The sequence below is a fragment of the Oncorhynchus keta genome, chromosome 24 (assembly GCF_023373465.1).
Source record: "Oncorhynchus keta strain PuntledgeMale-10-30-2019 chromosome 24, Oket_V2, whole genome shotgun sequence".
Taxonomy (NCBI): domain Eukaryota; kingdom Metazoa; phylum Chordata; class Actinopteri; order Salmoniformes; family Salmonidae; genus Oncorhynchus; species Oncorhynchus keta.
The window spans coordinates 4,179,035-4,251,123 of NC_068444.1; positions in this window are offsets into that span (position 1 = coordinate 4,179,035).

Here is a 72,089-nt window from a genome sequence, read left to right on the forward strand (position 1 = left end):
TCTTATAATAGAGACAGTAGATGTAGCTGGTCTGTCATATTATAATAGAGACAGTAGATCTAGCTGGTCTGTCATAATATAATAGAGACAGTAGATCTACCTGGCCTGTCATATGATAATAGAGACAGTAGATCTAGCTGGTCTGTCATAATATAATAGAGACAGTTGCTCTAGCTGGTCTGTCATAATATAATAGAGACATAGAGACAGTAGATCTAGCTGGTCTGTCATAATTTAATAGAGACATAGAAACAGTAGATCTAGCTGGTCTGTCATATTATAATAGAGACAGTAGATCTAGCTGGTCTGTCATAATTTATAAATAGAGACAGTAGATCTAGCTGGTCTGTCATAATATAATAGAGACAGTAGATCTAGCTGGTCTGTCATAATATAATAGAGACAGTAGATCTAGCTGGTCTGTCATAATTAATAATAGAGACAGTATATCTAGCTGGTCTGTCAGTCATTATAATAGAGACAGTAGATCTAGCTGGTCTGTCATATATAATAGAGAATAGAGACAGTAGATCTAGCTGGTCTGTCATAATATAGAAATAGAGACAGTAGATCTAGCTGGTCTGTCATATTATAATAGAGACAGTAGATCTAGCTGGTCTGTCATCTTATAATAGAGACAGTAGATCTAGCTGGTCTGTCATAATATAATAGAGACAGTAGATCTAGCTGGTCTGTCATAATATAATAGAGACAGTAGATCTAGCTGGTCTGTCATAATATAATAGAGACAGTAGATCTAGCTGGTCTGTCATATTATAATAGAGACAGTAGATCTAGCTGGTCTGTCATAATAAAATAGAGACAGTAGATCTAGCTGGTCTGTCATAATATAATAGAGACAGTAGATCTAGCTGGTCTGTCATCTTATAATAGAGACAGTAGATCTAGCTGGTCTGTCATAATATATAATAGAGACAGTAGATCTAGCTGGTCTGTCATAGATTATAATAGAGACAGTAGATCTAGCTGGTCTGTCATATTATAATAGAGACAGTAGATCTAGCTGGTCTGTCATAATAAAATAGAGACAGTAGATCTAGCTGGTCTGTCATAATATAATAGAGACAGTAGATCTAGCTGGTCTGTCATAATATAATAGAGACAGTAGATCTAGCTGGTCTGTCATATTATAATAGAGACAGTAGATCTAGCTGGTCTGTAATATTATAATAGAGACAGTAGATCTAGCTGGTCTGTCATATTATAATAGAGACAATGGATCCAGCTGGTCTGTCATATTATAATAGAGACAGTGGATCTAGCTGGTCTGTCATATTATAATAGAGACAGTAGATCTAGCTGGTCTGTCATAATATAATAGAGACATAGAGACAGTAGATCTAGCTGGTCTGTCATATTATAATAGAGACAGTAGATCTAACTGGTCTGTCATAATATAATAGAGACAGTAGATCTAGCTGGTCTCTCATAATATAATAGTGACAGCAGATCTAGCTGGTCTGTCAGAATATAATAGAGACAGTAGATCTAGCTGGTCTCTCATATTATAATAGAGACAGTAGACCCAGCTGGTCTGTCATAATTTAATAGAGACAGCAGATCTAGCTGGTCTCTCATAATATAATAGAGACAGCAGATCTATCTGGTCTCTCATAATATAATAGATACAGTAGATCTAGCTGGTATGTCATAATATAATAGAGACATAGAGACAGTAGATCTAGCTGGTCTGTCATAATATAATAGAGACAGTAGATCTAGCTGGTCTGTCATATTATAATAGAGACAGTAGATCTAGCTGGTCTGTCATAATATAATAGAGACAGTAGATCTAGCTGGTCTGTCATAATATAATAGAGACATAGAGACAGTAGATCTAGCTGGTCTGTCATATTATAATAGAGACAGTAGATCTAGCTGGTCTGTCATAATTAATAGATAGAGACAGTAGATCTAGCTGGTCTGTCATAATTATAATAGAGACAGTAGATCTAGCTGGTCTGTCATATTATAATAGAGACAGTAGATCTAGCTGGTCTGTCATAATATAATAGAGACAGTAGATCTAGCTGGTCTGTCATAATATAATAGAGAGACAGTAGATCTAGCTGGTCTGTCATATTATAATAGAGACAGTAGATCTAGCTGGTCTGTCATAATTTTAATAGAGACAGTAGATCTAGCTGGTCTGTCATAATAATAATAGAGACAGTAGATCTAGCTGGTCTGTCATATTATAATAGAGACAGTAGATCTAGCTGGTCTGTCATAATTATAATAGAGACAGTAGATCTAGCTGGTCTGTCATATTATAATAGAGACAGTAGATCTAGCTGGTCTGTCATATTATAATAGAGACAGTAGATCTAGCTGGTCTGTCATAATATAATAGAGACAGTAGATCTAGCTGGTCTGTCATATTATAATAGAGACAGTAGATCTAGCTGGTCTGTCATAATAAAATAGAGACAGTAGATCTAGCTGGTCTGTCATAATATAATAGAGACAGTAGATCGAGCTGGTCTGTCATAATATAATAGAGACAGTAGATCTAGCTGGTCTGTCATATTATAATAGAGACAGTAGATCTAGCTGGTCTGTCATAATATAATAGAGACAGTAGATCTAGCTGGTCTGTCATAATATAATAGAGACAGTAGATCTAGCTGGTCTGTCATAATATAATAGAGACAGTAGATCTAGCTGGTCTGTCATAATATAATAGAGACAGTAGATCTAGCTGGTCTGTCATAATATATAATAGAGACAGTAGATCTAGCTGGTCTGTCATAATATAATAGAGACAGTAGATCTAGCTGGTCTGTCATAATATAATAGAGACAGTAGATCTAGCTGGTCTGTCATAATATAATAGAGACAGTAGATCTAGCTGGTCTGTCATAATATAATAGAGACAGTAGATCTAGCTGCTCTGTCATAATATAATAGAGAGAGTATATCTTGCTGGTCTGTCATAATATAATAGAGACAGTAGATCTAGCTGGTCTGTCATATTATAATAGAGAAAGTAGATATAGCTGGTCTGTCATAATATAATAGAGACACTAGATCGAGCTGGTCTGTCATATTATAATAGAGGCAGTAGATCTAGCTGGTCTGTCATATTATAATAGAGGCAGTAGATCTAGCTGGTCTGTCATAATATAATAGAGACAGTAGATCTAGCTGGTCTGACATAATATAATAGAGACAGGAGATCTAGCTGGTCTGTCAAAATATAATAGAGACAGTAGATCTAGCTGGTCTGTCATAATATAATAGAGACAGTAGATCTAGCTGGTCTGTCATAATATAATAGAGACAGTAGATCTAGCTGGTCTGTCATAATATAATAGAGACATAGAGACAGTAGATCAAGCTGGTCTGTCATATTATAATAGAGACAGTAGATCTAGCTGGTCTGTCATAATAAAATAGAGACAGTAGATCTAGCTGGTCTGTCATAATATAATAGAGACAGTAGATCTAGCTGGTCTGTCATAATATAATAGAGACAGTAGATCTAGCTGGTCTGTCATCTTATAATAGAGACAGTAGATCTAGCTGGTCTGTCATAATATAATAGAGACAGTAGATCTAGCTGGTCTGTCATAATATAATAGAAGAGACAGTAGATCTAGCTGGTCTGTCATATTATAATAGAGACAGTAGATCTAGCTGGTCTGTCATAATATAATAGAGACAGTAGATCTAGCTGGTCTGTCATAATATAATAGAGACAGTAGATCTAGCTGGTCTGTCATATTATAATAGAGACAGTAGATCTAGCTGGTCTGTCATAATATAATAGAGACAGTAGATCTAGCTGGTCTGTCATAATATAATAGAGACAGTAGATCTAGCTGGTCTGTCATAATATAATAGAGACAGTAGATCTAGCTGGTCTGTCATAATATAACAGAGACAGTAGATCTAGCTGGTCTGTCATAATATAATAGAGACAGTAGATCTAGCTGGTCTGTCATAATAAAATAGAGACAGTAGATCTAGCTGGTCTGTCATATTATAATAGAGACAGTAGATCTAGCTGGTCTGTCATAATATAATAGAGACAGTAGATCTAGCTGGTCTGTCATAATATAATAGAGACAGTAGATCTAGCTGGTCTGTCATAATATAATAGAGACAGTAGATCTAGCTGGTCTGTCATATTATAATAGAGACAGTAGATCTAGCTGGTCTGTCATAATAAAATAGAGACAGTAGATCTAGCTGGTCTGTCATATTATAATAGAGACAGTAGATCTAGCTGGTCTGTCATATTATAATAGAGACAGTAGATCTAGCTGGTCTGTCATAATATAATAGAGACAGTAGATCTAGCTGGTCTGTCATAATATAATAGAGACAGTAGATCTAGCTGGTCTGTCATATTATAATAGAGACAGTAGATCTAGCTAGTCTGCCATAATATAATAGAGACAGTAGATCTAGCTGGTCTGTCATAATATAATAATAGAGACAGTAGATCTAGCTGGTCTGTCATATTATAATAGAGACAGTAGATCTAGCTGGTCTGTCATAATATAATAGAGACAGTAGATCTAGCTGGTCTGTCATAATATAATAGAGACAGTAGATCTAGCTGGTCTGTCATAATATAATAGAGACAGTAGATCTAGCTGGTCTGTCATATTATAATAGAGACAGTAGATCTAGCTGGTCTGTCATAATATAATAGAGACAGTAGATCTAGCTGGTCTGTCATAATATAATAGAGACAGTAGATCTAGCTGGTCTGTCATATTATAATAGAGACAGTAGATCTAGCTGGTCTGTCATAATATAATAGAGACAGTAGATCTAGCTGGTCTGTCATATTATAATAGAGACAGTAGATCTAGCTGGTCTGTCATATTATAATAGAGACAGTAGATCTAGCTGGTCTGTCATAATATAATAGAGACAGTAGATCTAGCTGGTCTGTCATATTATAATAGAGACAGTAGATCTAGCTGGTCTGTCATAATATAATAGAGAATAGAGACAGTAGATCTAGCTGGTCTGTCATAATATAATAGAGAATAGAGACAGTAGATCTAGCTGGTCTGTCATATTATAATAGAGACAGTAGATCTAGCTGGTCTGTCATGTTATAATAGAGACAGTAGATCTAGCTGGTCTGTCATAATATAATAGAGACATAGAGACAGTAGCTGGTCTGTCATAATATAATAGAGACAGTAGATCTAGCTGGTCTGTCATATTATAATAGAGACAGTAGATCTAGCTGGTCTGTCATATTATAATAGAGACAGTAGATCTAGCTGGTCTGTCATAATATAATAGAGACATAGACAGTAGATCTAGCTGGTCTGTCATATTATAATAGAGACAGTAGATCTAGCTGGTCTGTCATAATATAATAGAGACAGTAGATCTAGCTGGTCTGTCATAATATAATAGAGACAGTAGATCTAGCTGGTCTGTCATAATATAATAGAGAGAGTAGATCTAGCTGGTCTGTCATATTATAATAGAGACAGTAGATCTAGCTGGTCTGTCATAATATAATAGAGACAGTAGATCTAGCTGGTCTGTCATATTATAATAGAGACAGTAGATCTAGCTGGTCTGTCATAATATAATAGAGACAGTAGATCTAGCTGGTCTGTCATATTATAATAGAGACAGTAGATCAAGCTGGTCTGTAATATTATAATAGAGACAGTAGATCTAGCTGGTCTGTCAGAATATAATAGAGACACTTGATCTAGCTGGTCTGTCATATTATAATAGAGTAAGTCGATCTAGCTGGTCTGTAATATTATAATAGAGACAGTTGATCTAGCTGGTCTGTCATAATATAATAGAGACATAGAGACAGTAGATCTAGCTGGTCTGTCATAATATAATAGAGACATAGAGACAGTAGATCAAGATGGTCTGTCATATTATAATAGAGACAGTATATCTAGCTGGTCTGTCATAATAAAATAGAGACAGTAGATCTAGCTGGTCTGTCATAATATAATAGAGACAGTTGATCTAGCTGGTCTGTCATATTATAATAGGTAGATCTAGCTGGTCTGTCATATTATAATAGAGACAGTATATCTAGCTGGTCTGTCATAATAAAATAGAGACAGTAGATGTAGCTGGTCTGTCATATTATAATAGAGAAAGTAGATCTAGCTGGTCTGTCATAATAAAATAGATACAGTAGATCTAGCTGGACTGTCATCTTATAATAGAGACAGTAGATCAAGCTGGTCTGTAATATTATAATAGAGACAGTAGATCTAGCTGGTCTGTCAGAATATAATAGAGACACTTGATCTAGCTGGTCTGTCATATTATAATAGAGTAAGTCGATCTAGCTGGTCTGTAATATTATAATAGAGACAGTTGATCTAGCTGGTCTGTCATAATATAATAGAGACATAGAGACAGTAGATCTAGCTGGTCTGTCATAATTTAATAGAGACATAGAAACAGTATATCTAGCTGGTCTGTCAGATTATAATAGAGACAGTGGATCAAGCTGGTCTGTCATAATTTCATAGAGACATAGAGACAGTATATCTAGCTGGTCTGTCAGATTATAATAGAGACAGTTGATCTAGCTGGTCTGTCATAATATAATAGAGACATAGAGACAGTAGATCTAGCTGGTCTGTCATAATTTAATAGAGACATAGAGACAGTATATCTAGCTGGTCTGTCAGATTATAATAGAGACAGTTGATCTAGCTGGTCTGTCATAATATAATAGAGACATAGAGACAGTAGATCTAGCTGGTCTGTCATAATTTAATAGAGACATAGAGACAGTATATCTAGCTGGTCTGTCAGATTATAATTGATACAGTTGATCTAGCTGGTCTGTCATCTTATAATAGACAGTAGATCTTGCTTGTCTGTCATAATAAAATAGAGACAGTAGATCTAGCTGGTCTGTCGTATTATAATAGAGACAGTAGATCTAGCTGGTCTATCAGAAGATAATAGGGACAGTTGATCAAGCTGGTCTGTAATATTATAATAGAGACAGTAGATCTAGCTTGTCTGTCATAATAAAATAGAGACAGTAGATCTAGCTGGTCTGTCATAATATAATAGATACAGTAGATCTAGCTGGACTGTCATCTTATAATAGAGACAGTAGATCAAGCTGGTCTATAATATTATAATAGAGACAGTAGATCTAGCTGGTCTGTCATATTATAATAGAGACAGTAGATCAAGCTGGTCTGTAATATTATAATAGAGACAGTAGATCTAGCTTGTCTGTCATAATAAAATAGAGACAGTAGATCTAGCTGGTCTGTCATAATATAATAGAGACAGTGGATCGAGCTGGTCTGTCATAATATAATAGATACAGTAGATCTAGCTGGACTGTCATCTTATAATAGAGACAGTAGATCAAGCTGGTCTATAATATTATAATAGAGACAGTAGATCTAGCTGGTCTGTCAGAATATAATAGAGACACTTGATCTAGCTGGTCTGTCATATTATAATAGAGTAAGTCGATCTAGCTGGTCTGTAATATTATAATAGAGACAGTAGATCTAGCTGGTCTGTCATAATATAATAGAGACATAGAGACAGTAGATCAAGATGGTCTGTCATATTATAATAGAGACAGTATATCTAGCTTGTCTGTCATAATAAAATAGAGACAGTAGATCTAGCTGGTCTGTCATAATATAAAAGAGACAGTGGATCGAGCTGGTCTGTCATAATATAATAGATACAGTAGATCTAGCTGGACTGTCATCTTATAATAGAGACAGTAGATCAAGCTGGTCTGTAATATTATAATAGAGACAGTAGATCTAGCTGGTCTGTCAGAATATAATAGAGACACTTGATCTAGCTGGTCTGTCATATTATAATAGAGTAAGTCGATCTAGCTGGTCTGTAATATTATAATAGAGACAGTTGATCTATCTGGTCTGTCATAATATAATAGAGACATAGAAACAGTATATCTAGCTGGTCTGTCAGATTATAATAGAGACAGTTGATCTAGCTGGTCTGTCATATTATAATAGAGACAGTGGATCAAGCTGGTCTGTCATAATTTCATAGAGACATAGAGACAGCATATCTAGCTGGTCTGTCAGATTATAATAGAGACAGTTGATCTAGCTGGTCTGTCATAATATAATAGAGACATAGAGACAGTATATCTAGCTGGTCTGTCAGATTATAATAGATACAGTTGATCTAGCTGGTCTGTCATATTATAATAGAGACAGTAGATCTTGCTTGTCTGTCATAATAAAATAGAGACAGTAGATCTAGCTGGTCTGTCATATTATAATAGAGACAGTAGATCTAGCTGGTCTGTCCTATTATAATAGAGAAGGTAGATCTAGCTGGTCTGTCATATTTTAATAGAGACAGTAGATCTAGCTGGTCTGTCATAATAAAATAGAGACAGTAGATCTAGCATGTCTGTCATATTATAATAGAGACAGTAGACCAAGCTGGTCTGTCATATTATCATAGAGACAGTAGATCTAGCTGGTCTGTCATATTATAATAGAGAAAGTAGATGTAGCTGGTCTGTCATATTATCATAGAGACTGTAGATGTAGCTGGTCTGTCATAATATAATAGAGCCAGTAGATCTAGCTGGTCTGTCATATTATAATAGAGACAGTATATCTAGCTTGTCTGTCATAATAAAATAGAGATAGTAGATCTAGCTGGTCTGTCATAATATAATAGAGACAGTGGATCGAGCTGGTCTGTCATAATATAATAGATACAGTAGATCTAGCTGGACTGTCATCTTATAATAGAGACAGTAGATCAAGCTGGTCTGTCATAATATAATAGAGACAGTAGATCTAGCTGGTCTGTCATAATATAATAGAGACTGTAGATGTAGCTGGTCTGTCATAATATAATAGAGACAGTATATCTAGCTGGTCTGTCATAATATAATAGAGACAATAGATTTAGCTGGTCTGTCAGAATATAAAAGAGACAGTAGATCTAGCTGGTATGTCATAATATAATAGAGACAGTAGATCTAGCTGGTCTGTCATAATAAAATAGAGACAGTAGATGTATCTGGTCTGTCATATTATAATAGAGATAGTAGATCTAGCTTGTCTGTCATAATAAAATAGAGACAGTAGATCTAGCTGGTCTGTCATAATATAATAGAGACAGTTGATCTAGCTGGTCTGTCATATTATAATAGAGAAAGTAGATCTAGCTGGTCTGTCATATTATAATAGAGACAGTATATCTAGCTGGTCTGTCATAATAAAATAGAGACAGTAGATGTAGCTGGTCTGTCATATTATAATAGAGACAGTAGATCTAGCTGGTCTGTCATATTATAATAGAGACAGTAGATCGAGCTGGTCTGTCATATTCTAATAGAGACAGTAGATCTAGCTGGTCTGTCATAATAAAATAGAGACAGTAGATGTAGCTGGTCTGTCAAAATATAATAGAGACAGTAGATGTAGCTGGTCTGTCAGATTATAATAGAGACAGTAGATCTAGCTGGTCTGTCATAATATAATAGAGACAGTAGATCTAGCTGGTCTGTCATAATATAATAGAGACAGTAGAGACAGTAGATCAAGATGGTCTGTCATATTATAATAGAGACAGTATATCTAGCTTGTCTGTCATAATAAAATAGAGACAGTAGATCTAGCTGGTCTGTCATAATATAATAGAGACAGTGGATCGAGCTGGTCTGTCATAATATAATAGATACAGTAGATCTAGCTGGACTGTCATCTTATAATAGAGACAGTAGATCAAGCTGGTCTGTCATAATATAATAGAGACAGTGGATCGAGCTGGTCTGTCATAATATAATAGATACAGTAGATCTAGCTGGACTGTCATCTTATAATAGAGACAGTAGATCAAGCTGGTCTGTCATAATATAATAGAGACAGTAGATCTAGCTGGTCTGTAATAATATAATAGAAACAGTTGATCTAGCTGGTCTGTCATATTATAATAGAGACTGTAGATGTAGCTGGTCTGTCATAATATAATAGAGCCAGTAGATCTAGCTGGTCTGTTAGATTATAATAGAGACAGTAGATCTAGCTGGTCTGTCATAATATAATAGAGACAGTAGATCTAGCTGGTCTGTCATAATATAACAGAGACAGTAGATCTAGCTCGTCTGTCATAATATAATAGAGACAGTAGATCTAGCTGGTCTGTCATAATAAAATAGAGACAGTAGATCTAGCTGGTCTGTCATATTATAATACAGACAGTAGATCTAGCTGGTCCGTCATAATATAATAGAGACAGTAGATCTAGCTGGTCTGTCATAATATAAGAGAGACAGTAGATCTAGCTGAAATGTCGTAATATAATAGAGAAAGTAGATCTATCTGGTCTGTCATAATATAATAGAGACAGTAGATCTAGCTGGTCTGTCATAATATAATAGAGACAGTAGATCTCGCTGGTCTGTCATATAATATAATAGAGACAGTAGATCTAGCTGGTCTGTCATAATATAATAGAGACAGTAGATCTAGCTGGTCTGTCATAATAAAATAGAGACAGTAGATCTAGCTGGTCTGTCAAAATATAATAGAGACAGTAGATCTAGCTGGTCTGTCATATTATAATAGAGACAGTAGATCTAGCTGGTCTGTCATAATATAATAGAGACAGTAGATCTAGCTGGTCTGTCATAATATAATATACATAGAGACAGTAGATCAAGCTGGTCTGTCATATTATAATAGAGACAGTAGATCTAGCTGGTCTGTCATATTAAAATAGAGACAGTAGATCTAGCTGGTCTGTCATAATATAATAGAGACAGTGGATCGAGCTGGTCTGTCATAATATAATAGATACAGTAGATCTAGCTGGACTGTCATCTTATAATAGAGACAGTAGATCAAGCTGGTCTGTCATAATATAATAGAGACAGTAGATCTAGCTGGTCTGTCATAATATAATAGAAACAGTTGATCTAGCTGGTCTGTCATATTATAATAGAGACAGTAGATCTAGCTGGTCTGTCATAAGTCAATAGAGACAGTAGATCTAGCTGGTCTGTCATATTATAATAGAGACAGTAGATCAAGCTGGTCTGTAATATTATAATAGAGACAGTAGATCTAGCTGGTCTGTCAGAATATAATAGAGACACTTGATCTAGCTGGTCTGTCATATTATAATAGAGACAGTTGATCTAGCTGGTCTGTCATAATATAATAGAGACATAGAGACAGTAGATCTAGCTGGTCTGTCATAATTTAATAGAGACATAGAAACAGTATATCTAGCTGGTCTGTCAGATTATAATAGAGACAGTAGATCTAGCTGGTCTGTCATGTTATAATAGAGACAGTGGATCTAGCTGGTCTGTCATAATTTCATAGAGACATAGAGACAGTAGATCTAGCTGGTCTGTCATATTATAATAGAGACAGTAGATCTAGCTGGTCTGTCATATTATAATAGAGACAGTAGATCTAGCTGGTCTGTCATATTATAATAGAGACAGTAGATCTAGCTGGTCTGTCATAAGATAATAGAGACAGTAGATCTAGCTGGTCTGTCATATTATAATAGAGAAGTAGATCTAGCTGGTCTGTCATATTATAATAGAGACAGTAGATCTAGCTGGTCTGTCATATTTTAATAGAGACAGTAGATCTAGCTGGTCTGTCATAATAAAATAGAGACAGTAGATCTAGCATGTCTGTCATATTATAATAGAGACAGTAGACCAAGCTGGTCTGTCATATTATCATAGAGACAGTAGACCAAGCTGGTCTGTCATATTATAATAGAGAAAGTAGATGTAGCTGGTCTGTCATAATATAATAGAGCCAGTAGATCTAGCTGGTCTGTTAGATTATAATAGAGACAGTATATCTAGCTGGTCTGTCATAATATAATAGAGACAATAGATCTAGCTGGTCTGTCAGAATATAAAAGAGACAGTAGATCTAGCTGGTATGTCATAATATAATAGAGACAGTAGATCTAGCTGGTCTGTCATAATATAATAGAAACAGTAGATCTAGCTGGTCTGTCATAATAAAATAGAGACAGTAGATCTATCTGGTCTGTCATATTATAATAGAGATAGTAGATCTAGCTTGTCTGTCATAATAAAATAGAGACAGTAGATCTAGCTGGTCTGTCATAATATAATAGAGACAGTAGATCTAGCTGGTCTGTCATAATATAATAGAGACAGTAGATCTAGCTGGTCTGTCATATTATAATAGAGACAGTATATCTAGCTGGTCTGTCATAATAAAATAGAGACAGTAGATGTAGCTGGTCTGTCATATTATAATAGAGAAAGTAGATCTAGCTGGTCTGTCATATTATAATAGAGACAGTAGATCTAGCTGGACTGTCATCTTATAATAGAGACAGTAGATCAAGCTGGTCTGTCATAATATAATAGAAACAGTTGATCTAGCTGGTCTGTCATATTATAATAGAGACAGTAGATCTAGCTGGTCTGTCAGATTATAGTAGAGACAGTGGATCTAGCTGGTCTGTCATAATATAATAGATACAGTAGATCTAGCTGGTCTGTCATAATATAATAGAGACATAGAGACAGTAGATCAAGATGGTCTGTCATATTATAATAGAGACAGTAGATCTAGCTGGTCTGTCATAATAAAATAGAGACAGTAGATCTAGCTGGTCTGTCATAATATAATAGAGACAGTAGATCTAGCTGGTCTGTCATAATATAATAGAGACAGTAGATCTAGCTGGTCTGTCATATTATAATAGAGACAGTAGATGTATCTGGTCTGTCATATTATAATAGAGATAGTAGATCTAGCTGGTCTGTCAGATTATAATAGAGACAGTAGATCTAGCTGGTCTGTCATATTATAATAGAGACAGTAGATCTAGCTGGTCTGTCATAATTCAATAGAGACAGTAGATCTAGCTGGTCTGTCATATTATAATAGAGACAGTAGATCAAGCTGGTCTGTAATATTATAATAGAGACAGTAGATCTAGCTGGTCTGTCAGAATATAATAGAGACACTTGATCTAGCTGGTCTGTCATATTATAATAGAGACAGTTGATCTAGCTGGTCTGTCATAATATAATAGAGACATAGAGACAGTAGATCTAGCTGGTCTGTCATAATTTAATAGAGACATAGAAACAGGATATCTAGCTGGTCTGGCAGATTATAATAGAGACAGTTGATCTAGCTGGTCTGTCATGTTATAATAGAGACAGTAGATCTGGTCTGGTCTGTCATAATAGACATAGAGACAGTATATCTAGCTGGTCTGTCATATTATAATAGAGAGTAGATCTAGCTGGTCTGTCATATTATAATAGAGACAGTAGATCTAGCTGGTCTGTCATATTATAATAGAGACAGTAGATCTAGCTGGTCTGTCAGAATATAATAGAGACAGTTGATCTAGCTGGTCTGTCATATTATAATAGAGAAGTAGATCTAGCTGGTCTGTCATATTTTAATAGAGACAGTAGATCTAGCTGGTCTGTCATAATAAAATAGAGACAGTAGATCTAGCATGTCTGTCATATTATAATAGAGACAGTAGATCTAGCTGGTCTGTCATATTATCATAGAGACAGTAGATCTAGCTGGTCTGTCATATTATAATAGAGAAAGTAGATCTAGCTGGTCTGTCATATTATAATAGAGACAGTAGATCTAGCTGGTCTGTCATAATATAATAGAGACAGTAGATCTAGCTGGTCTGTAGATTATAATAGAGACAGTATATCTAGCTGGTCTGTCATAATATAATAGAGACAATAGATCTAGCTGGTCTGTCAGAATATAAAAGAGACAGTAGATCTAGCTGGTATGTCATAATATAATAGAGACAGTAGATCTAGCTGGTATGTCATAATATAATAGAGACAGTAGATCTAGCTGGTCTGTCATAATAAAATAGAGACAGTAGATGTATCTGGTCTGTCATATTATAATAGAGATAGTAGATCTAGCTTGTCTGTCATAATAAAATAGAGACAGTAGATCTAGCTGGTCTGTCATAATATAATAGAGACAGTTGATCTAGCTGGTCTGTCATATTATAATAGAGAAAGTAGATCTAGCTGGTCTGTCATATTATAATAGAGACAGTATATCTAGCTGGTCTGTCATAATAAAATAGAGACAGTAGATGTAGCTGGTCTGTCATATTATAATAGAGAAAGTAGATCTAGCTGGTCTGTCATATTATAATAGAGACAGTAGATCTAGCTGGTCTGTCATATTCTAATAGAGACAGTAGATCGAGCTGGTCTGTCATAATAAAATAGAGACAGTAGATGTAGCTGGTCTGTCAAAATATAATAGAGACAGTAGATCTAGCTGGTCTGTCAGATTATAATAGAGACAGTGGATCTAGCTGGTCTGTCATATTATAATAGAGACAGTAGATCTAGCTGGTCTGTCATAATATAATAGAGACATAGAGACAGTAGATCAAGATGGTCTGTCATATTATAATAGAGACAGTATATCTAGCTTGTCTGTCATAATAAAATAGAGACAGTAGATCTAGCTGGTCTGTCATAATATAATAGAGACAGTGGATCGAGCTGGTCTGTCATAATATAATAGATACAGTAGATCTAGCTGGACTGTCATCTTATAATAGAGACAGTAGATCAAGCTGGTCTGTCATAATATAATAGAGACAGTAGATCTAGCTGGTCTGTCATAATATAATAGAAACAGTTGATCTAGCTGGTCTGTCATATTATAATAGAGACAGTAGATCTAGCTGGTCTGTCATAAGTCAATAGAGACAGTAGATCCAGCTGGTCTGTCATATTATAATAGAGACAGTAGATCAAGCTGGTCTGTAATATTATAATAGAGACAGTAGATCTAGCTGGTCTGTCAGAATATAATAGAGACACTTGATCTAGCTGGTCTGTCATATTATAATAGAGACAGTTGATCTAGCTGGTCTGTCATAATATAATAGAGACATAGAGACAGTAGATCTAGCTGGTCTGTCATAATTTAATAGAGACATAGAAACAGTATATCTAGCTGGTCTGTCAGATTATAATAGAGACAGTTGATCTAGCTGGTCTGTCATGTTATAATAGAGACAGTGGATCAAGCTGGTCTGTCATAATTTCATAGAGACATAGAGACAGTATATCTAGCTGGTCTGTCAGATTATAATAGATAGAGTTGATCTAGCTGGTCTGTCATATTATAATAGAGACAGTAGATCTAGCTGGTCTGTCATAATATAATAGAGACAGTAGATCTAGCTGGTCTGTCATATTATAATAGAGACAGTAGATCTAGCTGGTCTGTCAGAATATAATAGAGACAGTTGATCTAGCTGGTCTGTCATATTATAATAGAGAAAGTAGATCTAGCTGGTCTGTCAGATTATAATAGAGACAGTAGATCTAGCTGGTCTGTCATAATAAAATAGAGACAGTAGATCTAGCTGGTCTGTCATATTATAATAGAGACAGTAGATCAAGCTGGTCTGTCATATTATAATAGAGACAGTAGATGTAGCTGGTCTGTCATATTATAATAGAGACAGTAGATCTAGCTGGTCTGTCATATTATAATAGAGACAGTAGATCTAGCTGGTCTGTCATAATATAATAGAGACAGTAGATCTAGCTGGTCTGTTAGATTATAATAGAGACAGTAGATCTAGCTGGTCTGTCATAATATAATAGAGACAATAGATCTAGCTGGTCTGTCATAATATAATAGAGACAGTAGATCTAGCTGGTCTGTCATAATATAATAGAGACAGTAGATCTAGCTGGTCTGTCATAATATAATAGAGACAGTAGATCTAGCTGGTCTGTCATAATAAAATAGAGACAGTAGATCTAGCTGGTCTGTCATATTATAATAGAGACAGTAGATCTAGCTGGTCTGTCATAATAATAATAGAGACAGTAGATCTAGCTGGTCTGTCATAATATAATAGAGACAGTAGATCTAGCTGGTCTGTCATATTATAATAGAGACAGTAGATCTAGCTGGTCTGTCATATTATAATAGAGACAGTAGATCTAGCTGGTCTGTCATAATAAAATAGAGACAGTAGATCTAGCTGGTCTGTCATAATATAATAGAGAAAGTAGATCTAGCTGGTCTGTCATATTATAATAGAGACAGTAGATCTAGCTGGTCTGTCATATTATAATAGAGACAGTAGATCGAGCTGGTCTGTCATAATATAATAGAGACATAGAGACAGTAGATCAAGCTGGTCTGTCATATTATAATAGAGACAGTATATCTAGCTTGTCTGTCATAATAAAATAGAGACAGTAGATCTAGCTGGTCTGTCATAATATAATAGAGACAGTGGATCGAGCTGGTCTGTCATAATATAATAGAGACAGTGGATCGAGCTGGTCTGTCATAATATAATAGATACAGTAGATCTAGCTGGACTGTCATCTTATAATAGAGACAGTAGATCAAGCTGGTCTGTCATAATATAATAGAGACAGTAGATCTAGCTGGTCTGTCATAATATAATAGAAACAGTTGATCTAGCTGGTCTGTCATATTATAATAGAGACAGTAGATCTAGCTGGTCTGTCATAAGTTAATAGAGACAGTAGATCCAGCTGGTCTGTCATATTATAATAGAGACAGTAGATCAAGCTGGTCTGTAATATTATAATAGAGACAGTAGATCTAGCTGGTCTGTCAGAATATAATAGAGACACTTGATCTAGCTGGTCTGTCATATTATAATAGAGACAGTTGATCTAGCTGGTCTGTCATAATATAATAGAGACATAGAGACAGTAGATCTAGCTGGTCTGTCATAATTTAATAGAGACATAGAAACAGTATATCTAGCTGGTCTGTCAGATTATAATAGAGACAGTTGATCTAGCTGGTCTGTCATGTTATAATAGAGACAGTGGATCAAGCTGGTCTGTCATAATTTCATAGAGACATAGAGACAGTATATCTAGCTGGTCTGTCAGATTATAATAGAGAAGGTTGATCTAGCTGGTCTGTCATATTATAATAGAGACAGTAGATCTAGCTGGTCTGTCATATTATAATAGAGACAGTAGATCTAGCTGGTCTATCAGAAGATAATAGGGACAGTTGATCTAGCTGGTCTGTCCTATTATAATAGAGAAGGTAGATCTAGCTGGTCTGTCATATTATAATAGAGACAGTAGATCTAGCTGGTCTGTCATAATAAAATAGAGACAGTAGATCTAGCTGGTCTGTCATATTATAATAGAGACAGTAGACCAAGCTGGTCTGTCATAATATAATAGAGACAGTAGATCTAGCTGGTCTGTAATAATATAATAGAAACAGTTGATCTAGCTGGTCTGTCATATTATCATAGAGACTGTAGATGTAGCTGGTCTGTCATAATATAATAGAGCCAGTAGATCTAGCTGGTCTGTTAGATTATAATAGAGACAGTATATCTAGCTGGTCTGTCATAATATAATAGAGACAATAGATCTAGCTGGTCTGTCAGAATATAAAAGAGACAGTAGATCTAGCTGGTATGTCATAATATAATAGAGACAGTAGATCTAGCTGGTATGTCATAATATAATAGAGACAGTAGATCTAGCTGGTCTGTCATAATAAAATAGAGACAGTAGATGTATCTGGTCTGTCATATTATAATAGAGATAGTAGATCTAGCTGGTCTGTCATAATAAAATAGAGACAGTAGATCTAGCTGGTCTGTCATATTATAATAGAGACAGTAGATCTAGCTGGTCTGTCATATTATAATAGAGACAGTAGATCTAGCTGGTCTGTCATATTATAATAGAGACAGTAGATCTAGCTGGTCTGTCATAATAAAATAGAGACAGTAGATCTAGCTGGTCTGTCATATTATAATAGAGAAAGTAGATCTAGCTGGTCTGTCATATTATAATAGAGACAGTAGATCGAGCTGGTCTGTCATATTCTAATAGAGACAGTAGATCGAGCTGGTCTGTCATAATAAAATAGAGACAGTAGATGTAGCTGGTCTGTCAAAATATAATAGAGACAGTAGATCTAGCTGGTCTGTCAGATTATAATAGAGACAGTAGATCAAGATGGTCTGTCATATTATAATAGAGACAGTAGATCTAGCTGGTCTGTCATAATATAATAGAGACATAGACAGTAGATCAAGATGGTCTGTCATATTATAATAGAGACAGTAGATCTAGCTTGTCTGTCATAATAAAATAGAGACAGTAGATCTAGCTGGTCTGTCATAATATAATAGAGACAGTAGATCTAGCTGGTCTGTCATAATATAATAGAGACAGTAGATCTAGCTGGTCTGTCATCTTATAATAGAGACAGTAGATCTAGCTGGTCTGTCATAATATAATAGAGACAGTAGATCTAGCTGGTCTGTCATAATATAATAGAGACAGTAGATCTAGCTGGTCTGTCATATTATAATAGAGACAGTAGATCTAGCTGGTCTGTCATAAGTCAATAGAGACAGTAGATCCAGCTGGTCTGTCATTATAATAGAGACAGTAGATCTAGCTGGTCTGTCATATTATAATAGAGACAGTAGATCTAGCTGGTCTGTCAGAATATAATAGAGACAGAGATCTAGCTGGTCTGTCATATTATAATAGAGACAGTAGATCTAGCTGGTCTGTCATAATATAATAGAGACATAGAGACAGTAGATCTAGCTGGTCTGTCATAATTTAATAGAGAATAGAGACAGTATATCTAGCTGGTCTGTCATATTATAATAGAGACAGTTAGATCTAGCTGGTCTGTCATGTTATAATAGAGACAGTAGATCTAGCTGGTCTGTCATAATTTCATAGAGAATAGAGACAGTAGATCTAGCTGGTCTGTCAGATTATAATAGAGACAGTAGATCTAGCTGGTCTGTCATATTATAATAGAGACAGTAGATCTAGCTGGTCTGTCATAATATAATAGATACAGTAGATCTAGCTGGTCTGTCATCTTATAATAGAGACAGTAGATCTAGCTGGTCTGTCATAATATAATAGAGACAGTAGATCTAGCTGGTCTGTCATAATATAATAGAGACAGTAGATCTAGCTGGTCTGTCATATTATAATAGAGACAGTAGATCTAGCTGGTCTGTCATAAGTCAATAGAGACAGTAGATCCAGCTGGTCTGTCATATTATAATAGAGACAGTAGATCAAGCTGGTCTGTAATATTATAATAGAGACAGTAGATCAAGCTGGTCTGTCATATTATAATAGAGACAGTAGATCTAGCTTGTCTGTCATAATAAAATAGAGACAGTAGATCTAGCTGGTCTGTCATAATATAATAGAGACATAGAGACAGTAGATCTAGCTGGTCTGTCATAATTTAATAGAGACATAGAAACAGTATATCTAGCTGGTCTGTCAGATTATAATAGAGACAGTTGATCTAGCTGGTCTGTCATGTTATAATAGAGACAGTGGATCAAGCTGGTCTGTCATAATTTCATAGAGACATAGAGACAGTATATCTAGCTGGTCTGTCAGATTATAATAGATAGAGTTGATCTAGCTGGTCTGTCATATTATAATAGAGACAGTAGATCTAGCTGGTCTGTCGTATTATAATAGAGACAGTAGATCTAGCTGGTCTATCAGAAGATAATAGGGACAGTTGATCTAGCTGGTCTGTCCTATTATAATAGAGAAGGTAGATCTAGCTGGTCTGTCATATTTTAATAGAGACAGTAGATCTAGCTGGTCTGTCATAATAAAATAGAGACAGTAGATCTAGCTGGTCTGTCATATTATAATAGAGACAGTAGACCATCTAGCTGGTCTGTCATATTATCATAGAGACAGTAGATCTAGCTGGTCTGTCATATTATAATAGAGAAAGTAGATCTAGCTGGTCTGTCATATTATCATAGAGACAGTAGATCTAGCTGGTCTGTCATAATATAATAGAGACAGTAGATCTAGCTGGTCTGTCATAGATTATAATAGAGACAGTAGATCTAGCTGGTCTGTCATAATATAATAGAGACAGTAGATCTAGCTGGTCTGTCATAATATAATAGAGACAGTAGATCTAGCTGGTCTGTCATAATATAATATAATAGAGACAGTAGATCTAGCTGGTCTGTCATAATATAATAGAGACAGTAGATCTAGCTGGTCTGTCATAATAAAATAGAGACAGTAGATCTAGCTGGTCTGTCATATTATAATAGAGACAGTAGATCTAGCTTGGTCTGTCATAATAAAATAGAGACAGTAGATCTAGCTGGTCTGTCATAATATAATAGAGACAGTAGATCTAGCTGGTCTGTCATATTATAATAGAGAAAGTAGATCTAGCTGGTCTGTCATATTATAATAGAGACAGTAGATCTAGCTGGTCTGTCATAATATAATAGAGACAGTAGATCTAGCTGGTCTGTCATATTATAATAGAGAAAGTAGATCTAGCTGGTCTGTCATATTATAATAGAGACAGTAGATCTAGCTGGTCTGTCATAATATAATAGAGACAGTAGATCTAGCTGGTCTGTCATAATATAATAGAGACAGTAGATCTAGCTGGTCTGTCATAATATAATAGAGACAGTAGATCTAGCTGGTCTGTCATATTATAATAGAGACAGTAGATCTAGCTGGTCTGTCATAATATAATAGAGACAGTAGATCTAGCTGGTCTGTCATAATATAATAGAGACATAGAGACAGTAGATCAAGATGGTCTGTCATATTATAATAGAGACAGTATATCTAGCTTGTCTGTCATAATAAAATAGAGACAGTAGATCTAGCTGGTCTGTCATAATATAATAGAGACAGTGGATCGAGCTGGTCTGTCATAATTTAATAGAGACATAGAAACAGTATATCTAGCTGGTCTGTCAGATTATAATAGAGACAGTTGATCTAGCTGGTCTGTCATGTTATAATAGAGACAGTGGATCAAGCTGGTCTGTCATAATTTATAGAGAATAGAGACAGTTTATCTAGCTGGTCTGTCATATTATAATAGAGACAGTAGATCTAGCTGGTCTGTCATATTATAATAGAGACAGTAGATCTTGCTTGTCTGTCATAATAAAATAGAGACAGTAGATCTAGCTGGTCTGTCATATTATAATAGAGACAGTAGATCTAGCTGGTCTGTCATAATATAATAGACAGTAGATCTAGCTGGTCTGTCCTATTATAATAGAGAAGTAGATCTAGCTGGTCTGTCATATTTTAATAGAGACAGTAGATCTAGCTGGTCTGTCATAATAAAATAGAGACAGTAGATCTAGCAGGTCTGTCATATTATAATAGAGACAGTAGATCAAGCTGGTCTGTCATAATATAATAGAGACAGTAGATCTAGCTGGTCTGTCATAATATAATAGAAACAGTTGATCTAGCTGGTCTGTCATATTATAATAGAGACTGTAGATGTAGCTGGTCTGTCATAATATAATAGAGCCAGTAGATCTAGCTGGTCTGTTAGATTATAATAGAGACAGTATATCTAGCTGGTCTGTCATAATATAATAGAGACAATAGATTTAGCTGGTCTGTCAGAATATAAAAGAGACAGTAGATCTAGCTGGTATGTCATAATATAATAGAGACAGTAGATCTAGCTGGTCTGTCATAATATAATAGAAACAGTTGATCTAGCTGGTCTGTCATATTATAATAGAGACAGTAGATCTAGCTGGTCTGTCACAAGTCAATAGAGACAGTAGATCCAGCTGGTCTGTCATATTATAATAGAGACATTAGATCAAGCTGGTCTGTCATAATAAAATGGAGACAGTAGATGTAGCTGGTCTGTCAAAATATAATAGAGACAGTAGATCTAGCTGGTCTGTCAGATTATAATAGAGACAGTAGATCAAGCTGGTCTGTAATATTATAATAGAGACAGTAGATCTAGCTGGTCTATCATAATTTAACAGAGACATAGAGACAGTAGATCAAGCTGGTCTGTCATATTATAATAGAGACAGTAGATCTAGCTTGTCTGTCATAATAAAATAGAGACAGTAGATCTAGCTGGTCTGTCATAATATAATAGAGACAGTAGATCTAGCTGGTCTGTCATATTATAATAGAGAAAGTAGATCTAGCTGGTCTGTCATATTATAATAGAGACAGTAGATCTAGCTGGTCTGTCATAATAAAATAGAGACAGTAGATGTAGCTGGTCTGTCATATTATAATAGAGACAGTAGATCTAGCTTGTCTGTCATAATAGTAGAAGCTGAGAATATAATAGAGACAGATCTAGCTGGTCTGTCATATTATAATAGAGAGACAGCTGATCTAGCTGGTCTGTCATAGCTGGTCTGTATAAATAGAGACAGTAGATCTAGCTGGTCTGTCATATTATAATAGAGACAGTAGATCTAGCTGGTCTGTCATATTATAATAGAGACAGTAGATCTAGCTGGTCTGTCATATTATAATAGAGACAGTAGATCGAGCTGGTCTGTCATAATATAATAGAGACAGTAGATCTAGCTGGTCTGTCATAATATAATAGAGACAGTAGATCTAGCTGGTCTGTCATCTTATAATAGAGACAGTAGATCTAGCTGGTCTGTAATATTATAATAGAGACAGTAGATCTAGCTGGTCTGTCAGAATATAATAGAGTAGATCTAGCTGGTCTGTCATATTATAATAGAGTAAGTAGATCTAGCTGGTCTGTCATATTATAATAGAGACAGTTGATCTAGCTGGTCTGTCATAATATAATAGAGACATAGAGACAGTAGATCTAGCTGGTCTGTCATAATTTAATAGAGAATAGAGACAGTAGATCTAGCTGGTCTGTCAGATTATAATAGAGACAGTAGATCTAGCTGGTCTGTCATATTATAATAGAGACAGTGGATCTAGCTGGTCTGTCATAATTTCATAGAGACATAGAGACAGTTGATCTAGCTGGTCTGTCAGATTATAATAGAGACAGTGGATCTAGCTGGTCTGTCATAATATAATAGATACAGTAGATCTAGCTGGTCTGTCATAATATAATAGAGACATAGAGACAGTAGATCAAGATCGTCTGTCATATTATAATAGAGACAGTATATCTAGCTTGTCTGTCATAATAAAATAGAGACAGTATATCTAGCTGGTCTGTCATAATATAATAGAGACAGTGGATCGAGCTGGTCTGTCATAATATAATAGATACAGTAGATCTAGCTGGACTGTCATCTTATAATAGAGACAGTAGATCAAGCTGGTCTGTAATATTATAATAGAGACAGTAGATCTAGCTGGTCTATCATAATTTAACAGAGACATAGAGACAGTAGATCAAGCTGGTCTGTCATATTATAATAGAGACAGTAGATCTAGCTTGTCTGTCATAATAAAATAGAGACAGTAGATCTAGCTGGTCTGTCATAATATAATAGAGACAGTTGATCTAGCTGGTCTGTCATATTATAATAGAGAAAGTAGATCTAGCTGGTCTGTCATATTATAATAGAGACAGTATATCTAGCTGGTCTGTCATAATAAAATAGAGACAGTAGATGTAGCTGGTCTGTCATATTATAATAGAGACAGTAGATCTAGCTTGTCTGTCATAATAAAATAGAGACAGTAGATCTAGCTGGTCTGTCATATTATAATAGAGACAGTATATCTAGCTGGTCTGTCATAATAAAATAGAGACAGTAGATGTAGCTGGTCTGTCATATTATAATAGAGAAAGTAGATCTAGCTGGTCTTTCATATTATAATAGAGACAGTAGATCGAGCTGGTCTGTCATATTCTAATAGAGACAGTAGATCGAGCTGGTCTGTCATAATATAATAGAGACAGTAGATCTAGCTGGTCTGTCATAATTTATACATAGAGACAGTAGATCAAGCTGGTCTGTCATATTATAATAGAGACAGTAGATCTAGCTTGTCTGTCATAATAAAATAGAGACAGTAGATCTAGCTGGTCTGTCATAATATAATAGAGACAGTAGATCTAGCTGGTCTGTCATAATATAATAGAGACAGTAGATCTAGCTGGTCTGTCATAATATAATAAAGACATAGAGACAGTAGATCAAGATGGTCTGTCATATTATAATAGAGACAGTATATCTAGCTTGTCTGTCATAATAAAATAGAGACAGTAGATGTAGCTGGTCTGTCATAATATAATAGATACAGTAGATCTAGCTGGTCTGTCAGATTATAATAGATAGAGTTGATCTAGCTGGTCTGTCATATTATAATAGAGACAGTAGATCTTGCTTGTCTGTCATAATATAATAGAGACATAGAGACAGTAGATCAAGATGGTCTGTCATATTATAATAGAGACAGTATATCTAGCTTGTCTGTCATAATAAAATAGAGACAGTAGATCTAGCTGGTCTGTCATAATATAATAGAGACAGTGGATCGAGCTGGTCTGTCATAATATAATAGATACAGTAGATCTAGCTGGACTGTCATCTTATAATAGAGACAGTAGATCAAGCTGGTCTGTCATCTTATAATAGAGACAGTAGATCTAGCTGGTCTGTCATATTATAATAGAGACAGTAGATCTAGCTGGTCTGTCATATTATAATAGAGACAGTAGATCTAGCTTGTCTGTCATAATAAAATAGAGACAGTAGATCTAGCTGGTCTGTCATAATATAATAGAGACAGTTGATCTAGCTGGTCTGTCATATTATAATAGAGAAAGTAGATCTAGCTGGTCTGTCATATTATAATAGAGACAGTATATCTAGCTGGTCTGTCATAATAAAATAGAGACAGTAGATCTAGCTGGTCTGTCATATTATAATAGAGACAGTAGATCTAGCTGGTCTGTCATAATAAAATAGAGACAGTAGATCTAGCTGGTCTGTCATATTATAATAGAGACAGTAGATCTAGCTGGTCTGTCATAATAAAATAGAGACAGTAGATCTAGCTGGTCTGTCATAATATAATAGAGACAGTAGATCTAGCTGGTCTGTCATATTATAATAGAGAAAGTAGATCTAGCTGGACTGTCATCTTATAATAGAGACAGTAGATCAAGCTGGTCTGTAATATTATAATAGAGACAGTAGATCTAGCTGGTCTATCATAATTTAACAGAGACATAGAGACAGTAGATCAAGCTGGTCTGTCATATTATAATAGAGACAGTAGATCTAGCTTGTCTGTCATAATAAAATAGAGACAGTAGATCTAGCTGGTCTGTCATAATATAATAGAGACAGTTGATCTAGCTGGTCTGTCATATTATAATAGAGAAAGTAGATCTAGCTGGTCTGTCATATTATAATAGAGACAGTAGATCTAGCTGGTCTGTCATATTCTAATAGAGACAGTAGATCGAGCTGGTCTGTCATAATAAAATAGAGACAGTAGATGTAGCTGGTCTGTCAAAATATAATAGAGACAGTAGATCTAGCTGGTCTGTCAGATTATAATAGAGACAGTGGATCTAGCTGGTCTGTCATAATATAATAGATACAGTAGATCTAGCTGGTCTGTCATAATATAATAGAGACATAGAGACAGTAGATCAAGATGGTCTGTCATATTATAATAGAGACAGTATATCTAGCTTGTCTGTCATAATAAAATAGAGACAGTAGATGTAGCTGGTCTGTCATAATATAATAGATACAGTAGATCTAGCTGGACTGTCATCTTATAATAGAGACAGTAGATCAAGCTGGTCTGTAATATTATAATAGAGACAGTAGATCTAGCTGGTCTGTCAGAATATAATAGAGACACTTGATCTAGCTGGTCTGTCAGATTATAACAGAGACAGTAGATCTAGCTGGACTGTCATCTTATAATAGAGACAGTAGATCAAGCTGGTCTGTCATAATATAATAGAGACAGTAGATCTAGCTGGTCTGTCATAATATAATAGAGACATAGAAACAGTATATCTAGCTGGTCTGTCAGATTATAATAGAGACAGTTGATCTAGCTGGTCTGTCATATTATAATAGAGACAGTGGATCAAGCTGGTCTGTCATAATTTCATAGAGACATAGAGACAGTTGATCTAGCTGGTCTGTCAGATTATAATAGAGACAGTGGATCTAGCTGGTCTGTCATAATATAATAGATACAGTAGATCTAGCTGGTCTGTCATAATATAATAGAGACATAGAGACAGTAGATCAAGATCGTCTGTCATATTATAATAGAGACAGTATATCTAGCTTGTCTGTCATAATAAAATAGAGACAGTATATCTAGCTGGTCTGTCATAATATAATAGAGACAGTGGATCGAGCTGGTCTGTCATAATATAATAGATACAGTAGATCTAGCTGGACTGTCATCTTATAATAGAGACAGTAGATCAAGCTGGTCTGTAATATTATAATAGAGACAGTAGATCTAGCTGGTCTATCATAATTTAACAGAGACATAGAGACAGTAGATCAAGCTGGTCTGTCATAATAAAATAGAGACAGTAGATCTAGCTTGTCTGTCATAATAAAATAGAGACAGTAGATCTAGCTGGTCTGTCATAATATAATAGAGACAGTTGATCTAGCTGGTCTGTCATATTATAATAGAGAAAGTAGATCTAGCTGGTCTGTCATATTATAATAGAGACAGTATATCTAGCTGGTCTGTCATAATAAAATAGAGACAGTAGATGTAGCTGGTCTGTGATATTATAATAGAGACAGTAGATCTAGCTTGTCTGTCATAATAAAATAGAGACAGTAGATCTAGCTGGTCTGTCATATTCTAATAGAGACAGTAGATCGAGCTGGTCTGTCATAATAAAATAGAGACAGTAGATCTAGCTGGTCTGTCATAATATAATAGAGACAGTTGATCTAGCTGGTCTGTCATATTATAATAGAGAAAGTAGATCTAGCTGGACTGTCATCTTATAATAGAGACAGTAGATCAAGCTGGTCTGTAATATTATAATAGAGACAGTAGATCTAGCTGGTCTATCATAATTTAACAGAGACATAGAGACAGTAGATCAAGCTGGTCTGTCATATTATAATAGAGACAGTAGATCTAGCTTGTCTGTCATAATAAAATAGAGACAGTAGATCTAGCTGGTCTGTCATAATATAATAGAGACAGTTGATCTAGCTGGTCTGTCATATTATAATAGAGAAAGTAGATCTAGCTGGTCTGTCATATTATAATAGAGACAGTATATCTAGCTGGTCTGTCATAATAAAATAGAGACAGTAGATGTAGCTGGTCTGTCAAAATATAATAGAGACAGTAGATCTAGCTGGTCTGTCATATTATAATAGAGACAGTGGATCTAGCTGGTCTGTCATAATATAATAGATACAGTAGATCTAGCTGGTCTGTCATAATATAATAGAGACAGTAGATCTAGCTGGTCTGTCATATTATAATAGAGACAGTAGATCTAGCTGGTCTGTCATATTATAATAGAGACAGTAGATCTAGCTGGTCTGTCATAATATAATATAATAGAGACAGTAGATCTAGCTGGTCTGTCATAATTTAATAGAGACATAGAAACAGTATAGATCTAGCTGGTCTGTCATATTATAATAGAGACAGTTGATCTAGCTGGTCTGTCATATTATAATAGAGACAGTGGATCAAGCTGGTCTGTCATAATTTCATAGAGACATAGAGACAGTAGATCTAGCTGGTCTGTCATATTATAATAGAGACAGTGGATCTAGCTGGTCTGTCATAATATAATAGAGACAGTAGATCTAGCTGGTCTGTCATAATATAATAGAGACATAGAGACAGTAGATCAAGATGGTCTGTCATATTATAATAGAGACAGTATATCTAGCTGGTCTGTCATAATAAAATAGAGACAGTAGATGTAGCTGGTCTGTCATATTATAATAGAGACAGTAGATCTAGCTGGTCTGTCATAATATAATAGAGACAGTAGATCTAGCTGGTCTGTCATATTATAATAGAGACAGTAGATCTAGCTGGTCTGTAATATTATAATAGAGACAGTAGATCTAGCTGGTCTATCATAATTTAACAGAGACATAGAGACAGTAGATCAAGCTGGTCTGTCATATTATAATAGAGACAGTAGATCTAGCTTGTCTGTCATAATAAAATAGAGACAGTAGATCTAGCTGGTCTGTCATAATATAATAGAGACAGTTGATCTAGCTGGTCTGTCATATTATAATAGAGAAAGTAGATCTAGCTGGTCTGTCATATTATAATAGAGACAGTATATCTAGCTGGTCTGTCATAATAAAATAGAGACAGTAGATGTAGCTGGTCTGTCATATTATAATAGAGACAGTAGATCTAGCTTGTCTGTCATAATGAAATAGAGACAGTAGATCTAGCTGGTCTGTCATATTCTAATAGAGACAGTAGATCTAGCTGGTCTGTCATAATAAAATAGAGACAGTAGATCTAGCTGGTCTGTCATAATATAATAGAGACAGTAGATCTAGCTGGTCTGTCATATTATAATAGAGAAAGTAGATCTAGCTGGACTGTCATCTTATAATAGAGACAGTAGATCAAGCTGGTCTGTAATATTATAATAGAGACAGTTGATCTAGCTGGTCTGTCATAATATAATAGAGACATAGAGACAGTAGATCAAGCTGGTCTGTCATATTATAATAGAGACAGTAGATCTAGCTTGTCTGTCATAATAAAATAGAGACAGTAGATCTAGCTGGTCTGTCATAATATAATAGAGACAGTTGATCTAGCTGGTCTGTCATATTATAATAGAGAAAGTAGATCTAGCTGGTCTGTCATATTATAATAGAGACAGTATATCTAGCTGGTCTGTCATAATAAAATAGAGACAGTAGATGTTGCTGGTCTGTCATATTATAATAGAGACAGTAGATCTAGCTTGTCTGTCATAATGAAATCGAGACAGTAGATCTAGCTGGTCTATCATAATTTAACAGAGACATAGAGACAGTAGATCAAGCTGGTCTGTCAGAATATAATAGAGACACTTGATCTAGCTGGTCTGTCATATTATAATAGAGTAAGTCGATCTAGCTGGTCTGTAATATTATAATAGAGAAAGTAGATCTAGCTGGTCTGTCATATTATAATAGAGACAGTATATCTAGCTGGTCTGTCATAATAATATAGAGACAGTAGATGTAGCTGGTCTGTCATATTATAATAGAGAAAGTAGATCAAGCTGGTCTGTCATATTCTAATAGAGACAGTAGATCGAGCTGGTCTGTCATATTCTAATAGAGACAGTAGATCGAGCTGGTCTGTCATAATAAAATAGAGACAGTAGATGTAGCTGGTCTGTCAAAATATAATAGAGACAGTAGATCTAGCTGGTCTGTCAGATTATAATAGAGACAGTGGATCTAGCTGGTCTGTCATAATATAATAGATACAGTAGATCTAGCTGGTCTGTCATAATATAATAAAGACATAGAGACAGTAGATCAAGATGGTCTGTCATATTATAATAGAGACAGTATATCTAGCTTGTCTGTCATAATAAAATAGAGACAGTAGATGTAGCTGGTCTGTCATAATATAATAGATACAGTAGATCTAGCTGGACTGTCATCTTATAATAGAGACAGTAGATCAAGCTGGTCTGTAATATTATAATAGAGACAGTAGATCTAGCTGGTCTGTCAGAATATAATAGAGACACTTGATCTAGCTGGTCTGTCATATTATAATAGAGTAAGTCGATCTAGCTGGTCTGTAATATTATAATAGAGACAGTTGATCTAGCTGGTCTGTCATAATATAATAGAGACATAGAGACAGTAAATCTAGCTGGTCTGTCATAATTTAATAGAGACATAGAAACAGTATATCTAGCTGGTCTGTCAGATTATAATAGAGACAGTTGATCTAGCTGGTCTGTCATATTATAATAGAGACAGTTGATCTAGCTGGTCTGTCATATTATAATAGAGACAGTGGATCAAGCTGGTCTGTCATATTATAATAGAGACAGTAAATCGAGCTGGTCTGTCATATTCTAATAGAGACAGTAGATCGAGCTGGTCTGTCATAATAAAATCGAGACAGTAGATGTAGCTGGTCTGTCAAAATATAATAGAGACAGTAGATCTAGCTGGTCTGTCAGATTATAATAGAGACAGTTGATCTAGCTGGTCTGTCATATTATAATAGAGACAGTAGATCTTGCTTGTCTGTCATAATAAAATAGAGACAGTAGATCTAGCTGGTCTGTCATATTATAATAGAGACAGTAGATCTAGCTGGTCTATCATAATATAATAGAGACAGTTGATCTAGCTGGTCTGTCATATTATAATAGAGAAAGTAGATCTAGCTGGTCTGTCATATTATAATAGAGACAGTATATCTAGCTGGTCTGTCATAATAAAATAGAGACAGTAGATGTAGCTGGTCTGTCATATTATAATAGAGAAAGTAGATCTAGCTGGTCTTTCATATTATAATAGACAGTAGATCTAGCTGGTCTGTCATATTCTAATAGAGACAGTAGATCCAGCTGGTCTGTCATATTATAATAGAGACATTAGATCAAGCTGGTTTGTCATAATAAAATGGAGACAGTAGATGTAGCTGGTCTGTCAAAATATAATAGAGACAGTAGATCTAGCTGGTCTGTCAGATTATAATAGAGACAGTAGATCAAGCTGGTCTGTAATATTATAATAGAGACAGTAGATCTAGCTGGTCTATCATAATTTAACAGAGACATATAGACAGTAGATCAAGCTGGTCTGTCATATTATAATAGAGACAGTAGATCTAGCTTGTCTGTCATAATAAAATAGAGACAGTAGATCTAGCTGGTCTGTCATAATATAATAGAGACAGTTGATCTAGCTGGTCTGTCATATTATAATAGAGAAAGTAGATCTAGCTGGTCTGTCATATTATAATAGAGACAGTATATCTAGCTGGTCTGTCATAATAAAATAGAGACAGTAGATCTAGCTGGTCTGTCATATTATAATAGAGACAGTAGATCTAGCTTGTCTGTCATAATACAATAGAGACAGTAGATCTAGCTGGTCTGTCATAATATAATAGAGACAGTTGATCTAGCTGGTCTGTCATATTATAATAGAGAAAGTAGATCTAGCTGGTCTGTCATATTATAATAGAGACAGTATATCTAGCTGGTCTGTCATAATAAAATAGAGACAGTAGATGTAGCTGGTCTGTCACATTATTATAATAGAGCTGGTCTTTCATATTATAATAGAGACAGTAGAGAGCTGGTCTGTCATATTATAATAGAGACAGTAGATCGAGCTGGTCTGTCATAATATAATAGAGACAGTAGATCTAGCTGGTCTGTCATAATATAATAGAGACAGTAGATCTAGCTGGTCTGTCATAATATATAATAGAGACAGTAGATCTAGCTGGTCTGTCATAATATAATAGAGACAGTAGATCTAGCTGGTCTGTCATAATATAATAATAGAGACAGTAGATCTAGCTGGTCTGTCATATTATAATAGAGACAGTAGATCTAGCTGGTCTGTCATAATAAAATAGAGACAGTAGATCTAGCTGGTCTGTCATATTATAATAGAGACAGTGGATCAAGCTGGTCTGTAATATTATAATAGAGACAGTTGATCTAGATTGGTCTGTCATAATATAATAGATACATAGAGACAGTAGATCTAGCTGGTCTGTCATAAATTAATAGAGACATAGAGACAGTAGATCAAGCTGGTCTGTCATATTATAATAGAGACAGTAGATCTAGCTTGTCTGTCATAATAAAATAGAGACAGTAGATCTAGCTGGTCTGTCATAATATAATAGAGACAGTTGATCTAGCTGGTCTGTCATATTATAATAGAGAAAGTAGATCTAGCTGGTCTGTCATATTATAATAGAGACAGTATATCTAGCTGGTCTGTCATAATAAAATAGAGACAGTAGATGTAGCTGGTCTGTCATATTATAATAGAGACAGTTGATCTAGCTGGTCTGTCATATTATAATAGAGACAGTGGATCAAGCTGGTCTGTCATATTATAATAGAGACAGTAAATCGAGCTGGTCTGTCATATTCTAATAGAGACAGTAGATCGAGCTGGTCTGTCATAATAAAATCGAGACAGTAGATGTAGCTGGTCTGTCAAAATATAATAGAGACAGTAGATCTAGCTGGTCTGTCAGATTATAATAGAGACAGTTGATCTAGCTGGTCTGTCATATTATAATAGAGACAGTAGATCTAGCTGGTCTGTCATAATAAAATAGAGACAGTAGATCTAGCTGGTCTGTCATATTATAATAGAGACAGTAGATCTAGCTGGTCTATCATAATATAATAGAGACAGTTGATCTAGCTGGTCTGTCATATTATAATAGAGAAAGTAGATCTAGCTGGTCTGTCATATTATAATAGAGACAGTATATCTAGCTGGTCTGTCATAATAAAATAGAGACAGTAGATGTAGCTGGTCTGTCATATTATAATAGAGAAAGTAGATCTAGCTGGTCTTTCATATTATAATAGACAGTAGATCGAGCTGGTCTGTCATATTCTAATAGAGACAGTAGATCCAGCTGGTCTGTCATATTATAATAGAGACATTAGATCAAGCTGGTTTGTCATAATAAAATGGAGACAGTAGATGTAGCTGGTCTGTCAAAATATAATAGAGACAGTAGATCTAGCTGGTCTGTCAGATTATAATAGAGACAGTAGATCTAGCTGGTCTATCATAATTTAACAGAGACATATAGACAGTAGATCAAGCTGGTCTGTCATATTATAATAGAGACAGTAGATCTAGCTTGTCTGTCATAATAAAATAGAGACAGTAGATCTAGCTGGTCTGTCATAATATAATAGAGACAGTTGATCTAGCTGGTCTGTCATATTATAATAGAGAAAGTAGATCTAGCTGGTCTGTCATATTATAATAGAGACAGTATATCTAGCTGGTCTGTCATAATAAAATAGAGACAGTAGATGTAGCTGGTCTGTCATATTATAATAGAGACAGTAGATCTAGCTTGTCTGTCATAATACAATAGAGACAGTAGATCTAGCTGGTCTGTCATAATATAATAGAGACAGTTGATCTAGCTGGTCTGTCATATTATAATAGAGAAAGTAGATCTCGCTGGTCCGTCATATTATAATAGAGACAGTATATCTAGCTGGTCTGTCATAATAAAATAGAGACAGTAGATGTAGCTGGTCTGTCACATTATAATAGAGAAAGTAGATCTAGCTGGTCTTTCATATTATAATAGAGACAGTAGATCGAGCTGGTCTGTCATATTCTAATAGAGACAGTAGATCGAGCTGGTCTGTCATAATAAAATAGAGACAGTAGATGTAGCTGGTCTGTCAAAATATAATAGAGACAGTAGATCTAGCTGGTCTGTCAGATTATAATAGAGACAGTGGATCTAGCTGGTCTGTCATAATATAATAGATACAGTAGATCTAGCTGGTCTGTCATAATATAATAGAGACATAGAGACAGTAGATCAAGATCGTCTGTCATATTATAATAGAGACAGTATATCTAGCTTGTCTGTCATAATAAAATAGAGACAGTAGATCTAGCATGTCTGTAGTATTATAATAGAGACAGTGGATCAAGCTGGTCTGTAATATTATAATAGAGACAGTTGATCTAGATTGGTCTGTCATAATATAATAGATACATAGAGACAGTAGATCTAGCTGGTCTGTCATAAATTAATAGAGACATAGAGACAGTAGATCAAGCTGGTCTGTCATATTATAATAGAGACAGTAGATCTAGCTTGTCTGTCATAATAAAATAGAGACAGTAGATCTAGCTGGTCTGTCATAATATAATAGAGACAGTTGATCTAGCTGGTCTGTCATATTATAATAGAGACAGTAGATCTAGCTGGTCTGTCATATTATAATAGAGACAGTTGATCTAGCTGGTCTGTCATATTATAATAGAGAAAGTAGATCTAGCTGGTCTGTCATATTATAATAGAGACAGTATATCTAGCTGGTCTGTCATAATAAAATAGAGACAGTAGATGTAGCTGGTCTGTCATATTATAATAGAGACAGTAGATCTAGCTTGTCTGTCATAATAAAATAGAGACAGTAGATCTAGCTGGTCTGTCATAATATAATAGAGACAGTTGATCTAGCTGGTCTGTCATATTATAATAGAGAAAGTAGATCTAGCTGGTCTGTCATATTATAATAGAGACAGTATATCTAGCTGGTCTGTCATAATAAAATAGAGACAGTAGATGTAGCTGGTCTGTCATATTATAATAGAGAAAGTAGATCTAGCTGGTCTTTCATATTATAATAGAGACAGTAGATCGAGCTGGTCTGTCATATTCTAATAGAGACAGTAGATCGAGCTGGTCTGTCATAATAAAATAGAGACAGTAGATGTAGCTGGTCTGTCAAAATATAATAGAGACAGTAGATCTAGCTGGTCTGTCAGATTATAATAGAGACAGTGGATCTAGCTGGTCTGTCATAATATAATAGATACAGTAGATCTAGCTGGTCTGTCATAATATAATAGAGACATAGAGACAGTAGATCAAGATGGTCTGTCATATTATAATAGAGACAGTATATCTAGCTTGTCTGTCATAATAAAATAGAGACAGTATATCTAGCTGGTCTGTCATAATATAATAGAGACAGTGGATCTAGCTGGTCTGTCATAATATAATAGATACAGTAGATCTCTAGCTGGACTGTCATCTTATAATAGAGACAGTAGATCAAGCTGGTCTGTAATATTATAATAGAGACAGTAGATCTAGCTGGTCTGTCAGAATATAATAGAGACACTTGATCTAGCTGGTCTGTCATATTATAATAGAGTAAGTCGATCTAGCTGGTCTGTAATATTATAATAGAGACAGTTGATCTAGCTGGTCTGTCATAATATAATAGAGACATAGAGACAGTAGATCTAGCTGGTCTGTCATAATTTAATAGAGACATAGAAACAGTATATCTAGCTGGTCTGTCAGATTATAATAGAGACAGTTGATCTAGCTGGTCTGTCATATTATAATAGAGACAGTGGATCAAGCTGGTCTGTCATAATATAATAGAGACATAGAGACAGTAGATCTAGCTGGTCTGTCAGATTATAATAGATACAGTTGATCTAGCTGGTCTGTCATATTATAATAGAGACAGTAGATCTTGCTTGTCTGTCATAATAAAATAGAGACAGTAGATCTAGCTGGTCTGTCATATTATAATAGAGACAGTAGATCTAGCTGGTCTATCAGAAGATAATAGGGACAGTTGATCTAGCTGGTCTGTCCTATTATAATAGAGAAGGTAGATCTAGCTGGTCTGTCATATTTTAATAGAGACAGTAGATCTAGCTGGTCTGTCATAATAAAATAGAGACAGTAGATCTAGCTGGTCTGTCATATTATAATAGAGACAGTAGATCTAGCTGGTCTATCAGAAGATAATAGGGACAGTTGATCTAGCTGGTCTGTCCTATTATAATAGAGAAGGTAGATCTAGCATGTCTGTCATATTATAATAGAGACAGTAGACCAAGCTGGTCTGTCATATTATCATAGAGACAGTAGATGTAGCTGGTCTGTCATAATATAATAGAGACATTAGATCTAGCTGGTCTGTAATAATTTAATAGAGACAGTATATCTAGCTGGTCTGTCATAATATAATAGAGACAGTAGATCTAGCTGGTCTGTCATATTATAAAATAGAAAATAGATCTCGCTGGTCTGGCATAATATAATAGAGACAGTAGATCAAGCTGGTCTGTCATATTATAATAGAGACAGTTGATCTAGCTGGTCTGTCATATTATAATAGAGATAGTAGATCTAGCTGGTCTGTCATAATAAAATAGAGACAGTGGATCGAGCTGGACTGTCATATTATAATAGAGACAGTAGATCAAGCTGTTCTGTAATATTATAATAGAGACAGTAGATCTAGCTGGTCTGTCAGAATATAATAGAGACACTTGATCTAGCTGGTCTGTCATATTATAATAGAGAAAGTAGATCTAGCTGGTCTGTCATAATATAATAGAGACAGTAGATCTAGCATGTCTGTAGTATTATAATAGAGACAGTGGATCAAGCTGGTCTGTAATATTATAATAGAGACAGTTGATCTAGATTGGTCTGTCATAATATAATAGATACATAGAGACAGTAGATCTAGCTGGTCTGTCATAAATTAATAGAGACATAGAGACAGTATATCTAGCTGGTCTGTCAGATTATAATAGAGACAGTTGATCTAGCTGGTCTGCCATATTATAAGAGAGCCAGTGGATCAAGCTGGTCTGTAATATTATAATAGAGACAGTAGATCTAGCTGGTCTGTCATAATTTCATAGAGACATAGAGACAGTATATCTAGCTGGTCTGTCAGATTATAATAGATACAGTTGATCTAGCTGGTCTGTCATATTATAATAGAGACAGTAGATCTCGCTGGCCTGTCATAATAAAATAGAGACAGTAGATGTAGCTGGTCTGTCAAAATATAATACAGACAGTAGATCTAGCTTGTCTGACATAATAAAATAGAGACAGTTGATCTAGCTGGTCTGTCATATTATAATAGAGAAAGTAGATCTAGCTGGTCTGTCATAATAAAATAGAGACAGTTTATCTAGCTGGTCTGTAATATTATAAAAGAGAAAATAGATCTAGCTGGTCTGGCATAATATAATAGAGACAGTAGATCTAGCATGTCTGTCATATTATAATAGAGACAGTAGATCTAGCTGGTCTGTCATATTATAATAGAGACAGTGGATCAAGCTGGTCTGTAATATTATAATAGAGACAGTCGATCTAGATGGTCTGTCATAATTTAATAGAGACAGTAGATCTAGCTGGTCTGTCAGATTATAATAGAGACAGTAGATCTAGCTGGTCTGTCATAATAAAATAGAGACAGTAGATGTAGCTGGTCTGTCAAAATATAATAGAGACAGTAGATCTCGCTGGTCTGTCATAATAAAATAGAGACAGTAGATGTAGCTGGTCTGTCAAAATATAATAGAGACAGTAGATCTAGCTTGTCTGTCATAATAAAATAGAGACAGTGGATCGAGCTGGTCTGTAATATTATAATAGAGACAGTAGATCTAGCTGGTCTGTCATATTATAAATGAGAAAGTAGATCTTGCTGGTCTGTCATAATAAAATAGAGACAGTAGATCTTGCTGGTCTGTCATAATATAATAGAGACAGTAGATCAAGCTGGTCTGTCATAATATAATAGAGACAGTAGATCTAGCATGTCTGTAATATTATAATAGAGACAGTGGATCAAGCTGGTCTGTAATATTATAATAGAGACAGTTGATCTACATTGGTCTGTCATAATATAATAGAGACATAGAGACAGTATATCTAGCTGGTCTGTCATATTATAATAGAGACAGTAGATCTAGCTGGTCTGTCATAATAAAATAGAGACAGTAGATGTAGCTGGTCTGTCAGAATATCATAGAGACAGTTGATCTAGCTGGTCTGTCATATTATAATAGAGAAAGTAGATCTAGCTGGTCTGTCATAATATAATAGAGACAGTAGATCTAGCATGTCTGTCATATTATAATAGAGACAGTAGATCAAGCTGGTCTGTCATATTATAATAGAGACATATGTAGCTGGTCTGTCATATTATAATAGAGAAAGTAGATCTAGCTGGTCTGTCATAATAAAATAGAGGCAGTTGATGTAGCTGGTCTGTCAAAATATAATAGAGACATTAGATTGAGCTGGTCTGTCAGATAATAATAGAGACAGTGGATCGAGCTGGTCTGTCATAATATAATAGAGAAAGTAGATCTAGCTGGTGTGTCATATTATCATAGAGACAGTAGATGTAGCTGGTCTGTCATAATATAATAGAGCCAGTAGATCTAGCTGGTCTGTTAGATTATAATAGAGACAGTATATCTAGCTGGTCTGTCATAATATAATAGAGACAATAGATCTAGCTGGTCTGTTAGATTATAATAGAGACAGTATATCTAGCTGGTCTGTCATAATATAATAGAGACAATAGATCTAGCTGGTCTGTCAGAATATAAAAGAGACAGTAGATCTAGCTGGTCTGTCATAATATAATAGAGACAGTAGATCTAGCTGATCTGTCATAATATAATAGAAACAGTTGATCTAGCTGGTCTGTCATATTATAATAGAGACAGTAGATCTAGCTGGTCTGTCATAAGTCAATAGAGACAGTAGATCCAGCTGGTCTGTCATATTATAATAGAGACATTAGATCAAGCTGGTCTGTCATAATAAAATGGAGACAGTAGATGTAGCTGGTCTGTCAAAATATAATAGAGACAGTAGATCTAGCTTGTCTGTCATAATAAAATAGAGACAGTAGATCTAGCTGGTCTGTCATAATATAATAGAGACAGTAGATCTAGCTGGTCTGTCAGAATATAATAGAGACAGTAGATCAAGCTGGTCTGTCATATTATAATAGAGAAAGTAGATCTAGCTGGTCTGTCATAATAAAATAGAGGCAGTTGATGTAGCTGGTCTGTCAAAATATAATAGAGACATTAGATTGAGCTGGTCTGTCAGATAATAATAGAGACAGTGGATCGAGCTGGTCTGTCATAATATAATAGAGAAAGTAGATGTAGCTGGTGTGTCATATTATCATAGAGACAGTAGATGTAGCTGGTCTGTCATAATATAATAGAGCCAGTAGATCTAGCTGGTCTGTTAGATTATAATAGAGACAGTATATCTAGCTGGTCTGTCATATTATCATAGAGACTGTAGATGTAGCTGGTCTGTCATAATATAATAGAGACAGTATATCTAGCTGGTCTGTCATAATATAATAGAGACAATAGATCTAGCTGGTCTGTCAGAATATAAAAGAGACAGTAGATCTAGCTGGTATGTCATAATATAATAGAGACAGTAGATCTAGCTGGTCTGTCATAATATAATAGAAACAGTTGATCTAGCTGGTCTGTCATATTATAATAGAGACAGTAGATCTAGCTGGTCTGTCACAAGTCAATAGAGACAGTAGATCCAGCTGGTCTGTCATATTATAATAGAGACATTAGATCAAGCTGGTCTGTCATAATAAAATGGAGACAGTAGATGTAGCTGGTCTGTCAAAATATAATAGAGACAGTAGATCTAGCTTGTCTGTCATAATAAAATAGAGACAGTAGATCTAGCTGGTCTGTCATAATATAATAGAGACAGTAGATCTAGCTGGTCTGTCAGAATATAATAGAGACAGTAGATCAAGCTGGTCTGTCATATTATAATAGAGAAAGTAGATCTAGCTGGTCTGTCATAATACAATAGAGACAGTAGATCTAGCATGTCTGTAGTATTATAATAGAGACAGTGGATCAAGCTGGTCTGTAATATTATAATAGAGACAGTTGATCTAGATTGGTCTGTCATAATATAATAGATACATAGAGACAGTATATCTAGCTGGTCTGTCAGATTATAATAGAGACAGTTGATCTAGCTGGTCTGTCATATTATAAGAGAGACAGTGGATCAAGCTGGTCTGTAATATTATAATAGAGACAGTAGATCTAGCTGGTCTGTCATAATTTCATAGAGACATAGAGACAGTAGATCTAGCTGGTCTGTCAGATTATAATAGAGACAGTAGATCGAGCTGGTCTGTCATAATTTAATAGAGACATAGAGACAGTATATCTAGCTGGTCTGTCAGATTATAATAGATACAGTTGATCTAGCTGGTCTGTCATATTATAATAGAGACAGTAGATCTCGCTGGTCTGTCATAATAAAATAGAGACAGTAGATCTAGCTGGTCTGTCATAATATAATAGAGACAGTTTATCTAGCTGGTCTGTCATATTATAAAAGAGAAAATAGATCTAGCTGGTCTGGCATAATATAACAGAGACAGTAGATCTAGCATGTCTGTCATATTATAATAGAGACAGTAGATCTAGCTGGTCTGTCATAATATAATAGAGACAGTAGATCTAGCTGGTCTGTCATAATATAATAGAGACAGTAGATCTAGCTTGTCTGTCATAATAAAATAGAGACAGTAGATCTAGCTGGTCTGTCATAATATAATAGAGACAGTAGATCTAGCTGGTCTGTCAGAATATAATAGAGACAGTTGATCTAGCTGGTCTGTCATATTATAATAGAGAAAGTAGATCTAGCTGGTCTGTCATAATAAAATAGAGACAGTTTATCTAGCTGGTCTGTCATATTATAAAAGAGAAAATAGATCTAGCTGGTCTGGCATAATATAACAGAGACAGTAGATCTAGCATGTCTGTCATATTATAATAGAGACAGTAGATCTAGCTGGTCTGTCATATTATAATAGAGACAGTGGATCAAGCTGGTCTGTAATATTATAATAGAGACAGTCGATCTAGATGGTCTGTCATAATTTAATAGAGACAGTAGATCTAGCTGGTCTGTCAGATTATAATAGAGACAGTAGATCTAGCTGGTCTGTCATACTTTAATAGAGACATGGAGACAGTATATCTAGCTGGTCTGTCAGAATATAATAGAGACAGTTGATCTAGCTGGTCTGTCATATTATAATAGAGACAGTAGATCTCGCTGGTCTGTCATAATAAAATAGAGACAGTAGATGTAGCTGGTCTGTCAAAATATAATAGAGACAGTAGATCTAGCTTGTCTGTCATAATAAAATAGAGACAGTGGATCGAGCTGGTCTGTCATAATATAATAGATACAGTAGATCTAGCTGGACTGTAATATTATAATAGAGACAGTAGATCAAGCTGGTCTGTAATATTATAATAGAGACAGTAGATCTAGCTGGTCTGTCATATTATAAATGAGAAAGTAGATCTTGCTAGTCTGTCATAATAAAATAGAGACAGTAGATCTTGCTGGTCTGTCATAATATAATAGAGACAGTAGATCAAGCTGGTCTGTCATAATATAATAGAGACAGTAGATCTAGCATGTCTGTAATATTATAATAGAGACAGTGGATCAAGCTGGTCTGTAATATTATAATAGAGACAGTTGATCTACATTGGTCTGTCATAATATAATAGAGACATAGAGACAGTAGAGCTAGCTGGTCTGTCATAATTTAATAGAGACATAGAGACAGTATATCTAGCTGGTCTGTCATATTATAATAGAGACAGTAGATCTAGCTGGTCTGTCATAATAAAATAGAGACAGTAGATGTAGCTGGTCTGTCAGAATATCATAGAGACAGTTGATCTAGCTGGTCTGTCATATTATAATAGAGAAAGTAGATCTAGCTGGTCTGTCATAATATAATAGAGACAGTAGATCTAGCATGTCTGTCATATTATAATAGAGACAGTAGATCAAGCTGGTCTGTCATATTATAATAGAGACATATGTAGCTGGTCTGTCATATTATAATAGAGAAAGTAGATCTAGCTGGTCTGTCATAATAAAATAGAGGCAGTTGATGTAGCTGGTCTGTCAAAATATAATAAGAGACATTAGATTGAGCTGGTCTGTCAGATAATAATAGAGACAGTGGATCGAGCTGGTCTGTCATAATATAATAGATACAGTAGATCTAGCTGGACTGTCATATTATAATAGAGACAGTAGATCAAACTGGTCTGTAATAGTATAATAGAGACAGTAGATCTAGCTGGTCTGTCAGAATATAATAGAGACAGTTGATCTAGCTGGTCTGTCATATTATAATAGAGAAAGTAGATCTAGCTGGTCTGTCATAATAAAATAGAGACAGTAGATCTATCTGGTCTGTCATATTATAATAGAGACAGTAGATCAAGCTGGTCTGTCATATTATAATAGAGACAGTAGATGTAGCTGGTCTGTCATATTATAATAGAGAAAGTAGATCTAGCTGGTCTGTCATAATAAAATAGAGAAAGTAGATCTAGCTGGTCTGTCATTTTATAATAGAGATAGTAGATCTAGCTGGTCTGTCATAATAAAATAGAGACAGTTGATGTAGCTGGTCTGTCAAAATATAATAGAGACATTAGATCGAGCTGGTCTGTCAGATTATAATAGAGACAGTGGATCGAGCTGGTCTGTCATAATATAATAGATACAGTAGATCTAGCTGGTCTGTAATATTATAATAGAGACAGTAGATCTAGCTGGTCTGTCAGAATATAATAGAGACAGTTGATCTAGCTGGTCTGTCATATTATAATAGAGACAGTAGATCTAGATGGTCTGTCATAATTGAATAGAGACATAGAGACAGTAGATCTAGCTGGTGTGTCAGATTATAATAGAGTCAGTTGATCTAGCTGGTCTGTCGTAATATAATAGAGACATAGAGACAGTATATCTAGCTGGTCTGTCATATTATAATAGAGACAGTAGATCTAGCTGGTCTGTCATAATAAAATAGAGACAGTAGATGTAGCTGGTCTGTCAGAATATAATAGAGACAGTTGATCTAGCTGGTCTGTCATATTATAATAGAGAAAGTAGATCTAGCTGGTCTGTCATAATATAATAGAGACAGTCGATCTAGCATGTCTGTCATATTATAATAGAGAAAGTAGATCAAGCTGGTCTGTCATAATAAAATAGAGGCAGTTGATGTAGCTGGTCTGTCAAAATATAATAGAGACAGTAGATCTAGCTGGTCTGTCAGAATATAATAGAGACAGTTGATCTAGCTGGTCTGTCATATTATAATAGAGACAGTAGATCTAGATGGTCTGTCATAATTGAATAGAGACATAGAGACAGTAGATCTAGCTGGTGTGTCAGATTATAATAGAGTCAGTTGATCTAGCTGGTCTGTCATAATTGAATAGAGACATAGAGACAGTATATCTAGCTGGTCTGTCATATTATAATAGAGACAGTAGATCTAGCTGGTCTGTCATAATAAAATAGAGACAGTAGATGTAGCTGGTCTGTCAGAATATAATAGAGACAGTTGATCTAGCTGGTCTGTCATATTATAATAGAGAAAGTAGATCTAGCTGGTCTGTCATAATATAATAGAGACAGTCGATCTAGCATGTCTGTCATATTATAATAGAGAAAGTAGATCAAGCTGGTCTGTCATAATAAAATAGAGGCAGTTGATGTAGCTGGTCTGTCAAAATATAATAGAGACATTAGATTGAGCTGGTCTGTCAGATTATAATAGAGACAGTAGATGTAGCTGGTCTGTCATATTATAAAAGAGAAAATAGATCTAGCTGGTCTGGCATAATATAATAGAGACAGTCGATCTAGCATGTCTGTCATATTATAATAGAGACAGTGGATCAAGCTGGTCTGTAATATTATAATAGAGACAGTCGATCTAGATGGTCTGTCATAATTTAATAGAGACATAGAGACAGTAGATCTAGCTGGTCTGTCAGATTATAATAGAGACAGTGGATCAAGCTGGTCTGTAATAGTATAATAGAGACAGTCGATCTAGATGGTCTGTCATAATTTAATAGAGACATAGAGACAGTAGATCTAGCTGGTCTGTCAGATTATAATAGAGACAGTAGATCTGACTGGTCTGTCATAATTTAATAGAGACATGGAGACAGTATATCTAGCTGGTCTGTCAGATTATAATAGAGACAGCTGATCTAGCTGGTCTGTCATTTTATAATAGAGATAGATAGTAGATCTAGCTGGTCTGTCATAATAAAATAGAGACAGTTGATCTAGCTGGTCTGTCAGAATATAATAGAGAAAGTAGATCTAGCTGGTCTGTCATAATAAAATAGAGACAGTAGATCTTGCTGGTCTGTCATAATATAATAGAGACAGTAGATCAAGCTGGTCTGTCATAATATAATAGAGACAGTAGATCTAGCATGTCTGTAATATTATAATAGAGACAGTGGATCAAGCTGGTCTGTAATATTATAATAGAGACAGTAGATCCTGATGGTCTCTCCATTGATCTTCGGTTCGAACAGTTCTCTGCAGACTTAGCCTGCCATCCTGTACCTGCCTGACTCTGTTTTGGATTACGACTCCTTGCCTGTATTTACTTACCGATAGCCTGCCGTCTTGTACCATCCTGGCTCTGATTTGGATTACAATGCCCCAGGGCAGTGATTGGGGACACTGCCCTGTGTAGGGTGCCGTCTTTCGGATGGGACGTTAAACGGTTGTCCTGACTCTCTGAGGTCATTAAAAGATCCCATGGCACTTATCGTAAGAGTAAGGGTGTTAACCCCGGTGTCCTGGCTAAATTCCCAAATCTGGCACTCAAACCATCACGATCACCTAATAATCTCCAGTTTACAATTGGCTCATTCATCCCTCTCCTCTCCCCTGTAACTATTCCCCAGGTCGTTGCTGCAAATGAGAACGTGTTCTCAGTCAACTTACCTGGTAAAATAACGGATAAATAAAAAATAAACAACTCTTTCCCTGTCTTTACTTACCTTTTACCTGCCCTTTGTACTGTAATAAACTCTGAGGAGGAGGAAGGTATGCCGCCTCCTGTGTCTGCATCTGGGTCTTAGCCTGAGCCGTGATAGTGCGAACTGGCCATGACTGACCCAGCAGACTCAGACCATCTCCGCAACGTTGTCTCCTCCAAGGAGCCACCATTGGAAGACATGAGGGACTCCAAACCTTATAATAATAATAATAATAATAATAATATATGCCATTTAGCAGACTCTTTTATCCAAAGCGACTTACAGTCATGTGTGCATACATTCTACGTATGGGTGGTCCCGGGAATCGAACCCACTACCCTGGCGTTACAAGCGCCATGCTCTACCAACTGAGCTACAGAAGGACCACACTTATGGAGGGACTCCATAACCTGGCAGAACACCATGAGCATGTGTTCAATTCCGCAGATTCCCTACAAGGCAGCAAGCCACAACAGTAATCCCCCAGACTCTCAGCAACCCCACCACCAGAGGTTCTTCTTCCCAGCCTACTCTGGTGTCTCGAGAACCTTGCTTATTTATCTCCCCCGGAGCACTACACTGGAGATATTGGAACCTGCCAGACTTTTCTCTCCCAGGGCTCCCTCATCTTCGAGCTGCAGTCTGCTTGGTTTCCTTCTGACCTCTTGAAGATAGCATACCTCATGACGCTGAGATCTGGGAATGCTCTTGCCTGGGCTACAGAGGTGTGAGAGCAACAGTCCACCATTTGCCTCAGTCTGGAGGAGTTTGTGGCGGAGGTATGAGAAGTGTTTGATTCTCCGTTTTCAGGGCTAGACATAGGCTGCTCCAGCTACGTCAAAACTCCCATAGTGTTGCAGACTTTGCTACGTCAAAACTCCCATAGTGTTGCAGACTATGCTACGTCAAAACTCCCATAGTGTTGCAGACTATGCTACGTCAAAACTCCCATAGTGTTGCAGACTATGCTACGTCAAAACTCCCATAGTGTTGCAGACTATGCTACGTCAAAACTCCCATAGTGTTGCAGACTATGCTACGTCAAAACTCCCATAGTGTTGCAGACTATGCTACGTCAAAACTCCCATAGTGTTGCAGACTATGCTACGTCAAAACTCCCATAGTGTTGCAGACTATGCTACGTCAAAACTCCCATAGTTTGCAGACTATGCTACGTCAAAACTCCCATAGTGTTGCAGACTATGCTACGTCAAAACTCCCATAGTGTTGCAGACTATGCTACGTCAAAACTCCCATAGTGTTGCAGACTATGCTACGTCAAAACTCCCATAGTGTTGCAGACTATGCTACGTCAAAACTCCCATAGTGTTGCAGACTATGCTACGTCAAAACTCCCATAGTGTTGCAGACTATGCTACGTCAAAACTCCCATAGTGTTGCAGACTATGCTACGTCAAAACTCCCATAGTGTTGCAGACTATGCTACGTCAAAACTCCCATAGTGTTGCAGACTATGCTACGTCAAAACTCCCATAGTGTTGCAGACTATGCTACGTCAAAACTCCCATAGTGTTGCAGACTATGCTACGTCAAAACTCCCATAGTGTTGCAGACTATGCTACGTCAAAACTCCCATAGTGTTGCAGACTATGCTACGTCAAAACTCCCATAGTGTTGCAGACTATGCGGTGGATTTTTGCACGTTGATGGCTGAGCGTGCCTGGAACCCGAAACCCCTGTTCGACACATTCCGTCACAGATTATTGGAGGAGATTAAAGATGAGCTCGTAGCCCGGGAGCTGCCGATGGACGATCAACTCCCTCATAGCCTTGACCATCCGGACCGATGGGCAGTTACGGGAACTTAGGAGGGAGAGGGAGTCTGTTCCCTGTTGCCCTCAATCGTCCTCGATTTCCACCTCGCCTGAGAGGAATTCCGGAAATCCCCAAAGTCTACATTTCGGATTGAATCCGGTGTCACCCGAGATCTCTCAGAAATCACCAAGGGCTGTCGACTCACCTCCTGTCGAGCCCATGCAAATGGGCAGGGCTAGACTGTCTCCTGCTGAGCGCTTGCGCAGACTAAACAGCAAGAGCTGTCTGTTTTGTGGAGCTACAGGACATTTCTTATCTACCTGCCCAGGACCAGGCTCATCAGTTGGTACGAGTACACTAGTGAGCCGTACAGGGAGTTTCCAATCTCTCACTACTCGTAATCCCCTCTATGCTACCCTGTTGAGGGGAGGCCAGTCCAAATCCAGCCGGGTGCTCATTGACTTTGGGGCCGGCGAGAGTTTATGGACAGTTTTATACCCTGGTGTCAAAGCGGGATATCTCCTCTCAACCCCTTTCCATTCCGATGTCAGAGCACTGGATGGGCGCTATATTGGCAGAGTCTCCCACAATATGGTTCCTATCCACCTGCGAGTGTCAGGCAACCACAGCGAGTCTATTCAGTTTCTGCTCCTGGAGTTTCCTCATGATTTTGAGGTTTTCATGGCTCCAGAGGGCTACGGGTTCCATCATGGGTTGGAGTCCATTTTGACATGCACATTGTCTGAAGTTGGCACAGCCTGCCCTGGGACGTCTCCCTGCTGGCTTGGGTAAAGCCCTGAATCTCTCTACCGTGAAATAATAACATAATTATCTGGTACCAGTCAAAGGTTACAGCTGTTTAAATAAACGCATCAACAACATTTTCTCTAACTTTTTATAAACAACTGAAATGTTGACCACTTCCACAACAACTTAGACAAAAAGTTACAACGTATGACATCTTCGTCTACTTTTCTGCTTTTCAAATCTGTTTGCAAAACAAAAATATAATCGCCTTTTATTATTCCCAGCACAAGGTGCACCACTGTAATATGTTCAGGCTATCCTATCTTTCATCTACTTACTTCTTGAACTATACCAGTCACCACCATTACTACTGCAGACACTACCACTAGTATAACGTTTTTCATGGCCACCACAGCATTCTGCAGCGATACGTCACCCCATCAGGTTTGGGCTTAGTGGTACTATCATTTGTTTTTCAACAGTTTTTCAATAAGACAATGACCCAACACACCTCCAGGTGTGTAAGGGCTATTTGATCAAGAAGGAGAGTGATGGAGTGCTGCATCAGATGACCTGGCCTCCACAATCCCCCGACCTCAACTAAATTGAGATAGTTTGGGATGAGTCGGATAACAGTTTAATAATCTATGACTACAATAGTTAACAGTAACCCATTATTATGTTTAATAATCTATGACTACAATAGTTAACCCTAACCCATTATTATGTTTAATAATCTATGACTACAATAGTTAACCCTAACCCATTATTATGTTTAATAATCTATGACTACAATAGTTAACCCTAACCCATTATTATGTTTAATAATCTATGACTACAATAGTTAACCCTAACCCATTATTATGTTTAATAATCTATGACTACAATAGTTAACCCTAACCCATTATTATGTTTAATAATCTATGACTACAATAGTTAACCCTAACCCATTATTATGTTTAATAATCTATGACTACAATAGTTAACCCTAACCCATTATTATGTTTAATAATCTATGACTACAATAGTTAACCCTAACCCATTATTATGTTTAATAATCTATGACTACAATAGTTAACCCTAACCCATTATTATGTTTAATAATCTATGACTACAATAGTTAACCCTAACCCATTATTATGTTTAATAATCTATGACTACAATAGTTAACCCTAACCCATTATTATGTTTAATAATCTATGACTACAATAGTTAACCCTAACCCATTATTATGTTTAATAATCTATGACTACAATAGTTAACCCTAACCCATTATTATGTTTAATAATCTATGACTACAATAGTTAACCCTAACCCATTATTATGTTTAATAATCTATGACTACAATAGTTAACCCTAACCCATTATTATGTTTAATAATCTATGACTACAATAGTTAACCCTAACCCATTATTATGTTTAATAATCTATGACTACAATAGTTAACCCATTATTATGTTTAATAACCCATTATTATGTTTAATAATCTATGACTACAATAGTTAACCCTAACCCATTATTATGTTTAATAATCTATGACTACAATAGTTAACCCTAACCCATTATTATGTTTAATAATCTATGACTACAATAGTTAACCCTAACCCATTATTATGTTTAATAATCTATGACTACAATAGTTAACCCTAACCCATTATTATGTTTAATAATCTATGACTACAATAGTTAACCCTAACCCATTATTATGTTTAATAATCTATGACTACAATAGTTAACCCAATAGTTAACCCATTATTATGTTTAATAATCTATGACTACAATAGTTAACCCTAACCCATTATTATGTTTAATAATCTATGACTACAATAGTTAACCCTAACCCATTATTATGTTTAATAATCTATGACTACAATAGTTAACCCTAACCCATTATTATGTTTAATAATCTATGACTACAATAGTTAACCCTAACCCATTATTATGTTTAATAATCTATGACTACAATAGTTAACCCTAACCCATTATTATGTTTAATAATCTATGACTACAATAGTTAACCCTAACCCATTATTATGTTTAATAATCTATGACTACAATAGTTAACCCTAACCCATTATTATGTTTAATAATCTATGACTACAATAGTTAACCCTAACCCATTATTATGTTTAATAATCTATGACTACAATAGTTAACCCTAACCCATTATTATGTTTAATAATCTATGACTACAATAGTTAACCCTAACCCATTATTATGTTTAATAATCTATGACTACAATAGTTAACCCTAACCCATTATTATGTTTAATAATCTATGACTACAATAGTTAACCCTAACCCATTATTATGTTTAATAATCTATGACTACAATAGTTAACCCTAACCCATTATTATGTTTAATAATCTATGACTACAATAGTTAACCCTAACCCATTATTATGTTTAATAATCTATGACTACAATAGTTAACCCTAACCCATTATTATGTTTAATAATCTATGACTACAATAGTTAACCCTAACCCATTATTATGTTTAATAATCTATGACTACAATAGTTAACCCTAACCCATTATTATGTTTAATAATCTATGACTACAATAGTTAACCCTAACCCATTATTATGTTTAATAATCTATGACTACAATAGTTAACCCTAACCCATTATTATGTTTAATAATCTATGACTACAATAGTTAACCCTAACCCATTATTATGTTTAATAATCTATGACTACAATAGTTAACCCTAACCCATTATTATGTTTAATAATCTATGACTACAATAGTTAACCCTAACCCATTATTATGTTTAATAATCTATGACTACAATAGTTAACCCTAACCCATTATTATGTTTAATAATCTATGACTACAATAGTTAACCCTAACCCATTATTATGTTTAATAATCTATGACTACAATAGTTAACCCTAACCCATTATTATGTTTAATAATCTATGACTACAATAGTTAACCCTAACCCATTATTATGTTTAATAATCTATGACTACAATAGTTAACCCTAACCCATTATTATGTTTAATAATCTATGACTACAATAGTTAACCCTAACCCATTATTATGTTTAATAATCTATGACTACAATAGTTAACCCTAACCCATTATTATGTTTAATAATCTATGACTACAATAGTTAACCCTAACCCATTATTATGTTTAATAATCTATGACTACAATAGTTAACCCTAACCCATTATTATGTTTAATAATCTATGACTACAATAGTTAACCCTAACCCATTATTATGTTTAATAATCTATGACTACAATAGTTAACCCTAACCCATTATTATGTTTAATAATCTATGACATCAGCTGTGGTATTGTTTTCCAGACCCTAACCCTTCCAGTCTGATGTTTAGTGGTAGTGACATGGAGGTCAGTTGTTCCAGAATAGGATCCTCTGAACGTTTCCCCATCAGCTGTGGTGTTGTTTTCCAGACCCTAACCCTTCCAGTCTGATGTTTAGTGGTAGTGACATGGAGGTCAGTTGTTCCAGAATAGGATCCTCTGAACGTTTCCCCATCAGCTGTGGTGTTGTTTTCCAGACCCTAACCCTTCCAGTGAGTCTGATGTTTAGTGGTAGTGACATGGAGGTCAGTTGTTCCAGTTGAACGTTTCCCATCAGCTGTGGTGTTGTTTTCCCCTAACCCTTCCAGTCTGATGTTTAGTGGTAGTGACATGGAGGTCAGTTGTTCCAGAATAGGATCCTCTGAACGTTTCCTCATCAGCTGTGGTGTTGTTTTCCAGACCCTAACCCTTCCAGTCTGATGTTTAGTGGTAGTGACATGGAGGTCAGTTGTTCCAGAAATAGGAGACCCCTCTGACAACGTTTTCCCTCTCATCAGCTGTGGTGTTGTTTTCCAGACCCTAACCCTTCCAGTCTGATGTTTAGTGGTAGTGACATGGAGGTCAGTTGTTCCAGAATAGGATCCTCTGAACGTTTCCCCATCAGCTGTGGTGTTGTTTTCCAGACCCTAACCCTTCCAGTCTGATGTTTAGTGGTAGTGACATGGAGGTCAGTTGTTCCAGAATAGGATCCTCTGAACGTTTCCTCATCAGCTGTGGTGTTGTTTTCCAGACCCTAACCCTTCCAGTCTGATGTTTAGTGGTAGTGACATGGAGGTCAGTTGTTCCAGAATAGGACCCTCTGAACGTTTCCTCATCAGCTGTGGTGTTGTTTTCCAGACCCTAACCCTTCCAGTGAGTCTGATGTTTAGTGGTAGTGACATGGAGGTCAGTTGTTCCAGAATAGGAACCTCTGAACGTTTCCTCATCAGCTGTGGTGTTGTTTTCCAGACCCTAACCCTTCCAGTCTGATGTTTAGTGGTAGTGACATGGAGGTCAGTTGTTCCAGAATAGGACCCTCTGAACGTTCCTCATCAGCTGTGGTGTTGTTTTCCAGACCCTAACCCTTCCAGTCTGATGTTTAGTGGTAGTGACATGGAGGTCAGTTGTTCCAGAATAGGATCCTCTGAACGTTTCCTCATCAGCTGTGGTGTTGTTTTCCAGACCCTAACCCTTCCAGTGAGTCTGATGTTTAGTGGTAGTGACATGGAGGTCAGTTGTTCCAGAATAGGATCCTCTGAACGTTTCCTCATCAGCTGTGGTGTTGTTTTCCAGACCCTAACCCTTCCAGTCTGATGTTTAGTGGTAGTGACATGGAGGTCAGTTGTTCCAGAATAGGATCCTCTGAATGTTTCCTCATCAGCTGTGGTGTTGTTTTCCAGACCCTAACCCTTCCAGTGAGTCTGATGTTTAGTGGTAGTGACATGGAGGTCAGTTGTTCCAGAATAGGACCCTCTGAACGTTTCCTCATCAGCTGTGGTGTTGTTTTCCAGACCCTAACCCTTCCAGTCTGATGTTTAGTGGTAGTGACATGGAGGTCAGTTGACCCTAACCCTTCCAGTCTGATGTTTAGTGGTAGTGACATGGAGGTCAGTTGTTCCAGAATAGGACCCTCTGAACGTTTCCTCATCAGCTGTGGTGTTGTTTTCCAGACCTAACCCTTCCAGTCTGATGTTTAGTAGTAGTGACATGGAGGTCAGTTGTTCCAGAATAGGATCCTCTGAACGTTTCCTCATCAGCTGTGGTGTTGTTTTCCAGACCCTAACCCTTCCAGTCTGATGTTTAGTAGTAGTGACATGGAGGTCAGTTGTTCCAGAATAGGATCCTCTGAACGTTTCCTCATCAGCTGTGGTGTTGTTTTCCAGACCCTAACCCTTCCAGTCTGATGTTTAGTGGTAGTGACATGGAGGTCAGTTGTTCCAGAATAGGAACCTCTGAACGTTCCTCATCAGCTGTGGTGTTTTCTTTCAGATGTTATTTTGTTTTCCTGCAGATCAGCTTGCAATGAAAAATGCAATGGTTGCTAAGTGGCTAATGCATTTTGTCAGTCTCGGATTGGGCCCATGAAAAATTAACAATAGAAATAATTTATTTTGATTGGTGCCTACGGTGGTAAGAACTTGTGTTGTGCGTACTAAATTATTCATGCCCATGCAAATTCCTATTTCAATTACACCGCGAATACCGTCGCTGCATGTTCTATAAATTGTGTAAAACTTTTAGCTTATGTTCCTGTATGTAGTCATTATGATATGCTTCTCTGCACATTGCAACGTTGTAATTTGAATAGTTTTTATTGTAAAGTTCTACCACGTCATCTAATATGTATATAACCAGAGGTAAACAAGCTTCATTTTGTAACTATTAATCGTCACCTTATTCCTGCCATGTTAGAATGTCACACTAACATCCTGGTTTTGTTTGCAGCCTCCTGAACTACTCTGTGCTCTAATGATGGTGTACTGATTGCAGGGCTGGAGTCAACACAAACTAATTATCATGTAGTTTAATGTTACATCTCCCTCTGCCTCCACGTGTTTATTATTTCACCACTGTGTTGTACATGTGGTCCTCTACAGGTCTCTTCATGTTTTACTGTTGCTTTCAGTAGTGATATAGGAGAAAACAGCCTCTCAGCTCTGGACTGGTTTATTTGCATGTCTTTCACAACAACAAAACATTGGGCGACGGAAATTCTTTCACTAGGAACTTGAAGAGTTGTTTTGTGTATTGTGTTTTAAATGTCCCACTGGATTCATATGCCTGAGTAAAGAGATGAGTAGAATGCACATTGTTATGTGAACAGTGAGAAACAGGAACTCACCAGAAAGCAGACTGCTACAGCATGTGGCTATGTGATCAACAGTTAGGGTTAGTGATGAAGGGTAAAGGTTATGGTTGTGTGATCAACAGTTAGGGTTAGTGATGAAGGGTAAAGGTTATGGTTGTGTGATCAACAGTTAGTGATGAAGAGTAAGGGTTATGGTTGTGTGATCAACAGTTAGAGTTAAGTTTAGGGTTACGGTTAGCATCAGTTTCCCACTCCCTCTCCAGCTGAGCCAGGCTCCACAGACATTCCTCCTCCTCCTCTTGGTATCCTGAAAGCCAACATGCAGTCTGACAACAAATGGATATAAACAACGGAATATGTTTCTCTTCACTCAACACATATTACTAATGGATAGTCTGTTTGTTGCATAACATAAATACTGCACCATCCATCCATTTGTAACTTGCACCAAACATTTGGGAACATATGAAATATGAATCATCATTTATAATGGTCCTTTGTGCTGCTGTTGCACTGGTCTGGAGGGACAGCATTGTTCTCTATGAGACTACCTACATTGAAAAGCTTTCTGTGGGGATTTCTCCTGCTACAAAGAAAATACATCGAATCTGACACTGTGGCTGTAATTAGGCTGCTTGTATATTTTATTGACGAGCCAGAGAGGAAAGAAGAGGGAGAAGAGAGGGAGAATGGAGGAGGAGAGAGGGGATGAGGAGGGTATGAGAGGAGAGAGAAGAGAGGAGCAGAGAGGGGAGGTGGGGGGAGGAGAGCAGAGAGGGAAGAAAGGAGGAGAGAGGGGAGGAGGAGGGGATGAAAGGAAAGAGAAAAGCTAGGAGGAGAGAGTGGATGAGGTGAAGAGGAGAGAGAGAAGAGAGGAGGAAAGTGAGGAGGAGGGGAGACCCAGGAGGACTGGCCTGCATCTTGCTCAATAAGGTAGCAACAGCATTGCCACCCAGGGAGGCATCTGTTAAGAACCAGCAACGTGCAGTGAGAGGGGAGGGAGGGGGGAGGAGGGCAACACTGTGTTGGGGAGAGCAGGTGAGAGGCACCATACTAACACTGTTGGGAGGGGGCATTCTTTATTTAAAGGGGGAGATCAAGCTGATCGCAAGTGTTATAGGCCAATTTCTATTTAGCCCTGTTGATCAAAAGTGTTGTAAAAACTTGTCAATAATCAACTGACCGGCTTTCTTGATGTTTATAGTATTATCTCCTAAATGATGTCACCGTTGCCTGTACTGCTATTTTAATTAATTTGGCCAAAGCTTTCGATACAGTAGACCATTCCATACTTGTGGGCCAGCTAAGGTGTGTTGCTGTCTCAGAGGGGACTTTGGCCTGGTTTGCTAACTACCTCTCCCAAAGAGTGCAGTGTATAAAGTCAGAACATCTGCTGTCTTAGCCACTGCCTGTCCCCAAGGGAGCACCCCAAGGCTTGATCCTAGGCCCCACGCTCTTCTCAATTTACATCAACAACATAGCTCAGGTAGTAGGAAGCGCTCTCATCCAGTTATATGTAGATGATACAGTCGTATACTCAGCTGGCCCCTCCCCGGATTTTGTGTTAACCTTTCTAGCGCAGTGGTTCCGCTAGCGGAACACCTCGACAACCTTCCACTGAAAAGGTAGCGCGCGAAATTCAAAAATATTTTTGGGAAATGTCACTTTCACACATTAACAAGTCCAATACAGCAAATGAAAGATAAACATCTTGTTAATCTACCCATTGTGTCCGATTTAAAAAAATGCTTTACAGCTAAAGCACAACATATGATTGTTAGATCACCGCCAAGTCGAAAAAACACAGCCATTTTTCCAAAGATAGGAGTCACAAAAAGCAGAAAGAGAGATCAAATGTATCACTAACCTTTGATGATCTTCATCAGATGACACTCATAGGACATCATGTTACACAATACATGTATGTTTTGTTTGATAATGTGCATATTTATATCCAAAAATCTCAGTTTACATTGGTGCCTTACATGCAGTAATGGTTTTATTTTTTTTATTTTTTATTTCACCTTTATTTAACCAGGTAGGCTAGTTGAGAACAAGTTCTCATTTGCAACTGCGACCTGGCCAAGATAAAGCATAGCAGTGTGAACAGACAACACAGAGTTACACATGGAGTAAACAATTAGCAAGTCAATAACACAGTAGAAAAAAATGGGCAGTCTATATACAATGTGTGCAAAAGGCATGAGGAGGTAGGCAAATAATACAATTTTGCAGATTAACACTGGAGTGATAAATGATCAGATGGTCATGTACAGGTAGAGAGAGATATTGGTGTGCAAAAGAGCAGAAAAGTAAATAAATAAAAACAGTATAAAAACAGTATGGGAATGAGGTAGGTGAAAATGGGTGAGCTATTTACCTATATACTATGTACAGCTGCAGCGATCGGTTAGCTGCTCGGATAGCTGATGTTTGAAGTTGGTGAGGGAGATAAAAGTCTCCAACTTCAGCGATTTTTGCAATTCGTTCCAGTCACAGGCAGCAGAGTACTGGAACGAAAGGCGGCCAAATGAGGTGTTGGCTTTAGGGATGATCAGTGAGATACACCTGCTGGAGCGCGTGCTACGGATGGGTGTTGCCATCGTGACCAGTGAACTGAGATAAGGCGGAGCTTTACCTAGCATGGACTTGTAGATGACCTGGAGCCAGTGGGTCTGGCGACGAATATGTAGTGAGGGCCAGCCGACTAGAGCATACAAGTCGCAGTGGTGGGTGGTATAAGGTGCTTTAGTGACAAAACGGATGGCACTGTGATAGACTGCATCCAGTTTGCTGAGTAGAGTGTTGGAAGCCATTTTGTAGATGACATCGCCGAAGTCGAGGATCGGTAGGATAGTCAGTTTTACTAGGGTAAGCTTGGCAGCGTGAGTGAAGGAGGCTTTGTTGCGCAATAGAAAGCCAACTCTTGATTTGATTTTTGATTGGAGATGTTTGATGTGAGTCTGGAAGGAGAGTTTGCAGTCTAGCCAGACACCTAGGTACTTATAGATGTCCACATATTCAAGGTCGGAACCATCCAGGGTGGTGATGCTAGTCGGGCATGCGGGTGCAGGCAGCGATCGGTTGAAAAGCATGCATTTGGTTTTACTCGCGTTTAAGAGCAGTTGGAGGCCACGGAAGGAGTGCTGTATGGCATTGAAGCTCATTTGGAGGTTTGATAGCACAGTGTCCAATGACGGGCCGAAAGTATATAGAATGGTATCGTCTGCGTAGAGGTGGATCAGGGAATCGCCCGCAGCAAGAGCAACATCATTGATATATACAGAGAAAAGAGTCGGCCCGAGAATTGAACCCTGTGGCACCCCCATAGAGACTGCCAGAGGACCGGACAGCATGCCCTCCGATTTGACACACTGAACTCTGTCTGCAAAGTAATTGGTGAACCAGGCAAGGCAGTCATCCGAAAAACCGAGGCTGTTGAGTCTGCCGATAAGAATATGGTGATTGACAGAGTCGAAAGCCTTGGCGAGGTCGATGAAGACGGCTGCACAGTACTGTCTTTTATCGATGGCGGTTATGATATCATTTAGTACCTTGAGTGTGGCTGAGGTGCACCCGTGACCGGCTCGGAAACCAGATTGCACAGCGGAGAAGGTACGGTGGGATTCGAGATGGTCAGTGACCTGTTTGTTGACTTGGCTTTCGAAGACCTTAGATAGGCAGGGCAGGATGGATTAGATAGGCAGGGCAGGATGGATATAGGTCTATAGCAGTTTGGGTCCAGGGTGTCTCCCCCTTTGAAGAGGGGGATGACTGCGGCAGCTTTCCAATCCTTGGGGATCTCAGACGATATGAAAGAGAGGTTGAACAGGCTGGTAATAGGGGTTGCGACAATGGCGGCAGATAGTTTCAGAAATAGCGGGTCCAGATTGTCAAGCCCAGCTGATTTGTATGGGTCCAGGTTTTGCAGCTCTTTCAGAACATCTGCTATCTGGATTTGGGTAAAGGAGAACCTGGAGAGGCTTGGGTGAGGAACTACGGGGGGGGCGGAGCTGTTGGCCGAGGTTGGAGTAGCCAGGCGGAAGGGATGGCCAGCCGTTGAGAAGTGCTTATTGAAGTTTTCGATAATCATGGATTTATCGGTGGAGACCGTGTTTCCTAGCCTCAGTGCAGTGGGCAGCTGGGAGGAGGTGCTCTTGTTCTCCATGGACTTCACAGTGTCCCAGAACTTTTTGGAGTTGGAGCTACAGGATGCAAACTTCTGCCTGAAGAAGCTGGCCTTAGCTTTCCTGACTGACTGCGTGTATTGGTTCCTGACTTCCCTGAACAGTTGCATATCACGGGGGCTATTCGATGCTATTGCAGTCCTCCACAGGATGTTTTTGTGCTGGTCGAGGGCAGTCAGGTCTGGCGTGAACCAAGGGCTGTATCTGTTCTTGGTTCTGAATTTTTTGAACGGAGCATGCTTATCTAAAATGGTGAGGAAGTTACTTTTAAAGAATGACCAGGCATCCTCAACTGACGGGATGATTCCAAAACATCTGGTGATTTTCACAGAAATACTCATAATAAACATTGATAAAAGATGCAAGTGTTATTCACAGAACTAAAAATAGACTTAGACCTCAAAACAGGTTCTAAAGACAGTGACATCTAGTGGAAGCCCTAGGAAGTGCAAGCACATCCATAACTATCAGGGATTTAAATAGGCACTGTTTTGAAATTCGACTTCTCACTTCCTGTTTGGATTTCTTCTCAGGGTTTAGCCTGCCATATGCGTTCTGTTATACTCACAGACATCATTCAAACAGTTTTAGAAACTTCAGAGTGTTTTTTTATCCAATAATATGCATATATTAGCATCTGGGACAGAGTAGGAGGCAGTTTAGTTTGGGCACGCAATTCATCCGAAAATGCTGCCCTCTACCCCAAAAGGTTAACAAAGTAAATTTGAGAAGAAGGCTACCTAAATTCTATCAGCATATTGTTGTAGTATTTGCGCTGGCAAAACACTGGATCGCTGCTACTGTACCTTTCGCAATGCATACAAGGCCCTCCCCGCCTTCCTCTCAGAAAATCTAACCATGACTCAATTTTGCTCCTCCTTCCTATAGGTAGAAACTCATACAGGATGTGAAATCGGAATCCTTCAAGATTGTTTTGATCGCGCGGACTGGGACATGTTCCGGGTAGCCTCAGAGAATAATATTGATTTATACGCTGATTCAGTGAGTGAGTTTATAAAGAAGTACATAGGAGATGTTGTACCTACCCAAACCATGTCAACTATAGATATCAGACCACTAGAATATCAGACCACGAGATACCACTCCATGTCAACTATAGATATCAGACCACTAGACACCACTCCATCTCAACTATAGATATCAGACCACTAGATACCACTCCGTGTCAACTATAGATATCAGACCACTAGAATATCAGACCACGAGATACCACTCCATGTCAACTATAGATATCAGACCACTAGACACCACTCCATGTCAACTATAGATATCAGACCACTAGATACCACTCCATGTCAACTATAGATATCAGACCACTAGATACCACTCCGTGTCAACTATAGATATCAGACCACTAGATACCATTCCATGTCAACTATAGATATCAGACCACTAGATACCATTCCATGTCAACTATATATATCTGACCACTAGATATCACTCCATGTCAAACATAGATTTCAGACCTCTAGAACATCAGACCACTATATATATCAGACCACGAGATACCATTCCATGTCAACTATAGATATCAGACCACTAGAATATCAGACCACTAGATACCATTCCATGTCAACTATAGATATCAGACCACTAGATACCATTCCATGTCAACTATAGATATCAGACCACTAGATACCATTCCATGTCAACTATAGATATCAGACCACTAGATACCACTCCATGTCAACTATAGATATCAGACCACTAGATACCATTCCATGTCAACTATAGATATCAGACCACTAGAATATCAGACCACTAGATACCACTCCATGTCATCTATAGATATCAGACCACCAGAATATCAGACCACTAGATACCACTCCATGTCAACTATAGATATCAGACCACTAGATACCATTCCATGTCAACTATAGATATCAGACCACTAGAATATCAGACCACTAGATACCACTCCATGTCAACTATAGATATCAGACCACTACAATATCAGACCACTAGATACCACTCCATGTCAACTATAGATATCAGACCACTAGATACCACTCCATGTCAACTATAGATATCAGACCACTAGATACCATTCCATGTCAACTATAGATATCAGACCACTAGATACCATTCCATGTCAACTATAGATATCAGACCACTAGAATATCAGACCACTAGATACCATTCCATGTCAACTATAGATATCAGACCACTAGAATATCAGACCACTAGATACCATTCCATGTCAACTATAGATATCAGACCACTAGATACCATTCCATGTCAACTATAGATATAAGACCACTAGATGCCATTCCATGTCAACTATATATATCAAACCACTAGAATATCAGAACATTCAAACCACTAGAATATCAGACCACTAGATCCATGTCAACTATAGATATCAGACCACTAGATACCATTCCATGTCAACTATAGATATCAGACCACTAGATACCATTCCATGTCAACTATAGATATCAGACCACTAGATACCACTCCATGTCAACTATAAATATCAGACCACTAGATACCACTCCATGTCAACTATAGATATCAGACCACTAGATACCATTCCATGTCAACTATAGATATCAGACCACTAGAATATCAGACCACGAGATACCACTCCATGTCAACTATAGATATCAGACCACTAGATACCACTCCATGTCAACTATAGATATCAGACCACTAGATACCACTCCATGTCAACTATAGATATCAGACCACTAGATACCACTCCATGTCAACTATAGATATCAGACCACTAGATACCATTCCATGTCAACTATAGATATCAGACCACTAGAATATCAGACCACTAGATACCACTCCATGTCAACTATAGATATCAGACCACTAGATACCATTCCATGTCAACTATAGATATCAGACCACTAGAATATCTGACCTCTAGATACCACTCCATGTCAACTATAGATATCAGACCTCTACAATATCAGACCACTAAATACCACTACAAGTCAACCATAGATATCAGACCACTAGATACCACTCCATGTCAACTATAGATATCAGACCACTAGATACCACTCCATGTCAACTATAGATATCAGACCACTAGAATATCAGACCACGAGATACCATTCCATGTCAACTATAGATATCAGACCACTAGATACCATTCCATGTCAACTATAGATATACACTAGACTCCATGTCAACTATAGATATCAGAGAACTAGATACCACTCCATGTCAACTATAGATATCAGACCACTAGATACCACTCCATGTCAACTATAGATATCAGACACTAGATACCATTCCATGTCAACTATAGATATCAGACCACTAGATACCATTCCATGTCAACTATAGATATCAGACCACTAGATACCACTCCATGTCATCTTTAGATATCAGACCACTAGATACCATTCATGTCAACTATAGATATCAGACCACTAGAATATCAGACCACTAGATCAGACCACTCCATGTCAACATAGATATCTGAACACTAGATACCACTCCGTGTCAACTATAGATATCAGAACTAGATACCATTCCATGCCAACTATAGATATCAGACCACTAGATACCATTCCATGTCAAAACATAGATATCAGACCACTAGAATATCAGACCACGAGATACCACTCCATGTCAACTATAGATATCAGACCACTAGATACCATTCCATGTCAACTATAGATATCAGACCACTAGAATATCAGACCACTAGATACCACTCCATGTCATCTATAGATATCAGACCACCAGAATATCAGACCACTAGATACCACTCCATGTCAACTATAGAACTCAGACCACCAGAATATCAGACCACTAGATACCACTCCATGTCAACTATAGATATCAGACCACTAGATACCATTCCATGTCAACTATATATATCTGACCACTAGATATCACTCCATGTCAAACATAGATTTCAGACCTCTAGAACATCAGACCACTATATATATCAGACCACGAGATACCATTCCATGTCAACTATAGATATCAGACCACTAGAATATCAGACCACTAGATACCACTCCATGTCATCTATAGATATCAGACCACCAGAATATCTGACCACTAGATACCATTCCATGTCAACTATAGATTACAGACCACTAGATACCATTCCATGTCAACTATAGATATCAGACCACTAGATACCACTCCATGTCAACTATAGACATCAGACCACTAGATACCATTCCATGTCAACTATAGATATCAGACCACTAGAATATCAGACCACTAGATACCACTCCATGTCATCTATAGATATACGACCACTAGAATATCAGACCACTTGATACCACTCCATGTCATCTATAGATATCAGACCACCAGAATATCTGACCACTAGATACCACTCCATGTCAACCATAGATATCAGACCACTAGATACCACTCCATGTCAATAATAGATATCAGACCACTAGATACCACTCCGTGTCAACTATAGATATCAGAGAACTAGATACCACTCCATGTCAACTATAGATATCAGACCACTAGATACCATTCCATGTCAACGATAGATATCAGACCACCAGAAAATCAGACCACTAGATACCACTCCATGTCAATAATAGATATCAGACCACTAGAACCCTCCATGTCAACTATAGATATCAGAGAACTAGATACCACTCCATGCCAACTATAGATATCAGACCATAGATACCATTCCTGCCAACGATAGATATCAGACCATAGAAATGGGATTTGCGTCAATAATAGATCAGACCACTCCTGTCAACTATAGATATCAGACCACTAGATACCATTCCATTTGCCAATGGATAGATATCAGACCACTAGAATATCAGACCACGAGATACCACTCCATGTCAACTATAGATATCAGACCACTAGATACCATTCCATGTCAACGATAGATATCAGACCACCAGAAAATCAGACCACTAGATACCACTCCATGTCAACAAAAATTTTAGACCACTAAAAACCACTGATTGCCAATTGAGCGATAGTTGTGTTGATTTAAATGTAAAAAATGTAAATGTAAAAATGTAACATCCTAACTCATAAAGCTGGGTTCTGGGTCCAGGTTATTAATGGGTTTATGGAGCATATGACGGTCCTATTGTCTATATACAGCAGAGATGACCCTTCTCTCTGCTTTACAGATGAGGTGACTGTCCTATTGTCTGAATACTAGAGTCATGTCCTATTCTGTCCTGTCCTCTATTCTTCACAGTCTATTGTCTCCTGTTAGTAACTAACCCTGCATGGTAACAGTGTCTGGTGGAATGAATCTCTCACAGCCTCCCATATTGAGACGGATAATATTGTCTCAACCTCTCAACACATTGTGGGATTTGCTGTTTCTCTGTCAAACAGATTAGATGAGATCACAATATGTTTGTCTTCCTTTGCCAATGGCTGAGTCTAATGCCAGCATTCAAACAGAAGCTGTTATGTGGACATAATACACATATTTTACATTCCTTCAATGGAATCTGACAGAATACACTAGAACCAGGGATCATATAGACACCACCCATCTCCTCTCACTGTAATTAAGATGGTTCTGTCCCAATTCAGCAGAACCAGGGATCATATACACACCACCCATCTCCCTCACTGTAATTAAGATGGTTCTGTCCCAATTCAGCAGAACCAGGGATCATATAGACACCACCCATCTCCCCTCACTGTAATTAAGATGGTTCTGTCCCAATTCAGCAGAACCAGGGATCATATAGACACCACCCATCTCCCCTCACTGTAATTAAGATGGTTCTGTCCCATCTCAGCAGAACCAGGGATCATATAGACACCACCCATCTCCTCTCACTGTAATTAAGATGGTTCTGTCCCAATTCAGCAGAACCAGGGATCATATAGACACCACCCATCTCAGCAGAACCAGGGATCATATAGACACCACCCATCTCCCCTCACTGTAATTAAGATGGTTCTGTCCCATCTCAGCAGAACCAGGGATCATATACACACCACCCATCTCCTCTCACTGTAATTAAGATGGTTCTGTCCCATCTCAGCAGAACCAGGGATCATATAGACACCACCCATCTCCACTCACTGTAATTAAGATGGTTCTGTCCCATCTCAGCAGAACCAGGGATCATATACACACCACCCATCTCCTCTCACTGTAATTAAGATGGTTCTGTCCCCATTCAGCAGAACCAGGGATCATATAGACACCACCCATCTCCCCTCACTGTAATTAAGATGGTTCTGTCCCCATCTCAGCAGAACCAGGGATCATATAGACACCACCCATCTCCTCTCACTGTAATTAAGATGGTTCTGTCCCAATTCAGCAGAACCAGGGATCATATAGACACCACCCATCTCAGCAGAACCAGGGATCATATAGACACCACCCATCTCCTCTCACTGTAATTAAGATGGTTCTGTCCCCATTCAGCAGAACCAGGGATCATATAGACACCACCCATCTCCTCTCACTGTAATTAAGATGGTTCTGTCCCCATTCAGCAGAACCAGGGATCATATAGACACCACCCATCTCCCCTTACTGTAATTAAGATGGTTCTGTCCCAATTCAGCAGAACCAGGGATCATATACACACCACCCATCTCAGCAGAACCAGGGATCATATACACACCACCCATCTCCCCTCACTGTAATTAAGATGGTTCTGTCCCAATTCAGCAGAACCAGGGATCATATACACACCACCCATCTCAGCAGAACCAGGGATCATATACACACCACCCATCTCCCCTCACTGTAATTAAGATGGTTCTGTCCCAATTCAGCAGAACCAGGGATCATATACACACCACCCATCTCAGCAGAACCAGGGATCATATACACACCACCCATCTCCCCTCACTGTAATTAAGATGGTTCTGTCCCAATTCAGCAGAACCAGGGATCATATAGACACCACCCATCTCCCCTCACTGTAATTAAGATGGTTCTGTCCCAATTCAGCAGAACCAGGGATCATATACACACCACCCATCTCAGCAGAACCAGGGATCATATACACACCACCCATCTCAGCAGAACCAGGGATCATATACACACCACCCATCTCCCCTCACTGTAATTAAGATGGTTCTGTCCCAATTCAGCAGAACCAGGGATCATATAGACACCACCCATCTCCTCTCACTGTAATTAAGATGGTTCTTTCCCAATTCAGCAGAACCAGGGATCATATAGACACCACCCATCTCCCCTCACTGTAATTAAGATGGTTCTGTCCCAATTCAGCAGAACCAGGGATCATATACACACCACCCATCTCAGCAGAACCAGGGATCATATACACACCACCCATCTCAGCAGAACCAGGGATCATATACACACCACCCATCTCCTCTCACTGTAATTAAGATGGTTCTGTCCCAATTCAGCAGAACCAGGGATCATATACACACCACCCTTCTCAGCAGAACCAGGGATCATATACACACCACCCATCTCCTCTCACTGTAGTTAAGTTGGTTCTGTCCCCATTCAGCAGAACCAGGGATCATATACACACCACCCATCTCAGCAGAACCAGGGATCATATACACACCACCCATCTCCTCTCACTGTAGTCAAGTTGGTTCTGTCCCCATTCAGCAGAACCAGGGGTCATATAAACACCACCCATCTCCTCTCACTGTAGTTAAGTTGGTTCTGTCCCAATTCAGCAGAACGAGGGATCATATACACACTACCCTTCTCAGCAGAACCAGGGATCATAGACACACCACCCATCTCCTCTCGCTGCAGTTAAGTTGGTTCTGTCCCCATTCAGCAGTTACACAGCCCAGCCAGTGGAAACACCGCACTATATTTCTAATGGTGTTAATTCTAGCCCTGGTCCTCTGTAGTATTACCAGTCCATCCAAGCACAGATTAGGGCTGTATGCTGAAACACACTTGTCACTGAATCAGCTTAAACTTTGCTCAGCAAGCATGTGAGAGGGTGATAACAGGCGTCTGATGTTTGCATTGTTGGGGGTTAGGGCTCTTCTCTGCCCTGGTCCTCTCGATCATATGCTCTCTCTGTGAGTTTGGCTGTTTAAGGAGCTGTTTGCTCAGTGCACAGGGAACACACGGGGAACAAATAACATTCTAGAAACATATTCCCTGTTACTGTCCTCAAACACCACTATATCCAAATGATATGTCAAATGTACATGTACTATAATCCTGGTCTGTGTCTCTCTATACCAGTATGCAGTCCAGGTTGGTGCCATTAGGTTGAACTGCAGCTCTCCTCTCACCAACCATACAATCTGCTAACAACCCCCATTATTTTGAAAATTACATACATTTTCCACCCTAAAAAGTTTCCAAAAACCCTGATGCTGTCACGACTTCCACCGAAGGTGGCTCCTCTCCCTGTTCGGGTGGCGCTCGGCGGCCGTCATCGCTGGTCTACTAGCTGCCACTGAAGGTGGCTCCTCTCCCTGTTCGGGTGGCGCTCGGCGGTCGTCATCGCTGGTCTACTAGCTGCCACTGAAGGTGGCTCCTCTCCCTGTTCGGGTGGCGCTCGGCGGTCGTCATCGCTGGTCTACTAGCTGCCACTGAAGGTGGCTCCTCTCCCTGTTCGGGTGGCGCTCGGCGGCCGTCATCGCTGGTCTACAAGCTGCCACTGAAGGTGGCTCCTCTCCCTGTTCGGGTGGCGCTCGGCGGTCGTCATCGCTGGTCTACTAGCTGCCACTGAAGGTGGCTCCTCTCCCTGTTCGGGTGGCGCTCGGCGGCCGTCATCGCTGTTCTACAAGCTGCCACTGAAGGTGGCTCCTCTCCCTGTTCGGGTGGCGCTCGGCGGTCGTCATCGCTGGTCTACTAGCTGCCACTGAAGGTGGCTCCTCTCCCTGTTCGGGTGGCGCTCGGCGGTCGTCATCGCTGGTCTACAAGCTGCCACTGAAGGTGGCTCCTCTCCCTGTTCGGGTGGCGCTCGGCGGTCGTCATCGCTGGTCTACTAGCTGCCACTGAAGGTGGCTCCTCTCCCTGTTCGGGTGGCGCTCGGCGGTCGTCATCGCTGGTCTACTAGCTGCCACTGAAGGTGGCTCCTCTCCCTGTTCGGGTGGCGCTCGGCGGTCGTCATCGCTGGTCTACAAGCTGCCACTGAAGGTGGCTCCTCTCCCTGTTCGGGTGGCGCTCGGCGGTCGTCATCGCTGGTCTACTAGCTGCCACTGAAGGTGGCTCCTCTCCCTGTTCGGGTGGCGCTCGGCGGCCGTCATCGCTGGTCTACTAGCTGCCACTGAAGGTGGCTCCTCTCCCTGTTCGGGTGGCGCTCGGCGGTCGTCATCGCTGGTCTACTAGCTGCCACTGAAGGTGGCTCCTCTCCCTGTTCGGGTGGCGCTCGGCGGCCGTCATCGCTGGTCTACTAGCTGCCACTGAAGGTGGCTCCTCTCCCTGTTCGGGTGGCGCTCGGCGGTCGTCATCGCTGGTCTACTAGCTGCCACTGAAGGTGGCTCCTCTCCCTGTTCGGGTGGCGCTCGGCGGTCGTCATCGCTGGTCTACTAGCTGCCACTGAAGGTGGCTCCTCTCCCTGTTCGGGTGGCGCTCGGCGGTCGTCATCGCTGGTCTACTAGCTGCCACTGAAGGTGGCTACTCTCCCTGTTCGGGTGGCGCTCGGCGGTCGTCATCGCTGGTCTACAAGCTGCCACTGAAGGTGGCTCCTCTCCCTGTTCGGGTGGCGCTCGGCGGTCGTCATCGCTGGTCTACTAGCTGCCACTGAAGGTGGCTCCTCTCCCTGTTCGGGTGGCGCTCGGCGGTCGTCATCGCTGGTCTACTAGCTGCCACTGAAGGTGGCTCCTCTCCCTGTTCGGGTGGCGCTCGGCGGTCGTCATCGCTGGTCTACTAGCTGCCACTGAAGGTGGCTCCTCTCCCTGTTCGGGTGGCGCTCGGCGGCCGTCATCGCTGGTCTACTAGCTGCCACTGAAGGTGGCTCCTCTCCCTGTTCGGGTGGCGCTCGGCGGCCGTCATCGCTGGTCTACTAGCTGCCACTGAAGGTGGCTCCTCTCCCTGTTCGGGTGGCGCTCGGCGGTCGTCATCGCTGTTCTACAAGCTGCCACTGAAGGTGGCTCCTCTCCCTGTTCGGGTGGCGCTCGGCGGTCGTCATCGCTGGTCTACTAGCTGCCACTGATCCCTTTTCTTTTTCCTTTGGTTTTGTCTGTGGTTCACCTGTGTTGAGTTTAGGTTACTCAGTGGGGTATTTAGTCTGCCCTATCCGCTAGGTTTTGGCGGGATTGTTTGTGTATCTGTCATTGGTATGGGTTGCATTTTGTTTGTTCTGTTAAACAGGTGTTCTTACTCTCCTGCGCCTGACTCCACACCCACCTCTCCAAGGGAAAATCTGACAGATGCATATTTTGTGCTTTTGTAGAATGATCAACTGAAATTGAATTGGTTTGGACATTGCTGTTTAAATGTAATATTCTCTAGGGTGGGTAAAGGTGGATCTGGCAGCTGGGCCTAACTGAGTCCTGTAATACTGGAGTATTCATCTTCACTGGAACCAACAACTTGTGAGACAGACGAGTCAGTCACGGGTCAGTCACCTCTATAGAGAGGAGAGGAGAGGAGAGGAGAGGAGAGGTGAGGGAGGTGAGGTGAGGTGAGGTCAGGTCGGTGAGGTGAGGTGAAGCTGCCAGAGGAAGGAGAGGAGGGTAGAGGTGTTCGGGTGGCGGTGAAGAGAGGAGCAGAGGGGAGGAGCTGGGGGAGAAGTGAATAGGGGAGGAGAGGTGGAGAGGTGAAGAGAGGGGAGGAGAGGGGGAGAAGTAAAGAGAGGAGAGGAAAGGTGAAGAGAGGGGAGGGGGAGAGGTGAAGAGAGGGGAGGAAAGGTGAAGAGAGGGGAGGGGGAGAGGTGAAGGAGGGGAGGAGAGGAGAGGAGAGGTGAAGAGAGGAGAGGTGGAGAGGTGAAGAGAGGAGAGGAGAGGAGAGGAGAGGGGGAGAGGTGAAGAGAGGGGGAGAGCTGAAAAGAGGGGAGGAGAGGTGAAGAGAGGAGAGGAAATGGGGAGGAGGAGTGGGGAGGATAGCCACGGACATGCTCATGAATATTATAATTACGGCGCTAGCTATATTCCATCACTACTTTGCCACTTGGCTTGGCTTTTCTACATTCATTGACATGCCACTGGCATATGACCCAGTACTCCACCACATCACAGAGCAGAGCAAAGGAGGGAGGGAGAGGAGGGACGTGGGAGGGCTGAGGACTTGGCACAATGAATTAAACATTAACCCTTTGTCTGTCTGCACTAAAGTCATCAAATTATCCCACTTCCAGCAGATCTGATTCCAGGACAGATTTATTCAAGCTTTAATTGTCTCTGTGATATTCAAGCTGAGAGGATCTCTGACTAGCACCAGCTGTTTGCTCTGACATAATGAGGTTAGGACTGGATAGTGCTAGATCGAGCTGGGTGGAGCAGTGGTTCAACAGGGAGGAGGGAAGAGGCACCTGAGTGGTTCATTAATCAATCAATCAAATGTATTTATAAAACCCTTTTTACATTGTCCGATGTCACAAAGTGCTGTACAGAAACCTCGCCTAAAACCCCAAACAGCAAGCAATGTAGATGTAGCATGGTGGCTTGGAAAAACTCGCTAGAAAGGCTAGAACATAGGAAGAAACCTAGAGTGGAACCAGGCTCTAAGAGGTGGCAAGTCCAGAATATGGCCAAGATATTCTAACGTTCATAGATAACCAGCTGAGTCAGACAATAATAATCACAGTGGTTGCAGAGGGTGAAACAGGCACCTCAGTAGTAAATGTCAGTTGGCTTGTCACAGCCGATCATTCAGAGTATGAGACAGCAGGTGCGGTAGAGAGAGAGATTCCAAAACTGCAGGTCAGGGACAGGTAGCATGTCCAGTGAACAGGTCAGGGTTTCATAGTCGGAGGCAGAACAGTTGAAACTGAAGCAGCAGCACGACCAGGTGGACTGGGAACAACATGGAGTCATCAGGCCAGGTAGTCCTGAGGCATGGTCCCAGAGAGAGAGAGAGAGAGAGAGAGAGAGAGAGAGAGAGAGAGAGAGAGAGAGAGAGAGAGAGAGAGAGAGAGAGAGAGAGAGAGAGAGAGAGAGAGAGAGAGAGAGAGAGAGAGAGAGACTTAGAGAATTCACACAGGACACCGGATAAGACAGGAGAAGTACTCTAGATATTACAGACTGACCCTAGAGAGAGAGAGAGAGAGAGAGAGAGAGAGAGAGCAAGCGCAAGCAAGCATACTTAAATTCACACAGGACACGGATAAGACAGGAGAAGTACTGCTGCAGATAAATAAACTGCTGCAGCATAAATACTGGAGACTGAGACTGGAAGGGTCGGGTCACACTGGGGCCCTGTCCGACGATAACCCCGGACAGGGCCAAACAGGCAGGTTATAACCCCACCCACTTTGCCAAAGCACAGCCCCCACACCACTAGGGGGATATCTTCAACCACCAACCTACTACCCTGAGACAAGGCCGAGTAGACCTACTAGGGCACACTGCCTCATTGCTAACAGCATAACTCTCATTCATAGGGACATGAATGGTCACGCTGCTTGGTCCTGTTATGGTGGGATATTCAGTCACGTTCGTGAGGAGAGATGGACCAAGACATAGCGGATGTTGAGTTCCACATATTTATTATAAAGTGAAAGTTAGCAAGAATAAAACAATAAATCAATGAACTAACAACGAACCGTGACCACGTGGTACACATTCACAAAACACTAAATAATATCCCACAAACACAGGTGGGTAAAATGCTACCAAATATGAACCCCAATTAGAGACAACTATTACCAGTGACCCCGGACAACTGAGGGGTATTTCTGTCTGAAATAAAGCCCTTTTGTGGTGAAAAACTTTATTTTTTTAAAACTTCATTATGTTGGGGGTCTACTGCGCACCATTTCAGGGGCTTTGTTCAGCTCCCACGTCTACTGCTCACCATTTCAGGGGCTTTGTTCAGCTCCTTGACTACTGCTCACCATTTCAGGGGCTTTGTTCAGCTCTATTACCAGCTGCCTCTAATTGGTAATCATACAAATCACCAACATAGAAAAAATAAACTAGAACACCACATAGAAATAATAAACTAGAACACCACATAGAAATAATAAACTAGAACACCACATAGAAATAATAAACTAGAATACCACATAGAAATAATAAACTAGAATACCCCGAGTCACTCCCTGACCTAATACACCATAGAGAAACAATGGCTATCTATGGTCAGGGCATGACCACACTATTGTGAAGGAAGCAGAGAGGAGAGGAGAGAGCACACTATTGTGAAGGAAGCAGAGAGGAGAGGAGAGCACTCTATTGTGAAGGAAGCAGAGAGGAGAGGAGAGCACACTATTGTGAAGGAAGCAGAGAGGAGAGGAGAGCACACTATTGTGAAGGAAGCAGAGAGGAGAGGAGAGAGCACACTATTGTGAAGGAAGCAGAGAGAAGAGGAGAGAGCACACTATTGTGAAGGAAGCAGAGAGGAGAGGAGAGCACACAATTGTGAAGGAAGCAGAGAGGAGAGGAGAGCACACTATTGTGAAGGAAGCAGAGAGGAGAGGAGAGAGCACACTATTGTGAAGGAAGCAGAGAGAAGAGGAGAGAGCACACTATTGTGAAGGAAGCAGAGAGGAGAGGAGAGCACACTATTGTGAAGGAAGCAGATAGAAGAGGAGAGCACACTATTGTGAAGGAAGCAGATAGGAGAGGAGAGTACACTATTGTGAAGGAAGCAGAGAGAAGAGGAGAGCACACTATTGTGAAGGAAGCAGAGAGAAGAGGAGAGAGCACACTATTGTGAAGGAAGCAGATAGGAGAGGAGAGTACACTATTGTGAAGGAAGCAGATAGGAGAGGAGAGTACACTATTGTGAAGGAAGCAGAGAGAAGAGGAGAGAGCACACTATTGTGAAGGAAGCAGAGAGGAGAGGAGAGCACACTATTGTGAAGGAAGCAGATAGGAGAGTACACTATTGTGAAGGAAGCAGAGAGGAGAGGAGAGCACACTATTGTGAAGGAAGCAGAGAGAAGAGGAGAGAGCACACTATTGTGAAGGAAGCAGATAGGAGAGTACACTATTGTGAAGGAAGCAGAGAGGAGAGGAGAGTACACTATTGTGAAGGAAGCAGAGAGGAGAGGAGAGCACACTATTGTGCAGGAAGCAGAGAGGAGAGGAGAGCACACTATTGTGAAGGAAGCAGATAGGAGAGGAGAGTACACTATTGTGAAGGAAGCAGAGAGAAGAGGAGAGAGCACACTATTGTGAAGGAAGCAGAGAGGAGAGGAGAGAGCACACTATTGTGAAGGAAGCAGATAGGAGAGTACACTATTGTGAAGGAAGCAGAGAGAAGAGGAGAGAGCACACTATTGTGAAGGAAGCAGAGAGGAGAGGAGAGTACACTATTGTGAAGGAAGCAGAGAGGAGAGGAGAGCACACTATTGTGAAGGAAGCAGAGAGGAGAGGAGAGTACACTATTGTGAAGGAAGCAGATAGGAGAGTACACTATTGTGAAGGAAGCAGAGAGGAGAGGAGAGCACACTATTGTGAAGGAAGCAGAGGGAAGAGGAGAGAGCACACTATTGTGAAGGAAGCAGAGAGGAGAGCACACTATTGTGAAGGAAGCAGAGAGAAGAGGAGAGAGCACACTATTGTGAAGGAAGCAGATAGGAGAGTACACTATTGTGAAGGAAGCAGAGAGGAGAGGAGAGTACACTATTGTGAAGGAAGCAGAGAGGAGAGGAGAGCACACTATTGTGAAGGAAGCAGAGAGGAGAGGAGAGAGCACACTATTGTGAAGGAAGCAGAGAGAAGAGGAGAGAGCACACTATTGTGAAGGAAGCAGAGAGGAGAGGAGAGCACACTATTGTGAAGGAAGCAGATAGAAGAGGAGAGCACACTATTGTGAAGGAAGCAGATAGGAGAGGAGAGTACACTATTGTGAAGGAAGCAGAGAGAAGAGGAGAGCACACTATTGTGAAGGAAGCAGAGAGGAGAGGAGAGCACACTATTGTGAAGGAAGCAGAG